Source organism: Lissotriton vulgaris, chromosome 9, assembly GCF_964263255.1.
Source record: "Lissotriton vulgaris chromosome 9, aLisVul1.2, whole genome shotgun sequence".
Classification (NCBI taxonomy): Eukaryota; Metazoa; Chordata; class Amphibia; order Caudata; family Salamandridae; genus Lissotriton; species Lissotriton vulgaris.
In genome coordinates, this window is record NC_141697.1 from 236,943,871 (window position 1) to 237,015,959 (window position 72,089).

At 43.3% G+C, this 72,089-nt stretch overlaps 1 protein-coding gene across 3 annotated transcripts; it reads left to right on the forward strand.

Moving 5' to 3' along the window:
- Window positions 1–18,842: 18,842 nt before the first annotated feature.
- Window positions 18,843–26,009, forward strand: LOC147689884 (uncharacterized). Of its 3 annotated transcripts, none has more exons than XM_086937382.1 (4): window positions 18,843–18,865; window positions 20,644–20,699; window positions 23,107–23,123; window positions 25,184–26,009. In XM_086937382.1, the coding sequence occupies exons 2-4, from the start codon at window positions 20,690–20,692 to the stop codon at window positions 25,793–25,795; spliced, it is 639 nt and encodes a 212-aa protein (XP_086793508.1). In that variant the 5' UTR covers window positions 18,843–18,865; window positions 20,644–20,689; the 3' UTR covers window positions 25,796–26,009. The 3 variants fall into 3 exon arrangements, with proteins under 3 accessions (XP_086793508.1, XP_086793509.1, XP_086793510.1); XM_086937383.1 differs by having other exon boundaries at window positions 18,864–18,963; XM_086937384.1 differs by lacking the exon at window positions 18,843–18,865 and having other exon boundaries at window positions 25,184–25,469; window positions 25,506–26,009.
- Window positions 26,010–72,089: the final 46,080 nt, after the last annotated feature.

The following is a 72,089-nucleotide window of genomic DNA, read 5'->3' on the forward strand; positions in this document are numbered from 1 at the left end:
AGGCAGGTTTGTCAAGGTGTCCCACGAAGTGCAGGGCAAGCTGGTATTTGATCACCCGGTCGTTGGGGGCGGGGCCGGGAGGGAGAGCAGCCCAGGTGGAACGGGCGGGGTTACTGGGACTCCTGGGAAATGTAGTCCCAGCCCTCTTGCTCGCAGCCCTCAGCCCCTGTCTTACCCCAGCAGCAGCTAACAGCCCACGAAGGAGAGCGCCCCTCTGCGAAGCGGGACCCGCGCAGCGGGTTCCGCGAGGCGTTGGTGGAGATGCAAGGAATCCACGGGCAATCCAAACAGCAAGGCAGGTTTGTCAAGGTGTCCCACGAAGTGCAGGGCAAGCCGGTATTTGATCACCCGGTCGTTGGGGGCGGGGCGGGGAGGGGAGGGAGAGCAGCCCAGGTGGAACGGGCGGGGTTACTGGGACTCCTGGGAAATGTAGTCCCAGCCCTCTTGCTCGCAGCCCTCAGCCCCTGTCTTACCCCAGCAGCAGCTAACAGACCACGAAGGAGAGCGCCCCTCTGCGAAGCGGGACCCGCGCAGCGGGTTCCGCGAGGCGTTGGTGGAGATGCAAGGAATCCACGGGCAATCCAAACAGCAAGGCAGGTTTGTCAAGGTGTCCCACGAAGTGCAGGGCAAGCCGGTATTTGATCACCCGGTCGTTGGGGGCGGGGCCGGGAGGGAGAGCAGCCCAGGTGGAACGGGCGGGGTTACTGGGACTCCTGGGAAATGTAGTCCCAGCCCTCTTGCTCGCAGCCCTCAGCCCCTGTCTTACCCCAGCAGCAGCTAACAGCCCACGAAGGAGAGCGCCCCTCTGCGAAGCGGGACCCGCGCAGCGGGTTCCGCGAGGCGTTGGTGGAGATGCAAGGAATCCACGGGCAATCCAAACAGCAAGGCAGGTTTGTCAAGGTGTCCCCTTTTTAATAAATTGGGAAGAGGATGGAACCTTTCTCTGACGTGTCGTAAGCATGCTTGAAGAGTAGTATAAGCTGTCCCGACCAGTATTCAGGTTAGGATTTGAACACCGATGCAAGGACCCCATTGGGTCCTGGGGCACCCTCTGTCCTCATTTTATTGATTAAGTCAGTTACATCCACCTCTGTAATATAAGGTGTTTTGGGGACCTGGCATTTTGCTGAGGAAGATTGTTGTGGGGTGATATATGATGTATTCTGATGGTTAAAATAACATCAGAATATATATAGCTGTTTTGAGTATTTGACCCACTTGTTGGCTTCCACTCCATTCTCTTTTGTCTGACCAGTGTTACTTTATTGGTTGATGTGTTTCCAAAGTTTAATGTGTCCTCTTTCATTGAGTTATTCTATTCCAGGATTGCCCTCAACAGTCTGTGGTCACCCCCTCCCTATTGTCCACTTCAAAATAGTTAAGGTGAGATGCCAAGTGATCTGAAATGAAGATGTAATCAATTGTGGATTTGCCCCTGAAGGAGGGGAGTGGGAACATGAGGGGATTCTCAGCCTCTTAAAAGGCATGAACGGAGACCAGGCCATGACTTTGAAAGAGACCCTGCAAGCGAGCAGCTTCTGTGGAAGAGAGGGGTGAGTTTGCGGGTTCCCCAGCTAGTAAGTATTCAGGTCCCCTACAATAAATGGGAAGTGTGAAACGTATTTGTTTAGTAGTTTATCAATTTTTGTTGTCAATGTTTTTAAGGCTTATTTTTTTTAATGAGAGGCAGGATTGACATAACAGTTAATTAACAGTAGACGGAGTGAGTTGTTAATGCTTTTTAGCCCGCTGATGAATGCTGCTTGCAGATTTGTGGTGTTGGTTTCAATTGAGGTAGTCTCTATTCTATGAGCTTTGTTTATGTAGATTGAAAGTCTGACAGATGCTCGTTCAAAGATATTGTGTTTTATAGCTGCAGTGTGAAGTTCATAGAAACCTGGAAGAAGTAAGGGTTCTATCGCCCAAGTCTCTTGTAAACAATGGAAGTCATTTTGTAGAAGGTATTTAATTGCTGAATTGATACTAAGGAGTTTTTTAGGACCAGCTACTTCCCAGGATATAATTGATAGTTGTGCATTGATTCCAGGAAATCTGGTTCTGATCCAGTCGCAGTCGGCATTTGTGCTGACGGTAGCGAGAAGCCTCAAAAACACTTTTGACATACATCAACATCTCTTTTGGCTTAAAATTCTCACCGCACTCATCTACAGTCTATATCATTTAATTACATTTGGTTTAGCTAAAACGTATATATTTTTTATTTTAAAAACATTTAATATTAAAAACACCCAAACATTCTGTATTCAAAGTCAGTGCAAGATATGTCTCCCATTGAAGTGTTTCAGGAGAAACATTAATCCTTCCACCAGGTTTCAAAGGAGAATTATATTTAATAAAAAGAGCCATTTTCACCCAATTCCTCACTGCATGAGGCTGGCGGTGTCGTACATCTGACCCCTCCCCTTCCACACCAGTAGATGATTGACGTGTGTTGGCATCCTGAGTAGCCTTGCTCGAGCAAAGGCGTGGTGGGCCATTTCACAATTCTGGCTTTATGTTGCCCCTGTCCCTGCCCAGTCATGCTCTCTGCTCATGTCCTGAAACAGTGCTTCCTGTGCAAGCCCACAGAATTTTGGAGTACCAAAGGAGAAGGCAAAGAGGGAGAACAAGGAGAACACTTAACAAGTGAGGGGGCAGAGAAAGGAGAAGGGAGGTCCTGGAGAAAAAGAGATAGCGTAAGTAAGGTGTGGGTAGGAGGGAGGAATAGACTGAGATAGGGCTATGAAAAGAGTAGAGAGAAGATCAGAGAGAAGATCATCAGTGAGATCAAATCACTCAAGGATGAACTGAATAAGAGCAGTGAGCAAGACATTGTTATGAAATTGTATGATGATCTCAAACAAAGGCTTACTGAATATGAGAAAGACATTAAAGCAAGAAAACAACAAAAACTCCATAGACACTGAATTGATTATGAGATAGGGAGGGTACTGACTTATAGTTACAAGTACGACTATCTATACGAGGAACACTCACAGGCTCCGTTGCTGAAAATACTGAGGGTGCTACTCCCGGAGATGATGACACCATTTAAAGTGATGCTGAGACAGCTAATAAAGCTACTTCAACGACATCCCTCATCTCGGTCAGTTCTTTATCCAGCAATGAACCTTAATCATACCAAAAACATTTTTAGACGAGTACCGGCTCATATGCAGGGGCCGGCAATCGAGTCACACAACACAACACAACAACCACAGAACACAAACAAACGGGGAAGAGGAAGAGGAAGGGGTGGTAGCAAAAGGAAGAAAAGGAGAAAACGAGACAAACAGGGGCAGAGGAAGAGGAATTTCCAGAGGGCGCGTGGGAAGCATGGCAACTCGCTCAACTACAGCCATGTATTGGATGACGCTGAGGTACACCGCACCATTATCAATCTTACGCCGAAACCTCTTAGCAAAGTAGAAGCCAGGACGTTATGTCTAGAACTGTCCTTTGGTCCCACTGAACCTTTGAACTGTGCAAATACTCGGACTGACATTTTAAAATTTTGGCGCAAACTGAAATTAAAGAAATGGCACACATTGAAACCATATTCTAATAGAGAAACAGGCACAAGCCACACTGTGAATGATGAACCTAATATCAGCGACATTGATACCCTGACAACACTCAATGAATTGGAAAATTAACTGGCCCCCAACGAACCAAACAGGCACCAGATGCTCAGTGATTTGTACATCAGCTTTGATAAAGCAGCATCTACCAAGTTCAGACCCAAGTCTACCTTTTTACCGACAATGCCGCATGATAATATAGATACGTTCAAATATATTGTTTCTGAACAACTGTTAAAATATAAGCAGAAAGTATGGCACAACAAAGTGTTTCTATGACACACAATATGACCTTAGCACAGAAAAACGCCATTACAAACCTAGCCACTGACGACTCTGTCATAGTCAGGCCAGCAGACAAGGGGGGAATGTAGTCCTCTTGACTAGAGAAATGTATATAGCTGAAGCAGAATGTCAGTTAAATGATCCGCTTTTTTACTTCCTCACCAACAGGAATGAATACAGTAAAAGTGTGCCAAACATATGGAACAACCTAACTGAATGGACAGATAGAGGACTACTAGAGTGGGAAGAATACTGTTTTTTAAAGAAAGATTTTCCCAAACTGCCTGTACTGTATCTCCTCCCCAAGATCCAGAAAGATTTAACTAATACCCCTGGGTGACCCATAGTTTCCTCTAGAGGAAGTGCCCTGGAGAATGTATCAAGATACGTGGACCATTTTTCAAAGACCAAGTGGTCCTCCTCCCTTCATATGTGAGAGACACGAAGGACTTTCTCAACAAAATACAAGTGGTGTTCTAGTAGGAAGAGTACACACTCATAACCATGGATGTCAGTTATCTATACACCATTATTGAACACGAGACAGATATTACAGTTTGCAAAAAATACCTATTCAAACGATCCATTACATTTCTTGAACACATTGATATGATCATTGCCATGATCAGATTTTGTCTCAAAAACAATTTCTTCCTTTTCAATGGCAGTATCTATATCCAAACTCTTGGTACTGCCATGGGAATTTGTTTCGCACCGAGCTTTGCGAACCTATTTCAAGGGGCATGGGAAGAAGAGCTTAGGCAAGACGACAACTACAAGAATGAGTTTGACAAAGTAGTACTTTGGCTGAGGTATTTCGATGACCTCTTTCTGATCTGGAGAGGCATGATTACTGAAGCAGAAGGATTCATCGACAAATTGAATAAGAATGATCGTAATCTAGTTCTGACGGGCAACATCAGTCGCAACTCTGTAGAGTTCCTTGACACCAAGGTTGAAATTATCAACAATACCTTACAAAGTAGATTGTACAGGAAAGCAACAGCCTACTACATGCCCTGGTAAACAGTCATAATATCGATTCCAAAATATAGAATGGACATAATATCGAAGTAAAAATATAGAATGGACAAAATATCGAATGGACACAATATAGTGGTTAAAAATATCGAATTTAAGGTAAGTAATATCGATTTTCAAAATATAGAAGTCAAAATATCGAAGTATACAATATAGGCATTAAATATATCGATTTTTTAATAATAGCAATTTTTTTAAAGTGTTTTATATGTTAGTATATGTGTGAAAAGTGTATATTAATTTTTGTAATGTATGTTTAATGTATTTTAAGTAATGAATTTTATATTATTTAATTTTTGCGTAATTTAATTCTGTAGCGGGTTGTGGGTTTATAGGGGAATAGGGTGGGAAGTAATTTAATTATATTAAATTAAATATTAATTTTTAGCAATTATTATTCATTTTTAATTAAATTTTGCTTTTTAGTTCTGTAGCGGGTTGTGGGTTTATAGGGGAATAGGGTGGGAAGTAATTTAATTGTAATTAATTAAATATTTTTATTTATTTATTGGTGTTCATTTTGAATTTATTGTTATTTTTTAATTGGTAATTATTTTTTATTAATTGCCAATTAATTTGTATTAATTGATTAATTGTTAATTATGTTAATTTTCTAAATTTATTTTCTGTAGCGGGTTGTGGGTTTATAGGGGGATAGGGTGGGAAGTAATTTAATTGTAATTAAGTAAATATTTTTTTCATTCATTGGTATTGATTTTAAATTTATTGTTAATTAATTTTGAATTGGTAATTAATTTTTATTAATTGGTAAATATTTTGTATTAATTAAATATTTGATAATTATGATAATTGTATTAATGTATTTTCTGTAGTGGGATATGGGTTTATAGGGGAATAGGGTAGGAAGTAATGTAATTGTAATTAATTACATGTTAAAAATACTTTTTGTGTATTGATAATTAATTTACTGTTAATTTTTAATTGGTATTAATTTGTATTATTAATTAGTTTTTGTTATTGAAAATTAATTAGTTGTTGAATAATTATGAATAGGTTATACATTTTTAAAAACTAATATGTAGTTGTATTTCTAATTAATTATGACATAATATTAAATTGGTTATTAATTTCAATTAATGTTTTATTGGGATTGATATTTAATTTATTTTTAATAATATATTAAATCATTACTTTCCCTACTGTTAAACTCACTGGAGTGGGAATAGTAATTTTCACCCTCCCGCTATCCAACGCTTTCCCTACTGTTGCCCTCTCTGGAGTGGGAATAGTATTTTTTACCCCTACGCTATCCAACGCTTTCCCTACTGTTGCACTCTCTGGAGTGGGAATAGTAATTTTTACCCCTACGCTATCCAAAGCTTTCCCTACTGTTGCACTATCTGGAGTGGAAATAGTAATTTTCACACTCCCGTTATCCAACGCTTTCCCTACTGCTGCACTCTCTGGAGTGGGGATAGTATTTTTTACCCCTACGCTATCCAACGCTTTACCTACTGTTGCACTCTCTGGAGTGGGAATAGTAATTTTTACCCCTACGCTATCCAACGCTTTCCCTACTGTGTCACTCTCTTGAGTGGGAATAGTAATTTTTACCCCTACGCTATCCAACGCTTTCCCTACTATTGCACTTTCTGGAGTGGGATTAGTATTTTTTACCCCTACGCTATCCAACGCTTTCCCTACAGTTGCACTCACTGGAGTGGGAATAGTATTTTTTACCCCAACGCTATCCAACGCTTTCCCTACTGTTGCACTCACTGGAGTGGTAATATTAAATGTTACCCTCCTGCTATCCTACGGTAAAATATTGTACATTTTTTATTAATAACTTAAATTAATTATATCTTAATTTTAAGGTTATTTGAGTATTTTTAAGTATGTTTTAGTAATTTTATATTTTTTATTTCATTAATTTTAAATTACTTTTAAGACATTTTAAAAAATTCGATATTTCGACTGACTATATTTTTTACAGACTATATTTTGGATTCGATATTTTTGTACTTACCTGTTTGTAGATAGGAATTCGATATTTTGGCATTCTACATTTTGGTGACTATATTTTGGTAAGTCTATATTTTGTCATTCTATATTATGTCAGTGATCCACACGCCCTAAGCTGTCACCGTGACTAGCTCAAATGGAGCATTCCGTATGGGGAACTTCTTAGAGCAAGACACAATGGCAGCTCAGATGAAGCTTTCTCTAAGGAACAGAACATTATGCTCACCAGATTCTCAGAAAGAGGGTATCCGGGATGGGTACTACGCAAAGCCACAGAGAAAGTCAAAAACATCAGTAGGGAGACCGCCCTCAACAACTCCGCCAAGGACAGTGTAGACGAAGGGGAGAACACCACCAGAGTTATTTTGACTTACAATGGTGGATCCAAAGAAGTGCAATGCATCTTAGCCAAAAATTGGGACATGCTGAGAAAAGATTCCATCATAGGTTCCAACATCACATCCAGACCACTGATCTTGTACATAGCGACATTACCAGGAAATCTGACAGGGGTATCAATTTACAAGGCTTCTTCCCCTGTGGCCAAGGTAAGGCCTGCCGTGGCAGCCACATGCAGAAAGAATACCTCAACTCGAACAGCAATAGAATGACCCCATACGACAGTTCCTCACATGTAGTTCCTCTTATGTAATCTATGCCCTAGAGTGCCCATGTAATCTCTGTTATGTGGGCAGCACAACCCACATGGCCAAGAAACACAATCTGGAGCACATGAGGGCTATAACTAAGAAAGATTCCAACTACCCCATTGCTAGACACTTCGAGAAATATCATTATTCAGACGGTAACAAATTACAGTATTTTATCATGGGACAAATAGAAGTCAATCACAGGGGTGGGAATGGAGAACTTAAAGGCAGAAAACAGGAATCCAGATACAGCATAGATTTAGGAACACGATACCCCAAGGCCACAATATGGACAAAGAAATAGCAATATATTTGCATGAAGAATGACACTGCAATGTGGTTTTATTGAATCTCTGCCTAAAGTTTTCTTCTTCTCTGGGTGGTTGTGTATTTAATGCTCTTATGAATATCCAACCATATAACCTAGATCTTCTTCTTTCTATCTCTTCACAGGAGGAAAGGAAGGGACAGGTTGGATGGAATTGATAGAACGGGTCCCAGCCCTTTTCTTTGTGGCATCCTTCTCTGGAATGGCGACTGCCGCAGATAAGACTTTGATTCACTTTTTTTTCTTTTTATGTTTTGTATCTATTCATTGTGTGTACACTGTCACTGTGGTTTTTCATGCCTCTACATACGATGCATACTGACTAGGTCTTAACTAACCCACTAGGGATATACCAGGAATATGTGTTCTTTTATCAGCCAATACTCATCATCCACTAAGGGAGTACACTGTCATGGTTTGTGCCTGTCATGTTTTATCCCTCATTAGGAGAATGTATCGTACAATGTCAATTCTTTTCTGACTACACTTGAGGCAGTGGCCTTGGGGCACTTGGCCAATATTCTGTCTGAGCCGATCCCACGTGAGTTACCCATCAACGTGTGCCATTGGGAACAGCACGTCCGTTAATAATTGTGAATAATTTTTTTGACCCTGAGCCCATTAGAGCTCAAGCATGCAGAACAGTAATTGTGCATCACAATATAAGAAAGCATATGAGACGATGTACAAACCAAGTTATCATTTTACGATTGGCACTATTGCCTTTGTATAAGGTTTTTAGTATGAACGAACACATTACAGAATGACACTCATAGAATGTAATTCTAATGCATTTTATGAGTTACTCATGTCCGTTGGCAGTTGTGTTTGTCAAGCATTTAATGAGGCTTTCTGTATTGTGCACTTGGTGTGATCAAGCCGCAAGGCGAAATGCGTCACAATTGATTTATTATGGAATAAATCAACATATTCTTTCCTCAATCCTTTCTTATTGTCTCTGAGAGCGCAAGTGATTGTTTTTGGGATTACATATATATATCGTGAATAAAAAGTAATAAGATCTTGCCTTTATTTTGTAGTTCGTGTCCTCTCACTTTGCCGCTTCTGGAGATTGGAGGAGTTTTGCTTGTATATATATATATATATATATATATATGTGCAGAAACTCCAAGTTGCCACCTCCAATCTGCGAGAACTGGCGAAGCAGGAGACAGACCACAAGCTTCAGGAACTGATTTTTTTATTTGCAGGTTTTTCTCGTACAATTCACTGAAAAAAACATAGGTTTCAGGCCTTATATAGTTAGGAATTAGCATATAAAAAACCTTTGAAATTCACTGAAAAAACCATAGGTTTCAGGCCTTATATAGTTAGGAATTAGCATTTAAACAATCTTTGAAATTCACTCAAAAAACTATAAGTTTTAGGGGTGTTATAGTTAGCTGGACATTTCACTCATACAAAACCATTGAAATTGCTCCTATATAGTTAGTTGTACTAACTATATTTTGCGCACCCGCAATCCACTGCTGATGATGTCACATATTAGATCATTCATGACATGGTCAGTGACATCCCTGATGACACCTCAAATGACATCACTGATGACATCATCCAGTGAATGTGGTTTGCTTTGTTATTTAAATATGCATTATATATATAGCAATTTGTATTGAAGAATGAGTGTATATATATATAAATAAATATTTGTATGGAGGATTTAGTAGCAGTGTAATTGACTGTTTACTTGACCAATTTATAGTGTCTCACTAAATATAGTGGATAGTGACTAAACTGTGTGAATATCTGTATCACTCTGTCAGTTGTTGTGTAAACTGATTCTACAGTTGGTTACTAGCTATGTGAAAGTCTATATTAGTTATTGATTAGTTACCTGAGTATTTGTATGGGAGTGTGAAAGTGTGTGTGGTTCGGTGGGGGGGGGGGTGTGACTGTCCAAAGATGTGTGATTAGTTGATTCAGTAGATATATGAAGTTAAAACGACATGCTCTAACAGTTTGGGTGAGTGAATCTCTTTTTGGGTGCGGTGATGAGCAAATATATTTCTCAATGGTATGTGTCCAACAAACTAGAAAAATAAAAGGCAGTGTATGTGTCAGATGTTGTATATAAATAAGTATACATAAGACTTAATGATTGTGTGAGTGACTGTATGGATAACTGTATACTTGTAAAAATGATTTTAAAATTCACTAAGTATGACTTTCTATCTAAATGCATAGATGAAGTGGTGTTTGTATAAGTGTTTTGCTAAGTAAATATGTAAGTATGATCCATTGTTTGCATAAGTGAGTAGGATAACTTCATATGTGAATAGGATGTGTGGTGTTGTTTAATGTCGATATAGGTGTATAAGTATTTTTGATAGTGTTCTATTGTTCATTGACAGCATGTATGAGTGAATCTACAGGTAAGTGATTAGATGTGTGTAGACATCTATGAATCACTGAGTGGATTTTTAGATACTTGCATTGCTGTGACAATGGATTCAAATATAATACTCTGTATTTTACAAAGAGTGATGAAAGATTTTAATAGTGTATGAAAAGGTGTAAGATTGTCACGTGGATGATGTCATCAGTGATGTCATCAGTGATGTCATTTGAGATGTCATCAGTGATGTCACTGACAATGTATTGAATGATCTAATATGTGACATCATCAGCAGTGGATTGCGGGTACGTGAAATATAGTTAGTACAACTAACTATATATGAGCAATTTCAATGGTTTTGTATGAGTGAAATGTCCAGCTAACTATAACACCCCTAAAACTTATAGTTTTTTGAGTGAATTTCAAAGGTTTTTTAAATGCTAATTCCTAACTATATAAGGCCTGAAACCTATGGTTTTTTCAGTGAAATTCAAAGGTTTTTTATATGCAAATTCCTAACTATATAAGGCCTGAAACCTATGGATTTTTTCAGTTAATTTGCAAGGGTTTTTTAATGCCAATTCCTAACTATATAAGGCTTGAAACCTATGGTTTTTTCAGTGAATTTGCAAGGTTTTTAAATGCAAATTCTATTAGCGCGTAACATTTAAATATGTTAATATCCTTGTGGGACCGCCTGAGCAGCCCTAGGGGGTCAGGTTGTTTCTACCCTGCCCCCTTTGCCTAGGGGGTCATGGACACTCAACCCTGCCCCCTTTCCACGTTTTCATCTTTTATTGTTAACTTTCTTTAATAACCACAAAATGGCGGCGGTAGGGTTCGCTCTCCGAGCACTCACAGGGCACTCTCCGAGCACTTCCCGTGCGCAAACCTAGAGAAATTATTTTTTTTAAAAACACGTTATTTTTGACCTTTGGAGTCCTTTAGAGCCCCCCTGAGAAGGCCTAGGGGGTCATGGACACTCAACCCTGCCCCCTTTCCACACTTTCATCTTTTATTGTTAACTTTCTTTTAAAACCACAAAATGGCGGCGGTAGGGTGCACTCTCCGAGCACTCACGAGGGCACTCTCCGAGCACTTCCTGTGCGCGGACCTATAGAAATTCATTTTTCTTTTTTTAATAAATAATATTTTTGACCTTTGGAGTCCTTAAGGGATCCCCTTTCTACGTTTTCATCTTTTATTGTTTACTTTCTTTTGAAACCACAAAATGGCGGCGATATTGCACTCTATACTACAAGTCTTACATCATACCATAATCACTTAGCAACTACCTCATAAATTACAAACAAACAATTCTTACTTTCTAAATATAAATTTAATCTTCAGAATTTTCAAAATTTAAAAGAACTTCCAACATTAACTGATCTGGTATTTCTTCTTCATTCACATCTTCTGGATTCTCCTCATGAAAAGTCTGCAAAGAAATTTCCTGGCACTCTATGGTGTCCAAACATTCTACAAATTCATCATCCACAGACTGATCAAAGAATTCCATCATGTCTTCGCCTCCAACATCAACTTGATTATTCCTGATGCTGTCAATTTCTGGTTCATTCATAATCTCAATATAGGTTGCAGAAAATTCATAAAAAATGACAACTGCCTCCTCATTGTGGTGAACCATTTAATATTTACATTTTCTTGCTGTAACTTGGAAAGAAAAATAAATCACTTTAATTTATCGTTTTTAGCAATACTTAATATTAAACTAGCTTTATCAAGTCTTTAGTAATAAGGATAGTGCACTGCTGTTAGGGCAGTATACAAAGTCAAGGCAGCATTGGTATTTCAAAAATTACAGCAATGCAGTTACATTTACACGGTTACCATACTATCATGCAATCTCCATGTCTTTACATTTCAATAAGGTTTAAGGATATGAGTAAACTTACTATAGAACACAAAAATGTTGCACTCTATACTACAAATCTCACTTCATAAAACAATTATTTGACCATTACCTCATAAATTACATTTAAAAAAGTTTAATTTCTCAAACAAATTTTATTTACTAAATATACATTTATTTTGGGAATTTTCGAAATTTAAATCATCATCTAACATTGCATCATCAGCAATATCAACATTAAAATCTCCCAAAAAGAATCCTCAAACTCAATGAACTCCAAAGCTTCCATTAAATCTAATTCAAGGATTCATCATAGAAATCCTCCATGCCATCTCCTCCATCATAAAGTTCTCCTTCAAAATTACTCTCATCAACAGGAACATCGAAGACTGAGAGAAAAACAAGAATATAAAGAGAAAAGAAAAAGGAATAAGTGAAACAAAAGAAATTTTAGAAAAAGATAAAAAGGAAAAAGAACAGTGATGGACAGAAAGGGACACAGTGAGAGAGAGAGAGAAAGACAGAGAGAGTAGTAAAACATTTTCCTATTAACTTAAACTAAACAACATAGCTCTCCTTACAAATTACCAAATCACCTTCTAGAAAACTGTTGAACAGTAAATACTGTGTCAATCTCACACCAGAAATTCAACTAAAAAAAATCCCTCAGAAGTGTACCTCAGACACTACAATTACAAAATGGCTGTGTTTCCCTCTCATTTCTCATACATATTCAGATACCCAGCCAATCAAATCTCATCACACACAAAATCAAAACCAAAGAAACATTTTAATTGGTTCAAAATTTCAACACTTTCAAACTCACATAATCTTTAACCTACACCCACTGCTCTCTATCAATTACCATACTAGCTCTCCACAAAACACCTATTAAAACCCAAAGGGGAAAAAGTCACCACTCAATATTACACTTAACCAACATCTAAACACTCAAACTTGTTATTTAAATGTATTTTTTTTGTCTTTTTTAGACCACCGTCCGCCCTCGATCTTCGGGGTCCATTAGAGACCCCATGACAAAACCTAGGGGTGCCAGGAATCTCTACCCTGCCCCCTTTTCAAGTACTAGCCTTCTGTTTACAGCTACCTTCTGCCACAAAAACAAGATGGCGGACAGTACTTCCTCATCTCGACTGACTGGAATGTTGACAGATGTCCAAAAGCCAATCAGAATTCCGCTCGTGCACGCTTGGGTCCGCGCAAAGTGCAAGGACCGTGCATAAACCGTGCACGGACGGTGTCCTGCCCATAGATATATAATTTGGGAAAATTCAATTTTCTCAACAACTAGTGGAGCGATTTTCGACAAATATAAAAAAGGCCCTACTGCAAACCAGTCCCTACCATTTTGCCAAGTTTGATGTAATTCCAATCAGCCGTTCGGGCTGTAGCCGTGTATAAAGGTCCTATGGAAAATTGCATTGGGCTACATTTCACATTCAATTTTTGCAAAAACTACTGGAGGGATTTTCACCAAACATAGCAAAGGCACATCTCCATACCAGTCCCTAACATTTTGCCAAGTTTGGCGTAATTCCATTCAGCCGTTCGGGCTGTAGCCGTGTCTAAAGTTTCCTATGGAAATTAATATGGGAAAAACACGTTTTGGGACGCCCCTTTTTTCTCGGCTCCCGCTTGACGAATCCCCCCGAAACTTTCAGGGAAGGAGCGGAGCAGAGTGAGGCAATTTTAAGGAAAATTACACATGGATTCCTCAATCAGCGCCAAAGTTATTCCCAATAGAATGTTGGGGATTTCCCATGGTAACTAGGTCCTAACTATATATACCTACTGGCTATCGCCAGTAGGATATATATATATATATATATATATATATATATATATATATATATATATATATATATATATATATATATATATATATATATATATATATTCGTTCCACGAGTTGCCCCCAATGGAGATGTCACACATCGACGAGTTAACACACTCACATCCGTGGCGATGGCAAAGCAGCTGCTCTCGTTCCCTTCCCTCACATCACCAAACGCGTTTCCGGCGGTAAGCCCTTGTTCACTGGTATTGACTGAGACACGGAGGCAGCAGCTACGTAAGGAACTTCATTTATTCAGTTTACGAGTCCCCGCCCAAGTGGGCGTACACAAGCACAGCATTGTGGTAGATGCAGTTCATGCGCCTGGAAAGACCCTGAAGTTACCAAAATGCACCCCAGTGGGTGAAGCATGCCCCCGTTGCAAATCTGGAAGCGAGCGGGACGCGACCGCCCTGTCATCAGTAGCTCCCACGGATGAGGCCTCGTTGATTTCCCTCGGTGCTTGAAATGGCTAGCACCCGGATCCGCTTGAAGTTGGCGGCGGGACATATATATATATATATATATATATATGTAATATATATATATATATATATATATATATTCACTGAATAAAAACAACATAGATTTCAAGCACGTTATAGTTAGAAATTAGCATTTAAAAATCCTTGCAAATTCACTGAAAAACCCATAGGTTTCAGGGACATTATAGTTAGTTGGACATTTCACTCATACAAAACCATAGAAATTACGCTGTTATACTTAGTTCAGCTAACTATAACTCGCGCCCCCGCAATGCACTGCTGATGACGTCACATATTGCATCATTCATGACATCACTGATGAGTTCTCAAATGACATCACTGATGACATCATCCAGTGACTGTGTGTTTCTTTAATTTTTAAATATGTAATATATATATGCCAAGGTTTATTGAAGAAGGAGACCGTGTATAAGTGTCTCGATGTTGGATTTAGTAGGTGTGTGACTGACTGTTTAAGTGAGTGTTTACATGTGTTTTATGAATGCATAGGTTAGTGACTAAACTGTGTAAATTCCTGTATCAGTCTGTCTGTTGTTGTATAAACTCCTGCATGGGTTGCTCAGTAGCTACATGAGTGTCTATATGGGTTATCGATTGATTGTCTGAGTATTTGTATGGGTGCCTGAGTGTGTGAGTTGGTGGGTGGGAGGTGTGTGACTGTGCATAGATGTGAGTGGTTGATTCACTGGGGGTATGGGTTCAGGGGTACATGTGGGAACAGATGTATGGGTGGGTGAGTGTGGGTATGGGTGTGTTGGTGAGTGAATGGATGTCTCAGTGGTACAAGTCCAAGTAACTACATATGTAAAAGGCAGTGTATGTGAGAGTTGGAGTATATGAATACCTACATGTGAGAGTCATTGATTGTAAGAGTGGCTGTATGGATGAATGTGTACTTGTATCAGTGGTTGTATAAGAGAGTAAGTATGCATTTGTTTCTGTTAGAATAAGAGATGTGTTGTGCGTATAACTCTATAGGTCAGTAAATGGAAGTGTGATTGATTCTTTGCATGACTGACTAGGTGTATAAGTAACTCGGATGAGTGGTGGTATGTGAGTGTCTGTATAGGTGTATGAGTGCATATGATCATGTTGTAGTGATGAGTGACTGTATGTATGAGTGATTGTATGGGTGAATGAGTGGATGTGTGTGTAGATCTAGGAATCATTGAGTAGTAACTGGTATTGGTGTCTCAATGGTTTCGAAAATGGTAGTCTGCATTTTACAGTGGGCATCTCAATGGTTATATTAGAGTGTGTGGAGGTGCATCAGATTTTCATGTGATGATGTCATCAGTGATGTCATTTGAGATGTCATCAGTGATGTCATTAGTGATGTCACTTACCATGTCATGAATGATGTAATATGTGACGTCATCAGCAGTGCATTGCAGGGGTGCGAGTTATAGTTAGCTGAACTAACTATAGCGGCGGAATTTCTATGGTTTTGTATGAGTGAAATGTCCAACAAACTATAATCTCCCTGGAACCTATGGTTTTTTCAGTGAATTTCAATGTTTTTTAAACAAAAGTTTCTAATTATAAAGTGCCTCAATCCTATGTTTTTTTCAGCGAATTTCTAAGGTTTTTTAAATGCTAATTTCTAACTTTAACATCCCTATTAAGTCCCCTTGAATCCTGAAGGTCCCTGGTGGCCATGTAGCCCACCAGGTACCTCCAGTAAGCGCCACAGAGCTGCGTTGCAGAGAGGTGTTCTGATGCCACACCCCTTTTTTTACACCATGCTGCAAACGTGGCTTCTGATGCACCGCTGCTCGGAGGATGAAATCCACTTGTGTCCTGAGGTCCTCAGGACACAAGAGGACCTCATCGCCCCACCAGAGGTGCACCAGAAGCCTCGTTTGCAGTGCGGTGTAAAAAGTGGCATGGCCTCGGACCTCCTCTCTGCAACGCAGCTCTGTGGCACTTACTGGAGGTACCTGGTGGACTAGTTGGCCCCCAGGGACCCTCAGGATTCAAGGTGGCTTAATCCCCAATTTACAATTCACCAGGGGGTGTGTTTACACACTTGGAATCTCAGGCCCGCCCCGCCCCCTCCCTGCACCGCTGTACAATTGCACCCTGTGGCATGTTGTAGGTTGGGGAATACAGTCCCCTTGAATCCTGAGGGTCCCTGGGGGCCAACTAGCACACCAGGTACCTCCAGTAAGCTCCACAGAGCAACCTTGCAGAGAGGTGGTCCGAGGCCATGACCAATTTTACACCACACTGCAAACGAGGCTTCTGGTGCACCTCTGGTGGGGCGATGAGGTCCTCTTGTGTCCTGAGTACCTCAGGACACAAGTGGACTTCATCCTCCGAGCAGCAGTGCACCAGAAGCCACTTTTGCAGCATGGTGTAAAAAGGGGTGGGCAGGGTCCATGAAGGACAGAGCTTCAAAGGTTTGCTGCCTTTGTGAGCTACCCCAGCCATTTACTGCTCCCAGCAGCTGGTCCCCACTGGTTCTGACCCCCACTTTGGGTGGGAGAATTGGCAGGAAAACCAAGTTAGGAGAATAGGTGTGCCACCTTTGCCAACCCCACCTTTCAGGTGGGGAAGGCAAGGTGAGACACAACTCTCAGTCCCCTCCAACTAGAAGATGGGGGACCCAGCCAACCCAAGTGAGGCTCATGTCCCCTTCCCACTGGAGGGTAACATAATAGGGGCTGTACCCACCCTAAGGGAGGGATCCATTGGTCATAACCTGTACTTATATAAAACACCCCGAATTTTGTGTTTAGGGACACTCCAAAACCTTGCCTGCTCAGACCAGAGCCAACAAGAAGAAGAAGGACCGAACAGCCCGCTGAGAGAAGAAGAGGGCACCAACTAACTTGGCCCCAGCTCTACTGGCCTGTCCTGACCACAGACTCCTCCAGTAGAACCTCAGTGTGTCCTGTACTCAGCAGCCCTCAAGAACCCAGATGACCTGCCCTGCCTTTGCAACCAAAAGACTCTGCCTCCCCTGAGCACCAGACTTGCTCAAAAGCAACCTACTCTGACTCCGGCCAACTCTGTGAGTCCACACCCTTCAGCACCCAGCTCCCTGAGCCCGAGCTCTAGTCACACAATACCTTACGGAGGTCCCCCTCTATGATCATAACTTTGTATCCGGTGACCCCTAAACAGCCACAAGCTTCTAACGCAAGCCTGTAGCTATTATCTGGGAGATCCCCTCCAACCGCGACTAAAGGCCACACCCTGACCGTCTCTCTGACCAAAGCGGTCCAAGACATTAGACTGCAACCACTCGACCGACTCCATCTGTGACCATTTGCATTCACGACTTCAACTCCCAAAGACCCCATTCCCCTATTCTGTCGTTGACCGCCTTCCAAGAATTCCTGACCAAACCTGCAGTTTGGTCCAAGACCGACGATCTCCACTGAAAAACCCTGGGATCCCCGACGACCGCATCCTGCACCTGGCCGCCTCTGTGCCGCTGGAGGTGTAGTTCTTGTGCTGGTCTTTGGGCCCTTCAGTGTGGACTTTGACCCCAGAAGATTTTTGCTCAATCAACCATGTGACCTGCTCTCCTGCAGTCCCCAAACCAACGGCCTTGCATAGCCTGTTATCTAACGCTGAGTGTGTACAATAATGGCTTAGCAATACCCTCTGAAAAAGCCTTACTGCTTGCCCACACTACCACAAATAGAGTCAGGTGTTGTCTAATTTTACCTCTTCCTGCCTTTAGGGATCCACTCCACTCTGTGCACACTATAGCTGACTTTGGTATAGGATATACAGGGCTAACTTCCTACAGCCTTTAGTAATTAATATCCATCCACAATCAATATTTAGAATCGATTAATTGGATTCTGTAGATGACTATATGTGGAAAGGTGGAAAGATGAGTTTATTAGATGGAACATTCTGCCTTCTTAATAAAGGCACCATGCATTTTGCAAAAAAAGACCACTGAAAAGGTATTATTAATTTGCTGATTTATTAATATTGTAAAGTGCATTGATAATTCGCACAACATCTTTCATGAAAGGAGCACGGACACAGATACATAGCATCACGGGGTTGAAAGTCTGCAGCTGGTAATGCCTGTTTCTGGATTATTGCATGGGCGGCAGTGAGCTCCTCCACTTGAGATGTACTCTCTATGCATGGCCCAGGTCCAGATTCAGAAAAATGAACATAATTATTATAATTAAAAATAATTGCAAGAATTATTCGTTTGACTAATATGAATAAATATGTATATCTAGCTCATACTGATGTGATGTGCCACCACCTGACTGCATTAAGTTACTCTGTGATTCAAACTGGTCCTCCCTAACACACCTTTGATAGGGCGAGGTCTCGTCCAATGAGCGGCCAGCGCCAAGCAAGCACTGTATATAAATACCACTCATTCTGTACTAGTCTCAGATTCTCGACTGACCATCCATTCGGGTAAGAGAGGTGCTTGGGGAGGTGGTTTCTGTGGGTGCATGTCTGATCACGCTGCGCGTTTCAATGTCTTGATGCAATTGTTCTTGATACTTGTACAGGTGTGTCTATTACTGAAGCGTTTAAGAAGTGCGCATTAGCATGTTTCCAATTCACCAGTGCAAACTATTTTTTAAGTTAATTTTTGTAAGCTGAGCTTTGTCTATGAACTAAAACAAAATGCGTGTCGCTAGGGAAACTATTCAACACTATTTGTTCATGAAAATACGTTTCGTTGAGACAGAAGTAAAAAAAATGTCACTGTGGGCAAACACGCTTTTAGGTTAATCCTTAGAGGCTCTCTTTACTGTTCAATTGCTTTTCTTGCTTTTTTTATTCTATTGATTTGAAAAAAGATGCACTCAGATTGCGTCCGCGGTAATTTATTATGCAAATATTGTGATTTTGTTTATCGCATATTTCACTTCATTAATAAACCCTGGGGTGCTCAGTCCTAAACCACCCTCCCTTCTAGGGGGAGCGGCTTGTTGCATCTTGCCTTCTATCAATCTAAGGGCTTCATCTCCTCTGACATGCTCCACCACTGCAGCCCTTTGCCAAACACCCAAGTACGGGTCCCCAACATTTCTGAAATAGTCTTTCCTTGTTGTCCATCTCATTAGCTAACATCTCCATACTCAGGATAGTTCTGTCCTTTGGCCGGCAGATGGTTTCTGAGTGGGATCCTAGTAACATCACCATCGGACTTCCGGAAACTTCTGACTCTGCAAACTCCTGAATGTGCTCTAGCCCCTAGCTCCAGGCTCTCTTTCTGTCTTCATGCGCTCCAGACATGTTCAGTGGTGTCACATTAGCCCAGGCCGTGCAAGGGGGAGGGGGGCTCCAGGGCCCCCTCTCGCATTCTGTGAGGCGGTGGGACCCTGGCCTGAGAGAGCTCCTGCCTGGGTCGGGGCACCATCCTCCATGTATTTTGCTGCCCCCCTCCCCCTTCAAGTTTCTTTATGCCCTTGGACTGGTCTGCTGTATGGAGCCTAGTAGAAGTAGTTCGGCACTTGTTCTGAGATACAGGAAGACAAGGTGTCAGATACAGTGACTGCTCGTGTTCACACATTCCTATTAAGATGGCTTTCTGGAATGAGAATTCTGGTTTCCTGGTTTTTGAGCTGATGATTCAGCCACTAAACTGAAATTCCTCTCAACGTTTATAAACGTCAATCATTGCACTGAACCTTTCCCCAAAAGTACCACTGAAGAAGCAGTAGTCATTTTCAGACTAAATAATACTGTGCAGAGCACTGACGATTAACACAGCATCGTTCATGAAAGGAGCATTGACGCAGACGAGGGAGGGCCACGACCTTGAAAGTCTGCAGCCGGTGATGCCTTCCTCTGGTGTATTGCATGGGCGGCAGGGAGATCCCTCACTAGGATCTGCTCTCTGTGCATGGTCCAACCTCAGATCCGGAAAAATGAACGAATCTAAACATCTCTCTCTAGCAAGTGACCTGCCTCTTAAATAGAAAAGCGAAACACTCATTTGTCTTGCTTTCTGCTTTAAAAAAAAAATCAAATGCGATGAAGTCAATTCCATTTAAATCTTATCTGTTCTCTGCTGCTGCGGCACTGTCTGTTTCACGACTCCGAGCAGTTATCCTAGAGCCCACACCCCCTATGCTGCATTTAGGTTTAAGTTATTAGTCATAAAAAATCGTCTTAGTGTAAAGATCAAGTTTCCTGTTCCTTTGTTTACTTTCTCTGATGGACTTTTGTTTTCTTCACAGACCTTTGTTTCTTCTTTGAGGACCTCAGACCACACCCTCCGAAGCCATGGACCACTGTAAGTGATTCTTGCTCTTAATATCTTCCTTTCATGACAATCTCAAACTTTATTTACTTGAATGTTATTAATAGTTTATTATACATATAAATAAATCATATCAGTACAAACCAGTGACACACCATATTAAACCAATGCAAAGTAGATACATTTAGAATATCAGATCATAAAAAGTGCGGGAACAATCAAAGACGTCAAGCCACGCTGTGTAAATCCAATGGCACAGTATGCCACCTGCTTAAGCACTGTGACCTACAGAAAGGATCAACATTTTGTTGGAAATCTTTTTGCCTTAGACAATTAAAAAATCAAGTTGCAAATATGTAAACTGAATAACCGGTGGGCAAAGGTACATTTTGGCCAATGGCCTATCACATTGCATCTGTGAACGCAGTTCAGTATGCATTATGTGATTCTGGCATCATGCACTATGATGTAATTCACTCAGTATCACCAGCAATTATCTCTAGGCCCCCAATCCAATCATTTTTTTCCCATTTTGATACAACAAATGCCAGTGTCAAAGTTAGTGGTATAATCCACAAAGCGACTGGAGAGTGGATTGGCCTACTAACGAGGCTCTTTCTAGCCTGTAGGATTAGTACTGGTGCACCATGAATTATCATCATGCTCCCAAGAAAGTGTTTCTTATTCAATGACAAAGCATCAGCCTCTTAGCCCCATTCCGCAAATGCCTATGTAGTATTCTCCCGGGGACTCAGTAGAACTAAGATACAGTAGCTGCAGGTACCTCTGTAATAAACTGATCATGTTTGCATAATGTCTGATTGTAGCACACTTCCTGAAGGGACTAGAGGCAGCACACGGAGGGCAGCTCCTTTCTGATGTCACAACACTCTCAGCATCAAGCAGACAGGGGAGTATTGTTCCAATCCAGTGCCATCTTTATCAGCTTCCCATACACAAAGGCATCTCGAAAAGACTTTAGTTAGAAAAAACTTCACAATATGTTTAAAATCCATAGAGAAGGGTGGAAGGAGATGTTTGCCTTGTTGCCGAAAGATAAGTTCCGACCTAATAAAAGAGACAGTAGCAAGTCAGCTTCTCAAAAATGTGTTAATTTGATGTAATGACATATCCATCTGACACATATCATGAAATAGAATACTGATAATTTCCCATCAGTGCCTAATGTAGCTCTGGCTCAAAGATGTATTTATTTATTTAAGGGTGTTTATATAGCGCAACCACAGCTCACAATTATGAAAAGGCGTAAATCAGCAGTGCACAGCACCTGTGTTTCAGAAATACAGCATCAACACATAACACATTACACAACATTAAATTAACATAAATACGCCTGCTGACATAGTCCGTGGCTAGCCCACAAATATGACATGAGTCAGCCTTTATGTTAAAAGTCATTGGTATAAACAAATATTTCTCCCAGACTCCCGGCATCCATTAGCAATGGAGTACAATTTAACATGTGGTAAGATTCCATGCTCATTTTTTGAAAATGTCTTCCTGCTTTAATTAATCTATTAAAATACTTCAAAACCTGATCCCACCCCCGCCCTACATCTTCTTGCCGAGTGTTCTGTTGAAGAACAGGGACAGATGCACTCTCTATTCCTAAAAGACACATTTTAGAGGTTTCATTGCGTGGTGTGAAGATGGTCCATACTATTTATCTTCTGTTTTTGTGCCTGCTTCTTGTCCACCCGTTCTCACCTACTCCCTCGCAGCTCGTGGACTCTCTATTTATTTCTAAATAATTTAAATATAAACAAAAAAGATCCAAAATGTTCTAACAAGGGAAAACGCATGTAAATGACCTGATTACACAAACTTTCACTAGAAAGTCACATTTATTCATAGAAAAGTACAAGATTGTAGGGAAAATCCAAAAGTGATTCACAAAGGCCAGAATAATAGTGGATATATAGGGGAGGAGGTGCACATGTGTCCCTATAGGAATGTCAGGCGCAGTGGCCATGAAAATGAGTCCAACATTTATAGAGGCTCTGCTTTGTGGACATTCACAAACATTTGCAATAACTATACCACACTATCCATATGTCTATATGGATAACGAAGTGTGAAAACTTCAAGAGAATCCACAACCCCCATGTTTCAAGTTGGTGTAGGTTAAATAATGTATTCCTATGGAAAACATTTTACAGGTGTAAAAAAAAACATATTTGCTAAACTTTACGCATATTAATTTTCCGTGTCTTGCTGAATCTCTACCCCAAAATATATTTCCGTTTTTTGATAAAAAATTAAACAGATCAATAGAAACATTTTATCATCAAACCAGTAGTTGTACTACTGTCAAATAGCAGGAAAAAAATCTGCATTAAGTATACATGTTGCAAAAATGTGATTTTTCTTCCTCACTTCATATATTAATTCAGTTCGCCATTGTCTTTTTCATTTACAGCACAAAAGCAGAAGCAGGTAAGACATTTTTTTAGTATACTTTCTAAGATGGTGCAAATTTGTTGGCAGAAGTTAATTATATGAAAATTCCAACTGCAGACTTACACCTAAGTGTAGACTTGAATGTCTCCACATCCTGAAACCAGAGAGTGGAGACATCTAAAACTCAATTTGCAGGTGCACAGTCTACTAATAACTTTCTATGTATAGTTTGAGCTCTTTGCCACCGGGCCGAGATCATCCTGAGGAAAGGAAGGGGAAAATTATTATCAATTTAAAAAAGATGATAAAAATCTTTTAATGCAAACTACAAATGTAAAATAGTTGAGTTGAAAATTATTTATAACGAAAACAAAATATTACAGCACAATAGCTCATCCAAATACACTTTTGGCAAATAATTTAAATATATTAATACATCATCATTTTATAAATATTTTTTCAACAAAATAATACCATCTATCTTACCCAACATTTATATTTTTATTTAATATTTAAAACATTTAACTAACATTATGTTTAAATAATGTAATTACAAAAATTAATACATGTTTAAAAATTAAGTTGAACTTTCTTTTACAAAAATAAGATAATTGTAACAATTTTTTTTTAATTATCAATTTTTTATGTTTTCAACCCTAAACTATTAATTTCAAAGTTGAAATCATTTCATTAGTTTAAAATGATTTCCCACTGGATGTTTGATACTGCCAACTGTTAACCGTCAGAAGCAAATCAATCAAATCTTTCTACATAATTTGCATGTTAGGTTTTGAAATATAAATGCCTACTCATTTTTATTCAATGTGCAGCTTACCAATTTTTTTGGTGATATTGAGCAAAAGCCCATACAACGAATACAAACATTCATTTATGTATGACTGTAAAATGTCAAGGTCCTCCTGCCTGCTATTATGTGAGGGTCTTGAATTAACTGCTTTCTCGTGTTCATAAACAAGAAATCACAAAATTCTTCTACCAGTACTTCTGTGAGCCTCGGCCTGCCAATGCTCTACATATGTATTCGAAAAACCTTAGTGAATTCCCAAAAAATCACAAGTTTACTTGTGTCTTAATGAGTAAACGATCCTCAACATAGTAGACAACCTATTTTGTGTATTTTAATACCTCTCACGCTTTGCACCTTTAGTCGTTTTAAGTAGAATTCACAATATTCTTCCAATAGAGATACATAAATTGAAACTCAATCATACTTTGTTTCCAGATAAACTAGAAATAAAAATAGCAGAGAGAAGCGGCAACCAGTTACAGCTCCTTTCTCTCATTTAATAAGTATTGTTAGAGCAAATGGCGAAATGTGACTTCTCTCTACTGCAGCCATGTGAGCAAAACAGGAGTAGAGTTGTGGTCACAACATTCATATATGATCTGCTGAGATCTCCGTTGGCACACTTGATTTCGGATGTCATTGACAATATCATCAATTATCCGTCAATGGCAAAATGTTTGGTGTTATAAAGCTTGGAAAACGGTTGCTTATTAAAAACGGTGTAGCCTGATTATGGGAATATGAAATTTAAAAAAGCATGGAAACAAAATAGCTAAACATTTCATGTAATTTAAGTGTTATAATACGCTTCATGTAGATGTATAACAATGGTATTATCTCACCTGCTGTTACCCTTCCCAAATCCAGGACCAGTGCTGCATTAGGATCAATGGAGGCAGCTGCTTTACTTTGCCACCATAAGATGCCACATGAGGGTATCAGGTTTCACAGATAGCCCTTTTGCTGCAGGAAAGGGAGCCCAAAATGGAGAAATATAACTTTGACTAAGGATCTGAGAATCGTTGCACTGGAACTGCTGAAATGTACAGAAATTTCTGTGGTTCAAATGAGACAGATATCCTTGTTCTTCATAGGTTCAGTATTGTGCATGTCATTGTTTGCTTCACTGATTACCTGATAAGTGTGTTGATTGTGTGTATTGTGCTTGTGTTATGTAGATCCTTTTGTTTGTTAAATAACTGTGCTTAACATGAAACAGATTTTGATCAATTTTAATAAACCAACTACTGACCATCTCTCCATCTTGTTTTCTTACTTTTCTCATTAGGGAAAGGAAAGTGAAGGAACATGCGGAGTTCAAAAAGACCAATACGGACAAAAGCAAGACCAAGCACAAGACAAACCACAGGACAAAGGCTATGGCCAGCAGCAAGGACAAGGAATCAGTCCTGGCAAGGGAAAAGACCAAGAAGCAGGCCAAGGTTATGGCCAAGACTATGGGAAACAAGGAGCTCAGGGGACATGCTTCGGAGTAGCACAGGGAAAAGGTGAAGCACAGGACCAGGGAAAAGGCCAGGGATATGGTCAGGGAAAAGACCAGCCAAAAGACCAGGGATATGGTCAGGGAAAAGACCAGCCAAAAGACCAGACATATGGTTACGGTAAAGATTTAGGAAAAGACCTGGGGAAGGACCAAGGAAAAGATCAGGGAAAAGACCAGGGATATGGCCAGGGAAAAGCTGAAGAAAAACAAGTAGGAGGCAGCAAAGCACAAGACCCGTGGCAAAGCTTTGGAGAAAAACAAGGAAAGGGCCAAGCAGAGGACAAGCAAAAGGGTCAAGAATATGGAAAACAACTACAGGGTCATGAAGATAGCCAAGGACAGGGATATGATGGAAAGTGCCAGGGTAAAGACAAAGGACAAAAGCAGGGAAAGTAACTCAGACAGTTTGTTTTAAGGGAACGCGACGTGGAATACTGCAAATTAAAGCCTTCGTCTACTAAGACATGTTCTACAGCATCTGATTCAACTAACATCTCTTCAATTAAAGAGCTTTAAAACTACGCAATCAAGCTCTATGTAGATATTCGGATTTGACATGTTTAAAATGTATACAGTTGCAGTGAATACTAAAATAAATGTATGAATCAATTATCACTTGCCCAGTGCATTCCGTGCAAAAAAATAAATGTTAATTGATTTGTAAAACCAATTGTTCTTCAATTATGTAGAAAACTAGAGAAACAAAATGCATTGTAAGCTCCTGGAACATATTGCACACTATTGAGAGGTATTATTTTTCAGGATGGACTTAACTCCCTTTCAAGAGTCTGGAGAACTAGGACTTATCAAAACCACATCCACACTGATGATTTTCATCCACACAGTGGTTGTGTTTAATCAATTGGGAAGTCAATGATTTGAACTTGAGAGAAATGTAGTTATGCAGCTTCCTCGCTCTCATCACTAGATTTAGGTATAAGCTTAAATGCATAGATCATGGTGGCCTTCTTTCTATGTCTTGAGGTAACCTCCTTAATTTCTACACACGGCTCTCTATTGTGTGATGTAATATGTTCAGGAGGAAGCTTGTGATAAGATGGGATTAATGTAGCAGGATACAAATAGTGGATGTAAGGAAAGAGATGCAGAAATGCCAAGAAAAGATCAAAAAGGGGGGAAAGTTGAACAGCAAGAAAAGCAGAGAGAATGAGAGAGTGAAAGATCCATCTGCCTAGTGTATTTCTCACTATGGGGCATATTATCAAGAAAGGCGTAAAAATTATCGCTGCTTTAGCAGCAGGAAACTGCCGCTAAAGCGGCGATAATGGGCTTGATTATATGGCCTTGGGAATTCCAATGGAAGCCCATGTTCACACCAGAACATGGGCTTCTATTGGAATTCCCAAGGGGACATTATCAAGCCCATTATCGCTGCTTTAGCTGCAGTTTTCTGCTGCAGGTCGTTCCGTACTTCCTCCTTTCAAAGCAGTGGTACTTCAATTATGCACATTTCTTTGAAGGAGTTGAGAAGAGTGACTCAAAAAGATGACAGTGGACCTGAAAGTCACAGAAAACGCAGCACAGTTAATCACAAAATACAATCAACTAAAGAGGTCTGCAATTAATGTTGGAAATGTCAAGTAAATGAAACCAAGCACAATAGTAGCCAGTAAGTATGTCAGGTGTCCAGACAGCAAGTTGAGGTGGTAGTGCAGGCTCACCGACACACTCGTTTATCATCTCAGACACATAATCGAAGTTCTCATGGTGTAGATGTTTCAGAGATACATCATGATTAGTCTTAGTCCATAGGGATGCAGGTTTATATTGATCCTGGACAGCTTTGACATGACATTTTCTACCATTTACCATTCAGGTCTCAATCAGCTGGGCCTACGTCTAGTCTGCAAGATGAGTGAATGCTCCTCTCTAACAAGGGCAGTCCAGCTTCTCCAAAGCAGGCCATAGCCAAGGATCTAGGATTCATCCCATCCATAGGGGAGGAGAAACTTTAAATCCTGAATTAACACCGACAGGGGGTGGCATATGGTTTACATTTACCTAAGATGCTTTTAACTTCATCAGACAGAAGGCTAAATAACAAGTGAAGTATTGTGAGTTTTGTTATACATTTGGAAAACTAATGTTCATGTCTTTATTCAGCTGGCAAAGTGGTTTCTAAGGTGAACTGTTCACATTTGGCAGCTAAATGGTCACTGAAGTCAGTCAGTCATAAATACTTTATTCGATTCAAAGAAGCCATACAAGTTGGCATCAACTACAGTACCATACATAACATAGTTAAAAGAGAAACATAAACAGATACATTAAAAAAAACAGAGAACCTCTGACCACAGTATTTACTCCAAGTCTGCAGAGCAGTTAAAATATAATGCGATACAGCATGTGTAACCTCCTCGCTTCCCAAGCTTTGCAAATAGGCGCGGGCCAAGTCATTAGACCTAATGCCTGACGCTAGTAAAACTGGGCGGAGAAACTACCTCTTCTGTGCAGCATATAGAGTGCAGAATGATACAACATGCTTTGTGCTCAGAAATTAAAGATCATAACACGGGCGGGGAGATAGTGATGGAAGGCCACCAGAAAATGTACAGTTTTAAGCCGGAATCCAGGCAGCAAGAATTTGTGGTTATTTGCAAATACAGTGAATGAAGCTCTTTTGCTCCACACGGTGATAAGGCAGTAAGGACATCTGGACTAGCAAAATTCTGGAATCCTTAAAGTTGTCAGAGCATCCACAGTACATCTAGGGCCTTCTCCAGGCTATGCAGTCGGCCAAAACTGATCTACAGAAGTGTGCTTCAGGGTTATTCCAGATTCTGAGCCATACCCAAGCCCAATTTATTTACAGCAAAACAATGTTGAAGTAGCTTGAGGAACTGCCAATAACCTTCTTATTTCTTATTCTCAGCAATTTCATGGGAGTTACTGGTGGCACCGAAAGTAGCAAAGGGTAAACACTCTTAAAAAAACAAAGCAGCTCTTTCCTTGGTTTATGACCCAGATTTTTAGAAACTCTAAAGATAGATTCAACAGAACTTTGAAATTGTGAAACTCTGATGCTCACTAAAAAGTTCCAATTAAAATCGATGTCAATAGGCACACCTAAATAAGAAAAAATGGAAAACATTTACGAACTCTGACCGACCCAGGACAAACTTCGTTGTTTTAGCAAGTTTTTGGCCATATTCATTTTAAACGAATTTGTTCTATTTGTCTTAAGAGCCAAATTGGCAAAAACTGAAAAGTGTTCAGTGGGTTTTAATGCCATTGGTTTTTCTTACTATGAGGACTGCATTATCTGCTTAAGGTAGTACAGGGACTTGGCACAAATTAATTTTTGGTAAGACTTTTCTAGTACTGAAAAAATGGTCCTCTAGGTCATTGATATATAAAAGAAAAAAAAGGAGCTAAAACACAACCTTGCTTACCCCCATGACAGATGGAAATTCTTCTGTCAGACCGCCTTCCTTACTATGTCGGACTTTTGCTACTGTGTGCGCATGGAGCCTGCGGAGCAATGTTATCATTGAAACGCCAACCCCTAATTGTGTCATAATATCCCATAGTTTAGATCAACCACTGTGTCGAAGGTATAGGTTAAGTTTATAAAAGCGTGGTGGACACATACTTTTTTTGCATAGTTTTGGACGATAAGTGATACATTTAATGTCTGCTCTACTGTTCCTAGGCCTGGGCAGAAACCAAATTAAACATCGAAAAGGCCGCACATTTCCACTGCCCATTTTTCAAGTTTTGCTAAAATGACTCTGCCTAGGATCTTCAATGAACTATCTAACAAATAGATAAGTTGATAGCAACAGGGCTCTCCCTTATTTCTCCTTTTGAAAATAGGGACGATCATTGGCTCAATAAAGTCCTAAACTAGGGGACCTATTCCTGTTTCATAGTATAGAGAATTTTAAGAACTATGGCCAGACACATTTGTGTATTATGCAGAAACACTTGCAGTTCAAACTTTTCTCTACCTTGAAACATGGCAGAGATTCTAGCTTACACAAGGAGATGTTGGACGCAGTGCTGAAACTTTTCAAACACTCACCCCCAGTCACAGATCTGGGTTGAATCCATCATCATTCTTTAGCTCACTCTGCCACCCCAGTTCAGACACAGCTATATGCAAATCAGTCTTGACCATGTGCCTCATTGGAACAGTCCTGCCCGAACTGCCAAGCCATGTCTTCCTTGGACCAGAAACAAGCATCCTGGGACCGGTTTTGGGCTAACAGCTCTTTTCAGCCAGGCTAGCTTGAAATGAGTGGCAAAGTGAGCAAGGGACCCACGTCTGGGCATACCCAGCCAACTACGGGCGAACAAAGCAAACACAAGGAGATGATGGACGGAGTGCTGACATTTTTCAAAAATTCACCCCCCAGTCACATATCTGGGTTGAATCCATCATCATTCTTTAGCTCACGCTGCCACCCCAGTTCAGACACAGCTAATTGCAAATCAGTCTTGACCCTGTGCCTCAGCCCGATCTGCCAAGCCATGTCTTCCCTGGACTGGAAACAAGCATCCCATGACCGGTTTCGGGCTAACAGCCCTCTTCCGCCAGGCTAGCTTGAATCCAGTGGCAAAGTGAGAAAGGGGCCCACGCCTGGGCATACACTGCCAACTTAGGGTGAAAATTGCAAACAGAAAGAGATGATGGACCGAGTGCTGAAACTTCTCAACCACTCACCCCAGTCACAGATCTGGTTTGGATCCATCATTATTCTTTAGCTCACTCTGCGACCCCAGTTCTCCCCGGGAGATTCTAGCTTGACAGGTCTGGTCCCTTTTCATCTTACTTGAACCACGTTTGGTACCTCCTGGAGCTTGTGAAGAAGATTCCTAACTATCCCAAAATGTGGGAGTTGTTATATTCAGTCTGAAGTTGACCATGGCCCCCAACACAATATCTTGCAGACTAGGGAAATTAAGGTGCCAATCTCCTGCAAATGCTCTCTAGAAATAATTTTCCTTCTGTATTCTGCCACACTGCAGCAATTACACTATTTACACTCTTTTAGTTTAAACCTGTGAGTACAACATAGTCAATACCATCTTCAAAACATGCATTTGTGAATGCCAGTACTATAAGAAATACTAGGATGTCATTCTGAAAACAACGCTATTCATTGTAGAATAAATGGTGAATACTCTTCAAAAACAAGGTAAAGACATAAAGCTAAGTCCATTGAGAGTACGTTTAGAAAAACGTAATTGTAGACAAATTGCAAGTCGAATGCGGTGAAGATAGTGGCCCAACCAAAAATACTCATCATGTGTGGCTAAGCATGCTAAATTGGCAGACCCAATATCCTAGAACTCTGCTTCCAGCCCAAATAATCATGCATAATGCTGCATGGAAGGAGGCTACAGAGCAGTAGATTGAGCTGTGGGGTGACCTGCATTCACGAGGGAGAGTTGCAGACCCAGTAAAGATTCCCTTGGTGGCAAGAGCTTTGCTGGTGTGCAGGAATGGGCTGAGGTGAGCCTGCTGGACTAAACATGGGCAACTAATGACAGTGCTTCTTGCCTTGTGAAAGAAACTTGGTGAAAGGAACTCTAGATGGGCTCGTGGCATCTGATGAAAAGAACCCTAGGTGTGCCTGGAGCAGTGTGCAGGACTGAAGGGTTCCAGTAGAGGTTGCTCTGGTGGCCGGCACTGTACAGGACTGTGAGGCCACGCCTTTGGACTGTGTCTGGGTGGCCCAGGAGGTGCCATGCGATACTGAGTTTGGCGCCCGTTGTGGGAAGGATGGTATGTGACCCGGTGTGGTATTGAGAATCGGTCATCCCTGGCAGCTGTGCAAATTAGCTCCGACGACTAGCGCTGAGTGAGTTTCCAGGTCAGGGAAGCCAGAGGGGCGTCAGCTTGAGGACGTCTGGGCCGATCCTCTCAGAGAATAAATAGAAGTGGAGATACTTAGTCACTGCGGTCTGGGACCACTGTATGTCCTCAGAGTGTGGCAGAGCCTGATATGATCACCCTACTGCATTGACCCCTCTCCCCCATCCTCTTTCCCACCATAAGATTGGGCTCTCTCAGGTGCTCGCCCAGTCTCCTGAAATGAGGGAGGGTAGAATGGAGACCTTCAAGAAGGCTGTATGTACTGAATAATGAAGCACCAAGTCACAGGTGAAGTGTGATATCATCAGAGATTGAACACTGGAGCTAGGTTTAAGGGAGGCATAGAGCAGATGGAATCATTCACATAATTCACCTTCCTGTTTTGTCATACCACAGATTTAATACACCTTCCTGGTGAGAAACCGCTCATGCAGCCCTATAACCTGCTGAGAGAGTACATCCCAAGGGTTCGCTGATTTAATGCAGAGATATCAGTTGTCCATAGTTTCAGCCTTTAACAATTTGACCTATTTCGCCTGACAAGTGCTAAACTTGGGCCCTGTGTCAGCCTTAGCCATAAATCTTAATGCTATAATTAAAGACAAGGAGTTCCCCAATTTGGGGCATAGATAGGGATACGTCGGAGGCGAGCGGCTGTCCCCTTGGAAGACAGTCCAGACATGACACACTCTCCAGAGTGATTTTGCAGGCCATATAATCATCTAAGAATTGTTGGAATCCAAAATCAGAGAGATCCGATCAGATGTTTCACTTCTCTGACAAGGTTTGGGACAAGACATTGAGAATATCGCAGAGCCTGAAAAGAAAGTATCAGAAACAAACACCACACTTAAAGAAAGGAAGCAAAAGGAAACTCACTTTTCCGGTAGTGAGGCTTCTCTGGAACTTGGAACTGAGGATGAGAAAGACTGTGTAAGAATAAATAATGTTTAATTCTTGGGGTTCCTGGAATCTGATGGGATGGGAGATTTCCCTACCTTTCTCGAGAAATATGTAAGAGAGTGGGTTTCTGAAGGAAACCTGTAACAGTGCTTCATCATAGAAAAAGCACACTAAGGGCTAGATGTAGGTAATTCCCATTTACAGACTCTTAAATACCGAATTTTACCGATTCGGTATTTCAGAGTCTGTAAATGGGAAGGGGGCAAATTTAGGTAATTTTTAAATCTGAATTACCGAATCTGTAAAATTCGGTATTTACCGATTCTGTAAATACAGAATCGGCATTTCCCATTGATTCCTATGGTCTTTGAAGCCCATAGGAATCAATGGGAAATACCGATTCTGTATGGTAAATACCGAATCCTGCAAGGGTGCAGGGGGTGTCACTTTGACACCCTCTAGCACCCCAAGTACAGGCTTGTGTGCAATGTGGCACACATACATGCCCTAAGGGCATGTCTGTGTGTCACATTGCACAGGTGTGCATGCACAGATTTGCATGCACACCTGAATTCGGTATTTTACCACACAATAGGATTGTGTGGTAAAATACCGACTCTTAAGGGCCTTTGGCACTGTAAACTGTGCCACCTACATTTGTAATTACAGAATCGGTATATTTACCGATTCGGTAATTTACCGAATCGGTAATTTTACCGAATCGGTAAATATACCGATTCTGTATTTTTCAGCCCCCTACATCTGAAAACCCTAATACCGATCGAAAACGGCCGATTTTTCGACCGGTATTAGGGCTCCTACATCTAGCCCTAAGCGTTTATCCATAGACCTCTGCATGGTGGCCTGCCGGGATCAGTAATTGCCCCGATTCTGTACTACTGAGATAGGGATACATTGTTAGCAGCAGCCAGAATGCCAGAGTCCATACACTATGACTAACACTAGATTTCCTGACTTTACCAGGCATGTCCAGCAGCTATGTGAAACCTTTGCAGAAGCCATTTGCAACCTCAGAATGATTGACATATGCTATAGGTTAATATACCAACTGACCAAAAAGTCTGGATGGGCTTGAGAGCTGTAAGGTAATTGGCAGAGACAATCCAGTGCTAGCCCCAAGAAGCACCTTAGGGCCAGACAAGGCAGGGATATGTCAACAGAGAGAGGGCTGTCTAGATCATTGCCTCCTCGTCGTTCTTACTCTGAGACATCGCTGCACAGGTAGACCCTAAGCCACCCCAAAATCTGGCGAGCGAGCCACACCACGGTCGATGGAGGATGGTGATGTCAATGATGAGATGTAGAATCACAAACATGATGGTGACAGCTTCATTGAACGGTAGATAGAATTATATTTCTCTTGGGGCAGCTAGAAGATGTAGATCCCATTGGGGAGGCGATCATAAGCCATACACACAATCTTTGGCATACAATGGGCTTGGAGTGGATTGATCTCAATGGTCCTCCCTCTTTTTTGGTGTACTTAAGTGTTTTTCTCTCTTTTATTTTTTTTTGTATGTTCTCAGTAGTCCTCAGAAGACACTTATTGTTTAACATTTCACAAGGGTTTAGAGGCAGGGTATAGATTATGGTGGGTTCTTTGGGGAGGAAATACCTAACCATCTTCCTCTCACTACTAGTGAACGGTGTTAAACTGTTTGCTTTCTTCAAATAGTTCAGATGAAGAAGTATGGGGAGGGTGACGGATTTTTTTAAAGTTATAGTACACTTGTTGTTTGGTTTTTCAAGGCCAAAGTGAGCACTAGCATTTCTAGGTATTCATGAGTACACACTATGTGTTAAATAGTCCCATGCAGGGTAAATTACAGGGCCTGATAAACTGCATTTCATGGAATGCAAATGAATTCTTTAACAATGCTAAAAGAGGTGCAGTGTTGGGAGCAGCCAAACGATTTTGAGCGGACATGATTCTGTTGCAGAAGACCTATCTGTTGAGAGTATATTTCTTTTCAAAAGATATGGGTTTAATACTATCAGACACTCAGGTTTTGGAAGGGGATCCAGTTGGTTCCCTATGATGATACGCAAACTCCTCCCTCTGATGGTATCACAGACCTGGAGGGATGCAGGAGGATGATGCACAATGCTGTCCGGCACTATGACCAACCATTATGATTTGTTAGATTTACACCCATCCCCATTCAAAAAAACATGTATGTCCCAAATTTGTTTAATTGTCATAGAAGCATTAGATGGCCCAATGATCATAGGAGGTTATTTCAATGGTTTAGTAAATTATACGAGAGAATGATTGAGCCCGCCACTGGTGACAACCCTCAACCCTACAGTCTCCTCTACATGGAAAGATTTGATCAATTCCACAAGTATGAATGACATATGGAGTTTTTGCAATCCAGAGTTAGGAGGCTACATCTTCTTCTCAGGAATGCGTAGATTATTTTCCTGCATCAACTACTTTCTCACACCTGGATTTAAAGCTTGTGTTATCAATGTTGCTGCATGTTAGAGGTTTGTCAGGCCACACCTGAGGGAACTCCTCTTTTATGGTATCCCCAAAAAACATGGACACATGTCAAAACTCATTCCCTGGCACTACCAGAAGCTAGAGATATACAAGGTACTGGTGGATGGCACTTCCAGACACTTTGACACTAACCAAAACTCAGTATTTTTTCGTTCAGGTGTTATGGGGGGGGTTATAACATTATAAGGCAGTCATGAAGGGCAGATAATGAGCTTAATATCCCACCAGAAAAAGAGGTTGGAGGAAATCCTTTGAATGGAAGAAGTTGTGATGGCACTGCGTCGAAATACGAATCTCACACATCCAGCAATGCACTCCACAAAGTTAATCTATTGAAAACCCAGCTTGAACAAACAAGTCAGGACACGTTTTGTAAAACATAGATGGCAGTTCAGAGCAGACTATATGAATAGGGGAATAAGACAGGCAGACTGTCCTGTTGGGTAGCACATAGAGATAACAAACCGAGCAGAGGATCTTTATTCACTCTCTGAAGCTATAATACATGAGTTTGCCAGGTATATGGATCCCTGTATGGGACACGTCCTTTGAGGGAGACAGAGTGTTTGCAATTCTGCCGGTTCTCAGTGGGCATATTGAGACTGAGAGACTCTGAGATGATTGCCAAACTCACGACAGTATAGGAGACAGTACAGGCGATCACACAGATGATGTTGAGTAAGTCCTGTGACCCCAACGGCTTCACAATAACATTTTTCACAGTACCAATAAACTATATTGGTAATGTTTGAAGCACCTATGAGATTCGGAAGGTTCCTATCGAATCTTTCCCTAGCTCACATTGTAAATGTCTTGAAACCTAAGGGCCCAGGAGAGAAATACGATCTTACCATCTAATTTCCTGTATAGATAAAGAGGCCAAAAACCTGGATGAAAAATACTTGCTACTCTCCTGGACATAAGTATAGATACTTTGATCTTTCCGGGTCGTTGGGCTTGGCCCTTTCTACGGGGTTATCCCAAAATGTTTTGCGTTCCCCAGCCAATTTCTCTGGCCTTCTTTTTGTTGTCGTTAGACCTCTGTGCACTTTTCCACTGCTCACCAGTGCTAAAGTGCATGTGCTCTCTCTCCTTAACAGGCTCTGCTTGGTTTACACCTGTTTTGCGTATTTGATTTACTTGTAAGCCCCTTGTAAAGTGATATACCATATACCCAGGACCTATAAATAAATGCTACCAGTGGGCCTGCAGCACTGCTTTTGGCACCCACAGAAGTAGTCTTTCTAACCTATCTCGGGCCTCCACTGCAGTGCATGCATGCGTAGTTTACTGCCATAGAGTACAGCAAAACAAGCATTAATGAGCATGAGTTGGACTAAAATGATTGATTACCTGCTGCGCGTCCTGAAAACTCTTTTTTAATTGCTTTTACTTCGATTTTAGAGCCAATCGACTGCTTTTAGAGCTACACTGTTGTTTCTAAAAAGAGGCATCAGTACTGTAAGCACTATTTGTGAGCGCGACACTGTTTCTAATGCTGCTTCAGAATATTCATGATATGGATTTTAGGAAGTGCTTTTAGAACATACTTGCGAATGCTGCACCTTCACATGTCACTTTAGAACCAGCAACCACCACTATACTCAGTCCTCAGCGCTACCAAGGTGTGCTGGTGTACTCAGTCTGTAAGCGCCGGTCACCATAAGTCACGCCATCTTGGTTAGCGCTCTAGTGGCCAGACGTACTCCTCACTACTCAAGGAGACGCGAGACAAGCACACAGTAAATGATTGATTACTGACTGCGCGTTCTGGAAACTCTTTGTTAATTGCTTTTACTTTGATTTTAGAGCAATTCCGCTGCTTTTAGATCTACACTGTTGTTTTTAAAAAGGGGGCATCAACTGTTAGCACTATTTGCGAGCGCGACACTGTTTCTAATGCTGCTTCAAAATATTCTCTATATGGATTTTAGGAAGATCTTTTAGAAGTTACTTGCGAATGCTGCACCTGTACATGTCACTTTAGAACCAGCAACCACCACTATACTTAGTCCTCAGCGCTACCAAGGTGTGCTGGTGTACTCGGTCTGTAAGCGCCATCTTGGTTAGTGCTCTAGTGGCCAGACGTACTCCTCACTGCTTAAGGAGACGCAATGCAAGTGCACGTGCGCGCGCAGTGGGCACGCTGACGGCGCACCGAAGGCAAGCCCGTCTGCGCCCGTCCGCGCACCAGTCGCCCTCAGTGCCAGCCACGCTGCATCTTCTCTCCCTCGCCTTACCTACACCTGGGATAAACTCATCTCCGTAAGCAGGGGAAAAACTGGGGTTAAGGATACTTTGCTAAACGCTGGGTCAAAAGCTCTTAAGTGTGGTATGAATAATGTAAGATCTCTTGTTCAACACCACTCGGAAATCCACTCACTGGTTGAAGATTTAAACGTGGATATTCTGTTTCTTACTGAAACCTGGACATGACCAGATAAGGAAGTTGAACTAGCCCTAGCCTGTTCTCCAGGCTTTAAAATATTTCATAAACCAAAAGCAGCTGGGAGAGGGGGAGGGGTAGGAATTATATACAGAGAAACCTGGAATCTGGCCCCTACGGCTGTAGAGGAGGTACAGGGCTTCGAGCTACTTGGGTTCTCACTCACAGAAAGTAGTGGCCGTTTGTACTCCCGAATTCTTTGCTACAGACCTCCCGGGGGAGCTGCTCTTCATTACAAAGACCTGATCAACGTGATATATAATCAGTCACACACTCAGTCACACACTCATACTAAACTATTGATTCTTGGTGATTTTAATCTTTGGAAGAACGGTAACCTGGAGACTGCCCTTAAAGAATTGCGCCAAGCCTGTGAAAATACTAACCTACAGCAGTTGGTATCGCGGACCACACATGCACTCTAGAGGTCATGCACTGGACCTCATTTTTGCTAATGACACAGATGTAGTTTTAGGGGAGATATTCCCATTATGCTGGATAAACCACTTCCTTGTTCTTTTCTCCTCACAGGAACATGCCCTTAACCCGACCCATACTCGTATGGGTAGGGAGTGGTCTAAACTATTAAAACTGAAAGAGCTCCCACGACTTGCCATTGATAGCTGATTTGACATTAATAAAACTGTGGATGAGAACTATGAGAAATGGAGCAATCAAATTACTAGTACATTAGACCAAGTGGCCCCAATGATAAAAATACAAAAGCAAAAAGAAGCTCTCTGCTCCTTGGTACAATGAGGAGTTGAGGCAGATGAAAACAAGGTATAAACAGGCAGAAAGGAAATGGAGAAGAAACTATGGAGAGGTAGATAAAGCTGCATTGAAAAGACTGTTACATATTTATAAAGAAATGGTATGTAAGACCAAAGCTAAATATCTTGAGAAAACTATCCTAAGTGCATCCAATAAGTCAAAAATGCTGTTCAACATAGTAAAGGACATGTCTAATCCTGATTGCACGAAGAATGAGATCCCGGCTTCACAAGAGCTGTGTGATAGTCTGGCATTGTTCTTTGAAGAAAAAAACAATACCATTTTAATTGGGCTAGACACCCCTAGTGAAGGAGAGAAGAATAGCACAGCCGATACTCAGATGTTGTCTAGTAGTAGCACCCTAAATGAAGGAACCATAGGAGAACACATGCCGGTTCTGGAGATCTTTCAGATCCCGTCACAAGAGGAGTTTAACATTATTGCAACTGGTATCTCCTCAGGCTCTCACCTGGACCCACTTCCACACAAGTTGTAGAAACCCTTTAGGAATGGAGCTTTTCCTGTATCTACACCAATTATGCTCACAGTCTCTAACTAATGGCATGGTCCCAAAATGCTGGAAAAAGGCTGTTGTGTCCCCCCTTTCAAAGAAAGCCTCTTTGGACCCTTTGTGTCCATCTAATTATAGACCGATCTCCCTGTTGCCATATACGATAAAGGTCCTGGAAAGAATAGTAAGTAAGGGCATTTTTAAATTTTTGGAAGAAAATAAACTTCTAGATGAAGTTCAATTTGGGTTCCGCCCGGGACACAGTACTGAAACTGTACTGGTGACAGTCCTTGAAGACCTTCGAATGCAGGTCGACAATGGCCAAACTGCCATCTTAGTACTTTTGGACATATCGGCCACATTCAATACAGTCAATCATAAGATCTAGATTAAAAGACTTGAGGAGAATGGTATTAGAGATAAGGCACTAGACTTGTTGCAGTCTTATCTCTCAGATAGGCAGCAGGCAGTAACCCTGATGCCATTTCTATCTCAGAATAGTACTGTAAAACATGTTATCCCACAGGGTTTGGCTATTAGTCCAATCCTTTTTAATCTTTATCTGCGTCCACTTATTTCCCTTATAAAATCATCCGGCATTGAAGTCATCAATTATGCTGATGACGAGGGAGGAGCTACGCACCTGATAAAGATGGCCGAGTAGACCCTCGGCTCCGCCAAGACCGTCCGACGGCCCCAGCATCCTTTCTTCTATCCTGACCCCGAGCCTCGCAGCTAAAACCGAAGATTGCGCGGAGCACCTACAGTGTCCCGGGTATGTCCCGGGTATGTCGTGGGCCGGAGTGGTACACAGACAAAATATCGATTTTTTAATATCGATAAGCAAAAATATCGAAGTTTAAATATCGATATACAAAAATATCGAAGGTAAGTAATATCGACAGTCTAAATATCGATATTGGTATGATATCAGTAATATCGAAGTTGTAAATATCGATGTTAATAATATCGAAATTAATAACTTTGATATTACTAATATCTATTTTTAAATAAATTTAGTGTATATTATATTGTATTAATTATGTTTTATTATTTTTTTTAATGTTATTTTATTAAATATTGTGTTTTACTACTGTAGCGGGTTGTGGGTTTATAGGGGAATAGGGTGGGAAGTAATTTAATTATGTTAAATTAATTATTAATTATTAGGAATTATTAATTAATTAATTGAGAATTAATTTTAAATTATTTTTAATTAATTTATTAATTGATAAATATGTTCTGTAGCGGGTTATGGGTTTATAGGGGAATAGGGTGGGAAGTAATTTAATAATAATTAATTAATTGATATATGTTTGTATATATTTTAATTAATAATTAATTGGTAATTAATTTCTATTAATTACTTAATTAATTATTATAATTTTTTAAATATTTATAATGATTCATTAGTTGGTAATTAATTATTATTAATTATTTAAAAAATGAATTATAGTAATTTTTATATATAATTTATTGTTATTCTTAATTAATTAATTGTGCTAAATAATATTAATATTTAAATTAGATTAATTACAGCAAATGTGCTAATATGTTTACTTTATTGTTATTGTTAATTAATAATTAATTGATAATTAAATAATATTAATTAATTTTCGGTACAGGGGTATTTTTAGGGTTCAGGGTCAGTTTTCAGTTCATGGGTACAGGGGTATTTTTAGGGTTCAGGGTCAGTTTTCAGTTCATGGGTAAAGGGGTATTTTTAGGGTTCAGGGTCAGTTTTCAGTTCATGGGTACAGGGGTATTTTTAGGGTTCAGGGTCAGTTTTCAGTTCATGGGTAAAGGGGTATTTTTAGGGTTCAGGGTCAGTTTTCAGTTCATGGGTACAGGGGTATTTTTAGGGTTCAGGGTCAGTTTTCAGTTCATGGGTAAAGGGGTATTTTTAGGGTTCAGGGTCAGTTTTCAGTTTATGGGTACAGGGGTATTTTTAGGGTTCAGGGTCAGTTTTCAGTTCATGGGTAAAGGGGTATTGTTAGGGTTCAGCGTCAGTTTTCAGTTTTTGGGTAAAGGGGTATTTTTAGGGTTCAGGGTCAGTTTTCAGTTTTTGGGTAAAGGGGTATTTTTAGGGTTCAGGGTCAGTTTTCAGTTTTTGGGTAAAGGGGTATTTTTAGGGTTCAGGGTCAGTTTTCAGTTCATGGGTAAAGGGGTATTTTTAGGGTTCTGGGTCAGTTTTGGGTTTTTGGGGTACAGTCGTACAGGGAAACAATTAAATAAATTTAAATTAAATCAATTAAATGAAATTACAAAATATAAAATTACATTAAATTAAGTTTTTAATTTATTTTAAATGTATATGTATTAGTTTTAATTTTTAAATTATGTTTTAATATTTTTAATTAATATTTGTAACATTATATGTATTTTATAATTATTTTAACATCATTATTAATACATTTTAAAAAACGATATTTTTTATTTCGATATTTTTGTACTACGATATTATTTTTCCGATATTTTTGTACTTACCTTGTTAGGGATAGGATTCCGATATTTTTGACTTCGATATTTTTGTCCCGATATTTTTGTAGGTCGATATTTTTAATTTCGATATTTAGTCAGACATTCGGCCGGAGTGGCACCCGCCTGGAGTTAGGGCCTGCTTGGGAGCTGAAGCCAGGGACTGGGGTTTCCGACCTGGCTGCTCCTGAGTGCAACAACAATGGAGGCCCGAACCGGAAGTCGCCGGCTGGGTCCGCCATAGGGGAAATTGCGGAGAAGGCGGCGGCGGAATAAGAGCTACGGTGGTGGCTGGATTTCCCACTTCCCCCCTGCCCCTCCCCCCACAGAGCAAGAGGAGTAGCTGAGGGCCCTGGGATTCAGTGGGGCCCTGGAGATTACCGGAGGCGGGCGGACAACATCCTGGCTGAAAAGGGGGGGTGAGTAAAGATCAGGGGTACACAGTGCCCCCTCTGAACTTCTCATAGAGGCCTTGGTGTGGCAAGAGACTGGTAGAGATCTGGCATATAGGGGATCCATCCTGTGTGAATTGGAGGTCCCGGTCCCCTTGCCCGTGAGCTGGGCCAGACTCTGTGGTAGACGGGCAAACAGGAGGAGAGAGTTGTCTGGCTACGAGCAGAAGGAAGAACTGTGGCGAATCCAGCATTGTGGGACAATTGACCCTAAGGAGCGCTAGTAGTGGGGGTTGTACTGATGCTGGTGGCGATTGATTGCGCTTGGGCAGTGGAATGTGCGGAGGACCCCCCCTGGTAGGAGACTCACTTGAAATATCTGGATGAGGGGTATATCGTGCTTAGGACCCTGAAGTATCTTACTCGCTGGCGCGGGGGGACCAAACTAAATACCAAGCTGTCCTGTGCATACCGCATGCAATGGCGTCCAAGCAGGATGGAGAGAGGCACTCCTCTAGGGGGGCGAGGTCACTAAAGCCGGTACAGTTAAACAAACTTGACAGCTATTCTTTGCCGAAGAGTTCGCCGGCCGGCCTGGGGTCTTCCACTGTCACGGCTGAGGGGTTCCCGGATCAGGGGGGTGATGTTACGCTGCACAACATTAATTATGGCTGCCATAGATGGTGTTAAATCCTCCCTGGGACAGCAAATGGTAACACTAGACGCCAAGCTGGACACAGTTTCAATGGAAGTTAACCTCATATGAGCAGACCTTACTAAAGTTAAGGAAAAGGTTAAATCACTTGATATTAAAACTTCCAGCCTGGTAGATGATGTGGCCCAGCTGCAACAAGACGTATGTGTGCTTAAATCCTCCCATGAACTGGCAGAACGCAAGCTGGACGAATACAAAAGTGGGGCCCGAAGAAACAACATTCGTATTTTGGGGGTGCCCGAAAGATCGGAGGGTTCCGCCCCCGATCTATTTGTGGAGGACCTTGTCCTCAAACATCTCTAACTTAAAGGCCTGAGCAAACTTTTCACCATTGAGCATGCCCACAGGATTCCGGAGGGGGGAGGCCGAGACCTGTAGCCCCGCCACGCCCCATGATCGCCAGGGTCCTGAACTTCAGGGATAGAGACGCTATCCTGCAAGCTGCAAGGTCCAGGGACCCTATCCGGTATGAAAATGCTGCCTTTCCCTTTTTTCCGGATTTTGAGCAGGCGGTCCAGAAGCAGCGACTCAATTTTTTGTCTGTCAAGAAGAACCTGAGAGAGAAGGGGTTGAAATACGCCATGATGTTCCCGGCATGTCTATGGGTGGAGGTCAATGGGAGGGTCTGGTTTTTTGACAACCCAGGTGCTGTGGCAGATCGGATAGACACTCTCCCTCGGGACGGAACAGGAACGCCAGACCGATCAGAAGATCACGAGACAGTGGAACGTGAATAATACTGTTTTCTATTTTGATGTGTGACTTGAATCTGTCAGGTATCAGTGACCCTATGGCCTTGGAACTGCCGCTAGACTCTCTGAGAGTTTGGTTTGTTATTGGGATTTGGGACTTGGGGGGGATTTATCAGCATCAGAAGGGGTCTCGGGTGGGGGCGGTGAAGCCGAACCCTCCCCCCCTTTTTTTCTTTCTTTGAATCGTTAGGGGCGACAGGCACTCTGCATTTTCAATGGGCAGTTTGAAGCCTAGCGGGCAGGGCAGCGGGGTGGAGGGATTTTGGGGGGGAAGTTTGGTTTATATGTTGATTGGTTTGTTTGTCCCATCAGTACAGAATCCTGTTTCAATACAAAATGATGTGGCGCACTGGAAGTACCGGGTAGACGATGGGGGGTAGTGAAATAAAAGTATTAAGTTGGAACGTTTGACGTATTACAAAAATAATCTAAGGAGCTATACCTACCAATAGCCCCCACTTATCGTTTCACCAAATAATCAATCAGTTGGCAGTGAAGAAAAGTCAATTGTTTATTAGACAACCAATACTCTGTAGAGGAGCCCCTCCGACGACACCTAGCTAGTGCGTGGAGAAGACTGCCGATTCACATTAGTACATGGCGTATATACATTCATTGCGTTACATGAGATCACCGTACATGGAACATTACTGGCAGGCACAGTAGCTTAAAGGAAAGTCCATATATGGCACACAAAGCTCATTTAGAAGTCTGCTTCTGCTATTATTGGGGAGGGTCAGGAGGGGTGACTCCCTTTCGTCTCGGTACCTGGGAGCACGAGTACGGCGCCTCTAAGAATGCGCTTATCACCTCTGAAACCAGATGCGACCTTAGGCATCAGAAGAAGAAAGAATAGTTTGTATTCAGCTGTCTGTATAACTCAACTAACAGCGCTTACTCAGCTGCTGGAAAAGGAGGGCAGCCCATGACCACCATTCAAGTCTAATACATGTGTACACAAAATGGAGTCTGTTTGGTTCGTAGTCTGCATACGAAAGAAATGTAGAACAGGAGACGAAAGGAAGTTCCTATATTGGCGTAACTAATTAGTGTGTTCTATAATATACATGCAAATATAGATACATCGTGCTAACACAAAAGATTAATATAAATGGATGAAATCGATTTCATCCCTCAGAACCACCATTTTAGCATGATGTAGCTAATTCAAAGGAAATCAGTCTTCAAAAATACCCTCGTCAATCTGCATCGTCTCTTGTATTTATTGTTGGATCATTTGGGGTTTGACATTAGTCGAGGATGGCTCTATCACTGAGGATGTTAATTTGGATGCACAGTAAGAACAACAGGCAGGTCCACAGTGTACGCAGAGACAACAGTTAAAGATAATGCCTGCTATCTTAGCTACCATCATCAAGATCTTCCATCCCCAAGTAGACAACAAACCCCAAAACCTTCCAGAAAGGGACCAGGTACCTGTGTCAGCATGTATTTCAGAAGCTAAACGATGTGACTTTTGAATGGCCAAATGGACAGAGGGGCGGAGTCAGGGATACACACACAACAGGAGCTGCCGATCACACGGGAAGCTCCTCCTCGATCTGCTAAGATAACATCTACAGCATACGATTTTGAAGGGAAACGAGTATCGGAGCCTGAAGCTCCACAGTCAAATTGGTTAACCCCTTCGATGCTCATGACGGAACGGTTCCATCATGAGCATCGGTTGAGCTGTGCTCATGACGGAACTGTTCCGTCATGACCACGCCCGTTTCCATTAGGGCTCAGCACCGTGCTGTAAATCGTACCGCACGGATGTGGCTAATATGTCAGCAGTGGTATTTATAACTCTCTCAACTACTCGAGATAGGCGCCTTACTTCTTTACTAGTGATGATGGGCCCCCAAATAGGAAACACTCCTTTTCCAATGTCAATAAAATGCTGTTCAGGAGTATCGGTCTGATCTATCTCAGATGTATCCATTTCCCGTTTATCTCATATCACAGGCAAACTTTGTCCATCTAACCTATGGGCTTTATGATAATTGAGGGGGCTATGTAGACGGGTGGATACAGAAAAGATAAGTAATAGAGACCTGTCCATCCCCAGGGAAGCCATGTGTAAGCATTCTCGCCACACACAAAATAAACATTTGGAGGTGTTAACAACGGAGGGCTACTTAAGGTGCCTAGTTAATAGGTATAATTACAACGACTATCTCCTATCTGAAATGTGTCCAGTTCCCTGTACACAAAAGGCGGAGGTGCTATTTAATATAGGCACCGGGATAGCTCCATCATCAGTACCATTCCGATCCTGAAATTGTTGAAAATACTGAGTAAAATTAAATTGTGCAAAGTCAAGGCTTTCACTTTTCAGCCAAGTCACATTCTCATATTCTGTGTATATATTCATGCAGGCATTTGGGTCAAACGATCCTTTTCCATCATTCCCTTGTGCATCAAAACCCTGGTGTACTTCTATATAGACCAGAATCATTTCATAATCATGCTCAGAGTATCGGGATGAATCTACCGTATAATGGAGGTACCTCATAGACAGCAATTTGAACCAAGCCTCACAACTTCCCAAATATGATAAAGGCAATGAAATAAAAAGGTCATATCTATGCATCACAGGGCTCTCTGGCAGTATAAAAACCCGGAAATGCAAGCGCGCAGCTCTAGACTGTGAAATTGACTTAGCGTTGCAGTTATTTTATGTTATGTTATGTTATTCTAAACTTTTTAAGCGCACGGGCACCCAGGGGTTTCATGGCGCTAGCAGTGAGGAAAGATTGAAAAACAGTTAACCTATCCAGAAGCTTGCTTGAATAGTCAGGTCTTCAAGGCTCCCCGAAACTCCATAAGATTAGTACATTTCCTGAGCGACAGAGGGAAAGAGTTCCACACCTTTGGGGCAAGAAATGCAAATCGATACCCGCCCTGGAGCTTCAGTTTGAAGGAGGGTAGGGTAAGAAGGGACAGATGGGCAGAATGAAGATTGCGAGTAGGCTCATGCTTGACAATTAGGTTATTGATGAACATGGGGATTTTCCCGTGAAGAGCCTTAAAAGCCAGACATCCTACTTTATATATTACCCGTTGGGATATGGGTAACCAGTGGAGAGTAGCCAGCAATGGTTTCGCCGAACTCCCACCGTGGTGCTTGAAGATCAATCTGGCAGCTTGGTTTTGCACAATTTGCAAGCGTTTAGACAAAAACAAGGGGAGGCCTAAGTAAATAGAATTAGAAAAGTCTAATCGGGACAAGACCAGGGCGAGTACCACTTGAATGAGCGCAGAGTGCGTAAGTAAATGAGCGATTTTTCTGATTTTGCGCAGTTGATGGAAGCTGGAAGAAATCACAGCTCCCACCTGGCCTTTAAGAGAGAGATCAGAATTAATGGTGATCCCGAGGCTTTTCACCGAGAGAGAGGGGGAGGGAGGAGATCCCATTGTTGACGGCCAGTAGTGGAGGCCCCAGCTGATTGAACTTTTGCCCGGGAGTACTAACTCAGTCTTCCCTGGATTGAGTTTTAGATGGTTCCACTCCATCCACCGTTGAATGTGCAGCATGGTCGCCTGGAATTCCAAGACAGAGTCATTAGAGTCCAGTGGGAAAATTAGCTGCAGGTCGTCAGCATAGTTGTAGATCGTTACCCTCCTGTTCTTTAAGGAATGTAAAAGGGGTTTGAGATATAAATTGAACAGGAGGGGTGACAATGACGAACCTTGCGGGACACCACAGGTAGTAAACAATTTGGGCGCAGTAAAGTTCCCAAGTTTAACTGCCTGGGTCCGGTTGCTCAGGAATGATTTCACCCAACTGAGAGCCGAGCCTCTCAGACCAGCCTGTTCGACACGGTGTAATAAGATGGTATGATCCACCATGTCAAACGCTGCCGACAGGTCCAGGAGCACCAAGATCTGATGTATACCCCTGTTGGCATTGGACCTCATAGTGTCCAGAACTGCGAGAATCACAGCTTCAGTTGAGTGCTCCTGGCGGAAGCCGGCTTGGTTGGGCTCCAAATAATCCGATGTTTCAATGAAATTGGAGATGTAGCTTGCCACATGGGATTCCAAGATCTTTGCTCCAAATGGAAGAAGGGATATGGGCCGGTAATTACAAAGATTAGCCAGTTCGGCCCCCGGTTTTTTAATTAACGGGTCCAACGTTGCATTTTTATAAGTAGTGGGGACCCTTCCCTGTACTAGGGATTCATTCAAGAGGGAGAGTATGCCTAGCGGAAGTGCTGAGAAAACGTCCCTTAGGATGTAAGGGGGACAGCAATCATTAGGTGAACCGGACTTCACACGATTCTTCAGTTCCACTAACCTAGGCTGATCAATCGGGGGAATAGCCTCGAGTTCAGATGGGTTCCTACAGATGTCCTCAATAGCCACTGTACTAGGCCTTTCCGGAATACTTTCTTTTATGGTGGCTGTCTTATCCATAAAGAAATTATTGAGCAGATTACAGAGCTCTTGCATTGGAGCTTGGGGGGGGGGGGGGAGTTCTTACATCGTTACAAAGATCGTTCACCACCGAAAACATTTCTCTTGATTTATTGTGCGCATTCAAGATTTTCTCAGAGAAAAATGCTGCCTTAGTGGTTAGAATGGAGTTCTTATAGTTCCTACGGGCAGTCGTATATGACACTCTGTGCACATCAGAGTATCCATGTCTCCATTTCCTCTCATATTGACGCAGTTCCAATTTTTGTTTCTTCAGATCTGCCGTGAACCACCTATGAGCATCCATACGACGGGCAAGGGCGAATTTGGAGAGCGGTACATGCTCATTACAGGCTGCCAGGAGCCATTCAGAAAGATTTTTTTCCATGAGATTAATATCATAAGTGGGTGCTGGGATTGAGTTTGACAGGGAAGACAAGAAATCTTGATTGTTTAGCGATCTCCATTTCCTTGCTCCCCCTCCCACTGGGATAGAGGCTTTCGAATGGCCGTATAGAATGCAGGAGAACTGGATTAAATAGTGATCAGACCAGATGCAGGTGGTTGCCGTCGGCGTAGACAGAGGGACATTGTGGGACCAAATTTGGTCCAGGATGTGTCCTTTTTTGTGGGTGGGGGTCAGGACTGTTTGAGAGAAACCCAAATGGAGGAGGAGCTCAGAGAGTTCGATGGCCTAGGGCCCTGCCGCTGGGTAATTGAACCAATAGTTTAAATCCCCGATCAGCATTACCTTGTCATAGTTGACAACTAAGCCAGCCATTTGCTCGCTCAAGGAGACCGGGAAGGTGGGCATGACCCTTGTCTGTATCAGCTTTAATTATAAGGTTTTCTGTATCCGGTAGGTCTAGAGAAGGTAATGTAATAAACTTATACTCTTTGTGGATAATGGCAGCAACGCCACCCCCTTGCTTTCCCGATTCTCTATTCACTGACAGTATGTAATAATCTGCCGGGAGAGCGGCAAGGACATCCAGTAGGGAGTCGTGGGTAAGCCAAGTTTCGGTGATAAATAACATATCCGGTCTGTCTGAATTGAGAAGGAGGTAGAGAATCGCAGGGCAAAGGATTCTTTTTAATTAATTGTTGTGAACTGTTGGCTTGTAATTATTTTAACTTCCGAAATCGGATCTCTTATAATCACTACCTGGCCACATACTCGAACTATAAAAGATTTATTTCACTCACCCACTGTTTGAGTGGGGCAGAAAGCTTCTTGGAATCGGACCTTGGCTATTACAGCAGTGTCATCTTAGGTCAGGGAGAAACTGTCCAATTGCCTTTACCAGCGCCATCTTGCGAGGCGCTCTAGGTGCTGGGCAGGGCTCTCTGGCAGTATAAAAACCCGGAAATGAAAGCGCGCAGCGCGCGCGCGCAGCGGGCGCTCTGATGGCGCGCCGGAGGCGTGCCAGAGGCAAGCCCGTCTGCGCCCGTCCGCGCCATTACGTCGCCTCTCGCCAGCCATGCTGGTCAAAGTCAGTCAGGTAAGCTCTCCTACTCCAGAGAGGCATTACTAAACCTTCGACCTCTACTTCACAAGTGTAGTATTTCCCCGCTACATCCTTTAAGTGGCCCAGTAAGATGCCCGTGTGGCACGTTTGTACTCTCTAAATCCATGCCATTATTAGTACCCCATACACCTCTTCCTCAATATTGGTAAAAAATAATGCAATTACACGTAAGGTCACTAGCTAAATACCATGCAGAAATATATGATTTGATTATCGACAAATCTCCAGATGCTTTGTTTCTGACCGAGACTTGGCTCAGTGATGATATGACGGCTGTTTCGAACTTGGCACTACCCCCTGACTTTTCGATCTATCTGGTGAATAGAGCAACGAGGGGAGGCGGCATTGCAGTGATTACCAGGTCAAATTATTCCTACCGTTTTGAGAAAGTCAATATGGAAGGAGGCGAATGTGCACACTTTAATATCGCCATTAGCACTCATTTCTCCCTCTCCTTTCTACTAATATATAGACCCCCGGACCTACATCCGGCTTTAATGTTATGTTATGTTATGTTATGTTACACTGCATTTCTAAAGCGCACAGCTACTCAGAGTATCCCGGCACTGCTACCCTGAGCCTCCACCCCTAGCTGAACAGGAAGAGCCTCTAATAGAATGGACTCTTTTAGTATCCTTTTAGAAACTGTCAGAGCATTTGCTGTGGAGTCGGCCAAGTTTAGCATCTTGGGCGACCTTAATTTCCACTTTGATCTGGACCAGGACCAGACAATCCGTACCATGCTTGCCGATTTAGCTGCATTTCAGTTACACCAAATAGTTAAAAGCCCTACACATATACGAGGCAATCTGCTAGATCCCATCTTTACCAACATGAAATGGGCCATTGCATCAACACCCATTCCCATGGCCAGATGGTCAGACCATGGCCTGGTCTGACCATCTCTTGGTTGAAATGATCACTCCCTTGCCTTTATCTCCACAGAATTGTAGTGTAGTTCCTAGTTTCCCACTGGGCCCTGCGCATTGGAATAACATAAACAGTAGTATCGACGTGGAACTGCGGATATTCCAGGCCTCCACTGACTATGCTAAACTTAATTGGGTGTGTTACCAACTAGCTCAGAGGTCACTGGAAACTTTCTTCTCTGCATGGGAAGTGATCAGCTTCCCTAGCACAGACAAGAAGGGATTCAGCTTTCCAACAACCGTGCAACATGACAACTTTGCTCCTCAGATCAAGAGTCGATCTCTAGGGTCGTGTGAAACAATAGACAGGTATTTCACTCAGTCAGTTTAGTGCAGTTTACTTTCACGAGATGTAGAGAATAGAGAGACGGGCGTTTGTCAATAAAGGGTTAACATTTATTGAACAGTCTTTCTTCTCGTACAAGAGAAATGTATTGCCACAATTGCAAGAATTGTTATTATAAAAAGTCCGTACAGTAAGATAAGTATTGCGAAATAGAACTGTAAAAGCATTGATATGGTTTCTTAGCCATACAATGGTTTAAAAGTAATAAAACATATATACAGTAATATATACATTAGGCTAACGTACTCAACTGGTGCTTCTAACTAAGCCTACCCCAGTGTGCCTGACCTAAGCCTAACACGTGGAAGGGGAGTAAGTAAGTAGCTTTAAGTTAAGTTGGTTTTGCCAAGGTTTGCTTCAAGAATTCTCGTCTAAGGGGTTAGTCAACACCATACCTCTGAATAGAATGATGGAGGTCTGGTATCTCCTTCAGGGGGCACTCTCGATATCCCAGTCACCCGCGAGGGCAGACCGGAAACGCCGGAGCTGGATTTCTCTGCAGGAGAAAGGCAGCGGGTCTCTTCAGCGCGTCGGGAGGAAGAGGCGGGACAGCGTCCGCGGCAGCTGGAATCTGCTGGATGTCTTCGCAGAGGGACGGCTGTTCAGCTCCTAAGCGTACTGCACCATCGTTCGCGCTTTAGCAGCGATAATGGTATCAGTAGCTTCACCACCAAGGGACAGCAGCAGCGTACTGCCTGCAGCAGCAATGGGATGCACACAGGGTGCACGGCAGCACAACAGCTTTTGTTGGTCTCTTTGCTTAAGGCAACGTTGGTAATATTTATACCTGACAGGTGCCTGGTTTGACGCAAGTTTGCTGGACATAAGACGTCAATTAAAGATGTCACTAGGAAGTGATAGCTATCAGTTGCTCATTAGTGTTCCGTTACTAATCAAAACACAGCAAGCGGGGATTTCCAGGTTTGCTGAGTTTTTATCTTGTTGAAGAACTCGGAGTGTTAATCTAGGAATATCAGATAGTGACTTCTGCTCTGTCATTGCACTAATTGGTCGCAAAGGAAGTGGCAGAGAACTATGCTGGAATGTGGCTCTGTTCGTGTGAGGCCAGAGATGACTTTTCTGAAAATCGCACTTGAACGGTTATGCCAATATAGGGAATAAATGGATTTATAGCCGAATAGGGGCATAAGGTCACAGTATCGATCAGGAACTTAGATAAACACGCAACACCCACTCCACGTATTCATGTCCATCAAATTACTAAAACTAAAGCAATTAGATGCATGTGTAACATTGCCCACCCCAAAATACATATATGCATTCGAAATAGGCGTATTTGTAATACATGAAATTTAGGTACTGTACGTTTTTTGAAGCATAGAAATCATTCAAAAATTATTGCATAGGGAATCAATGAACGATTATGCAAAAAGAATTACACATGAAGTATCTCTGACAGAAGAATGGCGAGATAAATCATCACATATAAATGCATTGTAATAACATGTGCTAGAGGCTGATGTAATGTTGTTATGTCTCTAGATCTGTTTAGAAATAGAAGTGTGAAGCTTCTGTTCTCTAAGAATAGTTTTTACGTTAAGCAAAGAATTGTTCGTGCCAAAAAAGGGTGAATATTAAAAATGTCCAATTCAAAAGAATTATTGCTTGAACGGGGAAATAGAGTTCCAACGCTTTCTGCAGTTTTTGTTGTTCAATCAATCAATCAATCAATGACACTTATAGAGCGCGCTACATACCTGTAGGGTCTCAAGGCGCTGGGGGGGGGGGGCGGGGGGTGCCGCTACTGCTCGAACAGCCAGGTCTTCAGCTTCTTCCTGAAGGAGAGGTGGTCTTGGGTCAGGCGCAGGTCGGTCGGGAGGGAGATCCAGATCTTGGCGGCCAGGTAGGAGAAGGACCTTCCTCCTGTAGTCGCTCTTCGGATGCGGGGGACGGCGGCGAGGGCGTGGTTGGCTGATCGGAGGTGGCGTTTGGGACCGTAGAAGTTGATCCGGCTGTTGAGGTAGCTCGGGCCTTGGTCGTGTAGGGCTTTGTGTGCGTGGGTGAGGAGGCGGAAGGTGATTCTTTTGTTGACGGGGAGCCAGTAAAGGTCTCTCAGGTGTCCGGTGATGTGGCTGGTTCGTGGGATGTCGAGGATGAGTCTGGCTGAGGCGTTCTGGATCCGCTGGAGTCTCTTCTGGATCTTGGCGGTGATACCGGCGTAGAGGGCGTTGCCGTAGTCCAGTCGGCTGGTGACGAGGGCCTGGGTGACGGTCTTCCTGGTCTCGGTGGGGATCCACCAGAAGATCTTCCGTAGCATGCGTAGGATGTTGAAGCACGCCGAGGAGACGTTGTTGACTTGCCTGGTCATGGAGAGGGAGGAGTCCAGGATGAAGCCCAGGTTGCGTGCATGGTCTGTTGGTTTGGGTGCGGTGCCCAGGGCTGGAGGCCACCAGGAGTCGTCCCAGGCGGAGGGTGAAGAGCCCAGGATGAGGACCTCCGTCTTGTCAGAGTTCAGTTTCAGGCGGCTGGTCGTCATCCACTCGGCTACCTCTTTCATCCCTTCGTGCAGGTTGGCTCTGGCGGAGGCGGGGTCGTTGGTCAGGGAGAGGATCAGCTGGGTGTCGTCGGCGTAGGAGATTATGCTGAGGTTGTGTTTGCGTACGATGGCCGCGAGGGGGCTCATGTAGACGTTGAAGAGGGTGGGGCTCAGAGATGATCCTTGAGGGACGCCGCAGATGACTTCGGAGGCCTCTGACTTGTACGGTGGTAGGCGGACTCTCTGTGTTCTTCCGTCGAGGAAGGAGATGATCCATTCCAGCGCCTTGTCCTGGATTCCGATGTTGCTGAGGCGCTGTACTAGGGTGCGGTGGCAGACCGTGTCGAATGCCGCGGAGAGGTCTAGGAGGATGAGGGCCGCTGTTTCTCCATTGTCCATCAGGGCTCGGATGTCATCGGTGGCGGCGATGAGGGCGGTCTCGGTGCTGTGATTGGCTCAGAAGCCGGACTGTGAGGGGTCGAGGGATCCGTTCGTCTCGAGGAAGGCGGCCATCTGCTTGTTGACGGTCTTCTCGATGACTTTCGCAGGAAACGGGAGGAGCGAGATGGGGCGGTAGTTCTTGAGTTCGGTGGGGTCCGCTGTTGGTTTCTTGAGTAGAGCGCTGAGTTCGGCGTGTTTCCAGCTCTCAGGGAAGGTGGCGGTGTCGAAGGATGTGTTGATGATGTCTCGCAGGTGGGGTGCGATGACAGCGTCGGCCTTGTTGAAGACGTGGTGAGGGCAGGGGTCGGTCGGTGATCCGGAGTGGATGGAGTTCATCGTGCGGATGGTGTCTTCGGTGCTGATCGGGGTCCAGGCGTGGAGGGTGGTGGTGGGGGGTGGTTGTTCGGTCATGGTGTGCGTTGGTTGGTTGTTGAAGCTGTTGTGTATGTCCGCGATCTTGTTGTGGAAGTATGAAGCGAGGGAGTTGCAGAGGTCTTGCGATGGGGTGATGTCGTTGTTTCCTGCGCTGGGGTTGGAAAGCTCTTTCACGATGTTGAAGAGTTCCTTGCAGTTGTGTGCGTTGTTGTCCAACCGGTCCTTGAATGCTGTTTTCTTGGCGGCGCGGATCAGCTGGTGGTGCTTCCGGGTGGCAAGCTTGAAGGAGGTCCTGTTGTCCGGTGTAGGTTCCCTTCTCCAGACTTTCTCGAGGGCTCGGCAGTTCTTCTTGGAGCTCTTGAGTTCGTCGGTGAACCACGGGGCTTTCTTGCTGCCGGATCTGCTGGGCGGGGTCCTCAGAGGGGCGAGTTCGTCCGCGCAGTTGCTGATCCACTTCGTGAGGTTGTCGGCGGCCTGGCTGGGGTTCGCTGAGCTGGCAGGAGGGTGCTGGCTCTGGGAGGTGGCGAGCTGGTCTGCTGTGATCTTGTTCCAGCTTCTGCGGGCGGCCTGTTGCTGGTGGTGGTGGGTCGTCGTTCTCTTGAAGGTGAAGTGGACGCAGCTGTGGTCCGTCCATTGAAGCTCTGTGGCGTAGCTGAAGTCGATGTCTGTGCTGGAAGAGAAGACTGCGTCGAGTGTGTGTCCGGCGAGGTGGGTGGGGGTGGACACCAGTTGCTTGAGTCCAAGATTGGCGAGGTTGTCGAGCAGGGTGCTGGTGTTGCGGTCGTTGTTGTTCTCCAGGTGGAAGTTGAGGCCCCCCAGGAGGATGTAGTCAGCGGAGGGGAGGGCATGCGGGCTGACGAAGTCGGCAATGTCCTCGCTGAATTGTGTGCATGGTCCAGGGGGTCGGTAGATCAGGGTGCCTCTGAGGGTGGTGTTCGGGTTGGTGTGGATCTGGAAATGCAGGTGTTCGGCGCTGGTCAGGGTGTTGTCGGTGCTGGTCGTGAGACGGATGGTGTTCCTGTGGATGATGGCGATGCCTCCTCCCATCTGGTTGGCGTTGCGATCCCTCCGGACGATCTTGTAGCCCTCTGGGATAGCGATGGCGATGTCGGGAGCTGAAGAGGCGTTCATCCAGGTCTCCGTGAGGAAGGCAATGTCAGGGGCTGTGGCGTCTAGGAGGTTCCAGAGTTCGATGGCGTGTCTGTGGACGGAGCGGGTGTTGAGCAGGATGCACTTGAGGTGGGTGCTGCTGGTGTTCGGCTTGGCGGGTGCTGGTGCGAGGCAGGTCCGGATGCAGGTGAACTTGCAGGCGTGGCAGCTGAAAGGTCCGTGGGTGCGACGTGGAGTGGCTTGATGGCATTCTGGGAGTCGGCCGGTGTTGAGTGCAATGAGGGTGGTGGCGGAGTACGTCAGGTGGGTAGGTCGGGGTCTTCGTGGGCCAGGGGTCCTGGCGCTGGTCACGATCCGGTCGCGGACGGGCGCAGACGGGCTTACCTTTGGCGCGCCTGCGGCGCACAATCGGCGCGCCCGCTGCGCGTGACCGCTGCGCGTTCGCACGGTCGCCATATATGGCGAAGTGCGCGGGTGGGCGGGGCAGCTGGGAGGCGGGAGCGGGGAGGGATACAGAAGGCAAAAGGGGCGGGCCTTAGCGGCGGTGGCGGGAAGCGGGGAGCGGGGAGGGAACAGAGGGACAGAAACTACAATGCTGACAATTTAAGGAAAAAAGACAATATTACACAGAATAAAGCAATACAGATCTAACTTAAGCCTAACAGAAAGACAGCAGGGCACAGGAGCTACCACGGACCTCGAGGCTCGAGGGAGGGGGCGTGGTCGGGCGGCAGCAGCTGGGCAGCGAGGCAGAGGGCGGAGGGGGCACACGCAGCAGCTGGTGGCCGTGCGGCGCGGGGGTGTCCTACAAGTAGTAGTGTTCAAAACTGAAGGCCGAATTCAGAGTTCATGGGAACGCTGTGTGTCGGAAAGCTTCTCCAAAGTTATTGTTTCTGTATGGGTGAGAACATCGTATCAGACAGGCTCTCAAAGAATTGGTCTACAAAATCAGGTGACAGTTCAACCAAATTCGATAGTGCTGTAACTTGGCAGGTGTGAGAATGATTGCTGTCATCGTAGTCCGGAGCAGCAATGCTCACAGATGGCCGTACCTGGGTGATGCTGCTTTTGTCGCTTGCTCCACTGTTACCACCTAGTCATAGCACAGGAGTCTCCACAAATGCCGTCATCAGGATTGGTAGCCGCTGGGGACAACACAATGCATGAGCCGTTATTGGACTGAGCAAAGTATCGACGTCCATTGGTACTGCTGATGAAAGTGAAAGACAGATGTCCAACACGCATTCATCGCCGCAAAGCATACACCGTAGCACAGGTAAAATGCAATTTTGCCATATAGGTCTGAATGAAAGGAACCAGGTCATGTTTAGATCTCTCAGCCTGGCCAATCCAAGGACTTTAGTTATCCTGTCCCGGTAGCGCATTGCTAGGATTGTCTCTTCCATTCCCATGGGAGCTATGTCTGAGTTTCGGCTTGCCATAACGAAGCAGGAGGGTCAAAAAGAAAATCCCTGCTACAAGTCCCAAAAATAATGGTATTCCGCCAAAAACAGAGTGTACAAAATTAGGAACGATTCCCAAAATTGCCTGGAAGGGTGTTAGCAGTCCCGTAAAGACTGTCTTAAATATGCCTGGGATGCTTGTTGCACTAGACATGTTAAGGAGTTGGCTCAACATTTCTACGAAATGCACGGGGCAATTTGTTGATAAAAGGTCATGAACTTCAGTAGCTGTCCTTGCAACTAGAAGATCATACGTCTCTTTTGATGACGTTATAGGCACTGTTGTCTGTAAAAGTACAGATTTCATTTTGCTTAATGTATCAATTCGTATAGAATAGAGATTCAGACGAGGCCAGATGAGAGTCACTGTGTCTGCAGGCCCACTTGGAGACAATGCTTGCATACAGCATTTGACCATGGATGTTACGCTTACTAGATAACTTTTCCCTGGCACGAGGCCACAACATCTGTGATCCGTTCTAAGAATGTAACTCCCGTTCAAAAGTTGCATAAAGAAGGGCTCTATCTGAGTTGCAGGTGTGACTAGCTGGTGGCATGAAAGGTTATTAGAATTTCCATCACATGCTCCGTGTAAATTAATACCCTGACACAAAAGTATACCGCTTAGTGAATGTTTACAGTTGTCACCACTAAGAAATACATTTTTGTCGCTGTCACTATAGCAAGAATGTGTGTATGGTAATTTCCATTCAGATTTTACATATCCTTTACCCAATTGTTCATACTGGCCAGCAGGTATGTATTCAAGGCACTTTTTAAATCGGAAAGTTGTTATCGGAATTGTGATAATTCCGTGTATTATCCATTCAATGACAGGACTCTCTGACATTGTCAATGGTAATCTCTCAAGTTTTTCGATGCTCAGGATTGTATAGTCTGCTCCTTTCTGTGCCAAACTGATCTGTTTATCAGTAAGGTTAAAAATGGAAAATAATGACGTTGTGTTGATTAAACGCCAAGGCACATAGCCTGAACGAAGATTTTGCAGCGTCCAGCCTAATTCTATAATAGAACGTAATTGAGATTGGCCATGTTGTAACATTAGCAAGTCTCTGTCTATCACATCAAAGGCAGAGGATACAATGTTGTCCAACAAATATATTCTGGAAGACAGAGTCATTAACCCATTGTCTACTACAGAAAGTGATTTCTCCAAATTAATACGATCAATTTCTCGTATTTTTTCAGCAGTTTCAATTTGTTTGACTTTCCAAGCCTCGTTGTAAGCAGCATAGATACTGGTCGCTATGAAACGCTTTTGACGCTGTTTGTGTGGTCCAAGAATGAAATCGCGCAAATCAGCACCATCTCTTAGTAAAGACAAGTGTTGCTTAATTTCAGCCAGTGTGGATGAAGTTAGCCATTCAAGGCAGAGTTTCCCTACACTGTATGTTGTTATTATCCCTGGATGTTGTCTCTGGGAATATCTCGAGTCTAATCTGGTCATTTTTAAACCCTGTGTTTTATTCAGGAATATATCTTGACAGCTGTTTGTGTCAGTAGGCCAGATTAACCACTTTTTCCAATCAGGATGTGTTCTGTTAAAATGTAAAACTTTTGACACGTCTAACTCAATATCTGTAGTTACATTTTCAGGTATTGGCTTTGGAATAGACGGTGTTTTAAGGTCTTTGATCTTAGCTAGGCCAAGACAAGATGTTTGGTGTATTGTGTAATTTAAAAACAACATTTGTTCTGGTATCATGCAGGTTCTAAATAGTGCTTCAATGCCTTGCACCTGCCAATCTTTTGTACCCCAAATTGTTTTCGTTTCAATATTATTTTTCCAATAATCAAAACCAAATGTCATCATTTTGTCATAAAATGCTTCTGAATATATCAATTTAGAATTTGTCAGCATTGTTTTCATTCCTGTTTTATCTAACAGTTTGTAATAAAAACGTTTCTGCATCACTGGTGTTAAAACCTGAGAAGTATTTGAATTTCTCAAAAAATGCTTTAGAACTGCTTCTAGGTGGTGTAGAACAATGTTCCCATTGATTATACATAAAAACATTTCTAGGCTGTGCAGATTTATGCAAGTAATGATCACCATAGTGTGTGTAACAGAATAACTGCTCATAACTAGATGAACCTTGTAAATAGTCATGATCTGTGAATCTAGCTGACATTACTAAATCAGACATCATGTCATTAATACTGTTAAAGTCCCAATCATCAGAGAATGTACTAGGTGTTACAAAGTCACTTAAGGAAACCTTCAGTTGATGAGGATACTTCAGGATTTCGACCGGACCATATATCTCATAGTCTGTTTTCTCCCATACTACCCCACCAGGTATTGGAATTGCTGTGACATTTACTGTTGACAGTTCTCTTTTCTTCACGTGGGATGATCTGTGTGGTTTCAGGACTAGGTTGATGTTCTGACTTGCTGTGTCCATTGTAATATATTTTCCCTCAATGAATTTTCCCAAACACAGTATCATGATGAGCCAAAGCAGGAGGAAAAATACACCTAGACCGAACCAGAACTCTAGCCAAGGGGAAATAAGGTAGATTTCCTTCAGTTCATGAAAGAGTTCTGTTGCTTTTTCTTTAAAAGACTTTTTTGTTTCTGGCATCACTTCGGGGTCGTTTTGATCTTCAGAGAAGTTGTCGAAGTTGATGAAATAACCAGAGGCAGTTCTGTCAATTGATGGGATTGTTCTTTCAATCTGTCTCTCCGTAGCACTTTCTGATGCCACATTAGTGTAGACTGGTGTTGTTTCTTGACGAACTGTTTCAATCTGTGTTTCAAGAGGCACGAGTTCCATGGCATTATTGCATAGTCCTTCATTGTGCACTGCAGGCTGATCGAATGTGATGAGTCTTTCAGTTTGAACCTCTTAGATTGTTGCAAGTTTGGGTATTCTGTTGTTTCTTGGGAGTCCACTGGGCCTACTGTTGATTATAGGCCACATGCTTGTGGTTTTACCAGGTCGATAGACACGACTCTGTTCTCCTTTTTACCAGCAAGGGGCGGTAGCACAACTGATCTTGTTCCGGTGACTGCCAAGACAGGTACTGCTTTTCTGTAAGAAGGCCCAAATTCCTTCTTAACCGCGATCTTTTCTCTGACTAGATCCCCAATCTTTGGAATCCAGACAGGCCTTGCTGGGGTTGTTGCTGGTGGTGCCTCGTCAGTGGTACTTGGCTGTTGCTTTAACTTTATGTTGCTTAAGGATTTTCTTGTTTCATTCAGTTCCTGTAAAACAGCCAAACGATCTTTGATGTCAAAGTTTGTTGCTTTTTCTTGTACCACTGACATCTGACTATCGAGGTCCTGAATACGCATTCTAATTCCGAACAATAGTTCGTATGGGCTGAAACCTTTTAGAGAATTTCTTGGCATGTTGTTAAGACTAGTCTGGACACCTATTAAATGTTTGACCCACCCAGCGCCTGAACCTAATACCTTCGCTGTTATAGATTGCTTTATGTCACGGTTTTTTCTTTCTACCACACTATTCCCTTCGGGGTGCGACGGACAAGAATACCGCAACCCAATTCCCATGCTAGCCATGGCCTCCTTATAAGCTCGAGAGCTAAAAGCAGGACCCTGGTCAGAATGGAACGTGGTAATTGCGTATGTGCCGATAAAGACTCGCAAATCTTTTATAACCGTTCTAGCGTCAACCGAGCGCTGGAGGCCTCATTCTTTAAGTGTTATGTTATGTTATGTTACAAAAATTTTAATACCGCGCTCGTACACCAATTGGTTTCTTGGCGCTCAAAGACAACAGGAGTGTGGCACGGGGGGTGTGAGCAGCTAACCATGAGCAAGGCGGAACAGATAAGTTTTTAGAGATTTGCGAAAAGTGGGGTAGTCAGGAGTGAGCCGAATAGGGAGGGGGAGGGAATTCCAAGTGAAAGGGGCAAGGAAAGAAAAACGAGCACCGCCGTGCTTCTTACGACGAAACCTTGGAATAACCAGCAGATTGTGGGCGGAGGATCTGAGGTGTCGGGAGGGAGTGTAGGAGAGGAGACAGGAAGAAATAAAAACAGGAGCAGAAAGGAAAAGAGATTTGAAGACGGTGCAACCAAGCTTGAAAATGCATCGTTGCGCCACCGGAAGCCAGTGCAAGGTTTTTAACAGTGGGGTGACATGATGATGTTTTGGTTGCTGGAAGATTAATCTAGCAGCCTGATTTTGCACCAGTTGAAGGCGTTGAAGGTGGTAAGCTGGAATCCCCACGTAAAGACAATTGGCGTAGTCTAAACGTGAGGTAACCAGGGCCAAGATGACAAGTGTAAGAGCCTCTGGAGACAGGTACCTTCGGATCTTCCCGATCCTGCGGAGATGAAAGAAGCAGGCCGAGGTGACAGCATTAATGTGCGGTCGCATCGAGAGATCACTGGAGATGACCACACCTAAACTCTTCACGGAGTCGACTGGGCAAGGGGAAGGGCCGAGGACAGGCGGCCTGAAGTTGGGAGTCCAGGGATGAGGAGGCCCACCGATCAGGACCAGCTCTGTCTTACTAGGATTGAGCTTCAGCTGACTGAAGTTCATCCACTCGTAGATGGAAAGCATGGTGGATTGGAAATTAGAGCAGGAAAGAGGGGAAGAGTCGATGGGAAAGATAAGTTGCAGATCATCTGCATAATTAAAAGTGGTAACAGAAGAGTGACGGAGGGAAACCAAGAGAGGCTGCATGTAAAGATTGAAAAGAAGAGGGGATAACGCAGAACCCTGGGGAACACCACAGGAGAGTGAGGTGGAAGGAGCAGAAAAGGAGGATAGGTGAACAGATTGAGACCGGAGTTGGAGAAAGGACACAATCCAAGACAGGGCCAGGCCCGAGATCCCAGCATTTCTGACACGGTCGACCAAAATGTCGTGGTCGACCGTGTCGAAAGCGGCCGAGAGATCAAGTAAAACCAGGGCCTGGGCCAAGTTCTTATCAGCCCCCTGTCTCAGCGTGTCCATGACCGCTGTCACCACTGCCTCCGTAGAGTGGGAAGGTCTGAAACCTGCCTGCTGATCATCGAGGAAATGAGTCTCCTCGATGAAAGAGCTAAGGCAGCGGGTGACATAGGTTTCCAAGACCTTCCCGAGATATGGGAGAAGGGAAATAGGTCGGTAATTGCCCAGTACCGAGGGATCGGAACCGGGTTTTTTTAAGATGGGTACCACCACAGCGCTTTTGAAAGCATTAGGGACAGAGCCTATGGAAAGAGAGCGGTTTAGGAGGTCCAGAGGGGGGTCAGGGCATGCCATAAAGGCATCTCTGAGGATCTGGGGGGGACAACAATCCTTGGGAGAGCCTGAGCCCACAGCCGAGAGAAGAGAGCAAAAGGTGTCTAGAGAGATCGGGGGGAAAACATTCAGGGAGTGAGGATTCGAAGGGGGAAGGGCACTAGTGTGAGACGTAGTGGTAGGGGGAATATTGTTTTTAATTGTAATGATTTTATCAATAAAAAAAGAGTTGAGGGAGTCGCACAGAGCTTGTGATGGCTGGGGCTGGGGTGTGACGCGGTCAGGTAGGGAAAGTTCAGCGACAATAGAGAAAATTTCTTTGGTTTTGGAGGCAGAGTTAATTACTTTTTGAGAAAAATAAGCAGATTTAGCCAGGATGATAGAGGTTTTGTAAGATTTAAGTAAGTCAGTGTAGACAGACTTAAGTGAGGGGTCATAATTGCGCCTCCAGCGACGTTCAGCCTGGCGAAGAAGGAGTTTGCTGGCCTTGAGTGAATCAGTGAACCAGCGCTGGGCGTCGTGGGGTCGCTTCGATTTGATGTATTTAACAGGAGCGACTGCGTCACTGGCATGGAGCAACCATTGGTCCATTGCGGCAGCTTGGGAGTTCAGATCAGAGTGACTAGGGGGCAGAGTGGAAGCAAGGGTCGAATGGAACAAAGGGATATCGGCGTGCTTCCAGTTACGGGCAGAAAAATTATGAGTTGGAGGGGGGCGGGTGGGTGCAGTGATTTGTAGGGAAAAGGAAATAAAAAAGTGATCGGACCAGGTACAGGGGTACACCAAGGGAGAAGAAATATCCAAGTTGGTGGTCCACACCTGATCCAAGATGTGGCCCTTGTTGTGAGTCGGAACCGAAATATGTTGGGAAAGATTAAGGCCGGATAGAAAGCCAGAGAAGTCAAGTGACACAGAAGATTCAGAAGGGTCGGATGGCCAGTAATTAAAGACACCGATGATGAGGATCCTAGCTGAGTTAACGGTAAGTTGCGAAATGAGATCACTGAACAAAGATGGAAAGGAAGGCATGTTAACAGGTGGGCGGTACACTAAGACACAGATAAAGGAATGTTTGGGAGAGGAAAACTTCAACATAAGAATGTCGGAGTTCAATATAGGAGTAATTATAGAAGAGGTGAATTGCAAATTGGAGCGAATAATGGCAGCAACTCCCCCACCCGGTCTGCCAGAGGTCCTGTGTGTTTAGCCTTAACTGTTAATAGGACGCAGGATGTGGTGTAGGCAGCGTTACGCTCTTTCTGACTGGTAGCCGGTAGCAGGGTTCGCTACTGCGATCCCTATTGCAGTTTTCACAGTTGTTTGCATATATTTGGTGTTCTACACTCATTCCCGGCCACCAGTATACTGATTGTAATTCAGTCAGTGATTCCTTGATCTCTCTGTGCCTAGGACCCAAACCCATATGTGCGTCTGCTATTAAAAATATTCTCCTGTTCGTGTTTGGAATTACTCTGTCCCCGACTCCAGGGATTCGAGCAAAAGGAACGGAGTTTGCATCGATTATGTATGCATAATTGAGTGGATAGTTCACGGGTAGTGCTGCACAGTCGCCTTTTACGGTCGTTTTTACTGCCAGCATGGTTTCCCCGTCTATGTATTTATCTGTACGCTTTTTTGTGGCTACGGAAGCCGGTTTAGTTGCTTCCGCTGTGGCTGTATTAGCCAATGAATTCCCTGCAACGTGAACGCCATCACGTTGAAGACTCTGTGCGTGAATCACGTGAGTCTTTTGTAGTTCTTTGTGTAAAAGAGCTACCTGTTTCCAGAGCAATTTATGCTTTATTGTGGCACCTGTGTCATCTTTGTAGTCGTTTTCAATCCAACTCTGCAGCTTATTGTTGTAAGAGTTGACGCAAAAATGAGAATCGCACACTATAAGTGTCGGGAATTCACGTTCTGCATTTTCGAGCGCCATCTTTAAAGATCTGATTTCAGTTCTTTGAACCGAACAGTTTCTTACAGATTCAGTTTTTGTTACTTTCGGTCTGAATTTACCGCACAGCCAACGACCTTTAATGATCGCACATGCTGCATCGTAGGATTTTCTCTCTACGTTGAAATGCTGTACAAATCCATCTGTATAGATTATACATGCGTATTGTGGGAGAGGCAGAATTTCGATTGGCAGAGGATATTCTTCTTCATATTCTAAATCATTCAGTTCTTCAAATTGCGGGGCGAAATAGTATTTCACGTCTTCCGCTCCTAGAGAATCTATACACTGTATCCATTTCGGATCCAGTGACACTGTAGGCAGGTTTACTGGGCTGAATAGCGCCTCGAAGGCGGATTCCGCTGTAAGGATATTAATCTGTTTGCCGTGTGCTAGTTCTCGTTCATTTGCTAATGCGATTTGCACTGCTTTCACAGTTCTTTCTGTGTGACTGAATGTTTTTTCTGCTTGTGTGTACAAGTGAGATTTAATTGAAATAGGTACCTTTTCTCCCTCATTAGAGGTTAGGTATGTGAATCCGCATCTTCCTGGGATGATTCGGATTACAAGATCGATCGTGTTGTCACGTGTATCTAATTTTGTTTTTGCTAACATGTCTGTTTGCAGTGATCTCAAAATTTCTGTGTGTTTTTGAGTCCAATTGATTTGTTTAAAATCAGGTTTAATTAGTTCGTAGAGAGGTTTAACCCTCTCTGCGTAATTTAGGATGTAAGTTCTTCCGAAATTCAGAAAACCTAGAATGGATTGTAAATTCTTCAGCGTTTTTGGAGCTTGGAGTACAGCGCACTTCTCTAAGAAGTTGTCCGCTAGGCTTTTCCCTTCACTTGATAATTTATACCCTAAAAATAGTACTGTCAGATGGGCAATTCGAGACTTTTTAAAGTTGAATTTGTAACCCTCTGTTGCAAACCCAAGTATGATGGTGTTCACTCTTTTCAAGTGAGTATCCAAGTCGTCGTCTGTGAGATAAATATCATCTACGTAAGATAATGCCTCATCATCATAGATTTGTAGTAACTCTGTTACCCTAGCTGAGAATAGTCCTGGGCTGTTCTTGAACCCCTGTGGGAGTCGACAGAATTTTTTCTGCGACCCAAATGCAGAGAAAGCGGTCAAATATCTGCTTTCTGGTGCAATGTTTTGACAAAAGAAACCATTAGATATGTCTAATGTCGTTTTATATTTTTTCCTAACTATGTTATTCATTAGGGCTGCACTATGCGAGTTTTGACCTGCAAAAGTTTTGCAACATGTATTAAGATGTCTGTAGTCGAAAACTAGACGATATGAATTGTCTGGCTTGGAGACAGGAAACAAAGGATTGTTCATTTGAGAGGTGCATGTTTCAATCACCCCCTGGTATTCAAGTTGATCTAAGATCTCCCTGACCTGTTTTTTAGCTTCTTGCTGTATGGGATACTGCCGTTGGGCAGTTGGTTCACTTTTTAGTTGGATTTTGTGAGGAGGTGAATCCTCATCCCATCCTACATGATTTTTATATAATGCAGGTGCCTGGGCTACTGCCCATTTCCTTGCATAGGTATATTTTTTGTGAATCGGAATGTGATTCGAGAAGGCTGGCATAATCACTTCTTCGCCACGAGGGCACTCCCTGACAAACTCTGGGGGCCAATCTTTTTCAGCTAACAGAATATCATAGCCTTTTGAGAGCTTATCCCAAAACAGACCCTTTATTTTCCTAGTCTTATCACCCTCTATACGCAATGTTATTTCGTATATTTTATGGGGCTCGCTAAATCTGGTGTCGGCAGTTTCAACCTGAATGAATTCATTCGTGTCCACTGTCTCCAAATGACTCATCAAGATCTTGGGCGCTATACTGATTTCTGCTGCACTGTCTACATTGTCAATGCCCACTCCCCGTTTCTCAACTGTGTCCTCAGTATTCTCGGCATGGTTGATTACTCTAATACTGGCTACCTTCTTTTTCTGAAATTGAGATTTTTTATTTTGAGCAGGTTCCTTGTCTTTGGACTTGGTGTGCTCTCCTGGGTCTGACCGTCCTCTTCTTTCCGAATTCTGTGGAAAAGATCGAGAGGGACGTGTATCAATACTTTGATATCTATCAGGTTTTTTCAGATTATCCCTATTTCTAAGGTTATATCTTTTCTCAGAGGGCTCCCTCTGGGGAGACTGGCGTTCTCGAGTCGGAGTTCTTTCCCTCCGTCGAGGAGACCTTCCTCTCGACTGGAAAACTTTTTCCTTGGGAGTGGATTGTTTATTTCCATCCCAGCTCTTTTTAGGAGTGTTTAAATTATTTTTAATAAATCATTTTTCATGATTTTCGAGCAGTTGGGGCTTTACTGGTTTCCCACCCAAACTGTCTCTACCTAATTCTTCATAGCATTTTTCTATGATTTTTGCAAGTTCAACAGGATCTTTTATATCTGTTTCCTTCAACTTCTGGTGGATCGCCACAGATGCTGCTTCTCCTTTAATGTTGGCTAATAATATAGCCGAGACCTGCTTGAAGTCTTTCAGTAATTTCATACCTAGATTTAAAGCGGGCTCTGGACCGTATTCATTTTGAATCTGTTTTAGCACTTCTGGTATTACCGCCATAGACGGAACACCGTGTGTTTTTGTGTAAATGGAAGCAAAGACTGTACCCCAAATGTCGCAGTCCTCCACGTGTGGTGCGATTCCCATAGGAAGGCAGATGGTCAAGATTCTGTGTTTCTCTATAGGGGTAGTATCAGGAAATACTGCCTCTATTTGAGTGATTTTCTGTGCTAACCAGAAAGGAATTTGTTCCCGTTTTACGGGTGTTTTACCAAGACATGACTGTATGTTCTGTGGTGTAATTTTATTAGTGTTCCCCTGATGAGGGGTCAGCTGTGGTACATTAACAGCTGGCTGGACTGTTGCAGTCCGCATTACATATTGGACTAATTGCCTATGTATTTTTATTAATGTGTTTAGCTGTACTAACAGCTCTTCTCTAGACATTTTTACAATGTCAGGATGTGGTGTGTAGCTGGCTAGAACCGGCCACGTTGCTCCTGGTCTACCTAGTGGACCGAGCCTGGTAATGTGATCATTGTGTTTTAGGGCGCCATTAAACCAGAGCAGGTGCTCTTGAAATTTAAGTGGAATTTCAATCTCCTCGAAAGGAGCGTACTCTTCCGGAGGTTTCTCTATTTTGTAATAGTGAAACTCTTTTGTTGTAGCGTTTACCGCTGGAAAGTTTATTCATGAATAGAATACCTCTGTCTGCGGATATTCGTGAGCCTCTATCACGAAAATTACTGTACCACCTTGTGGTGTCAGTCCGTTTTCTATAAGTTTTAAAGTTATAGATTTTCTTAAGTGGACCGGGATGATTATTGCACCCAGTACCATATCTTCGGAATCCTGCTGAGTCGCATTTACTGCGGCCCCAGTGGTTCCGGTTTCTCCTGGCATTGTAATAATGCAAGGTTTGCAGAGTAGGTCTCCAAGGAGACAAAGATTAGGTGCACAATATTTTGGAACACTGTATCCTTCAACGTTGAATAAACCAGAGCTTTACATAGGAATCTCTTCCTACTGAGTTCGGGCGGATTTTAACCTTTCACCCACTCCAGACGTCTATTGGAGTATTTACGGGAGAAAGGGGTCTGTGTGAAATATGCACAACTGAGTTACTCTAACGTCTTGCGTTAGTTTATCGCCTTACCAAACGTTTGGGCGCCATGTAGTGTAGTTCCTAGTTTCCCACTAGGCCCTGCGCATTGGAATAACATAAACAGTAGTATCGACGTGGAACTGCGGATATTCCAGGCCTCCACTGACTATGCTAAACTTAATTGGGTGTGTTACCAACTAGCTCAGAGGTCACTGGAAACTTTCTTCTCTGCATGGGAAGTGATCAGCTTCCCTGGCACAGAAAAGAAGGGATTCAGCTTTCCAACAACCGTGCAACATGACAACTTTGCTCCTCAGATCTAGAGTCGATCTCTAGGGTCGTGTGAAACAATAGACAGGTATTTCACTCAGTCAGGTTAGTGCAGTTTACTTTCACGAGATGTAGAGAATAGAGAGACGGGCGTTTGTCAATAAAGGGTTAACATTTATTGAACAGTCTTTCTTCTCGTACAAGAGAAATGTATTGCCACAATTGCAAGAATTGTTATTATAAAAAGTCCGTACAGTAAGATAAGTATTGCGAAATAGAACTGTAAAAGCATTGATATGGTTTCTTAGCCATACAATGGTTTAAAAGTAATAAAACATATATACAGTAATATATACATTAGGCTAACGTACTCAACTGGTGCTTCTAACTAAGCCTACCCCAGTGTGCCTGACCTAAGCCTAACACGTGGAAGGGGAGTAAGTAAGTAGCTTTAAGTTAAGCTGGTTTTGCCAAGGTTTGCTTCAAGAATTCTCGTCTAAGGGTTTAGTCAACACCATACCTCTGAATAGAATGATGGAGGTCTGGTATCTCCTTCAGGGGGCACTCTCGATATCCCAGTCACCCGCGAGGGCAGACCGTAAACGCCGGAGCTGGATTTCTCTGCAGGAGAAAGGCAGCGGGTCTCTTCAGCGCGTCGGGAGGAGGAGGCGGGACAGCGTCCCCGGCAGCTGGAATCTGCTGGATGTCTTCGCAGAGGGACGGCTGTTCAGCTCCTAAGCGTACTGCACCATCGTTGGCGCTTTAGCAGCGATAATGGTATCAGTAGCTTCACCACCAAGGGACAGCAGCAGCGTACTGCCTGCAGCAACAATGGGATGCACACAGGGTGCACGGCAGCACGACAGCTTTTGTTGGTCTCTTTGCTTAAGGCAACGTTGGTAATATTTATACCTGACAGGTGCCTGGTTTGACACAAGTTTGCTGGACATAAGACGTCAATTAAAGATGTCACTAGGAAGTGATAGCTATCAGTTGCTCATTAGAGTTCCATTACTAATCAAAACACAGCAAGCGGGGATTTTCAGGTTTGCTGAGTTTTTATCTTGTTGAAGAACTCGGAGTGTTAATCTAGGAATATCAGATAGTGACTTCTGCTCTGTCATTGCACTAATTGGTCGCAAAGGAAGTGGCAGAGAACTATGCTGGAATGTGGCTCTGTTCGTGTGAGGCCAGAGATGACTTTTCTGAAAATCGCACTTGAACGGTTATGCCAATATAGGCAATAAATGGATTTATAGCCGAATAGGGGAATAAGGTCACAGTATCGATCAGGAACCTAGATAAACACGCAACAGAATAAACGCAACGCTCGGTATATAAAAGACCGTGGCGTAAGCTTCGTTTAGAAGACTTTCATGCTCTTTTAGGACCTGACCCGTTAGGTCCTTTGACTGATGTCGGGGTGGGATATGATTCGTTCTGCGTCTGGATCACTCGGGCAATGGACACTTTGATACCGGAAACATGGATTAGAGGTAGTACACATGACTTTAACCCCTGGTATAATGACTCCCTGACCGTCCTTAGGACGACATGTAAAAGATATGAACGCAAATGGAGGAAAGATTATGCCCCCAAACATACCTACCTAGCAGAACTCAAAACATACCACAGAGCGGTATGTAGGGCTAGAGCAGAGTATTACGCTGCTCAGACCAAATGAGCTCTAAACCCGCAAAAATCATCTTTAAAATTCTTAAAGATCTCAGTACAAGAAAAGCTCAGGTGTCCATATCTGCATCGCAAACCCAATGCGAGGCATTGGCCTCTTTTTTTGTTAAAAAAGTACGGGCCATTTATAGTTCTTTCCCTGTTATGGCTATGCCCACCCCCTCCCTTTTTACCAGGCCTGTCTTACCCTCTAACCTGACAGCTATCCCTGAGATCTCCTGGGAAGAATTCAGTAAGTTGGCGGGTAAAATTAAGTCCGGCTCTCCAGCGGACCCACTTAAACCTGTGCAGTTCAGAGATTCTTCTCTGACCTGTATGCCCCCGCTACACCAACTGATCAATGCCTCCTTTTCATCCGTGACTGTCCCGGCGAAATGGAAACAGGCGTGGGTCTCTCCGATTCTCAAGGCACAGAATCTGGACCCTACAAAGCCTGAGAACTTCAGGCCTATCTCTCTCCTTCACTGGATAATGAAGGTGGCAGAATACCATGTTAATACCGTGCTCACAAACACTCTGAACGTTAATAACACCCTTAATGAGACGCAACATGGCTTTCGTGCTGGCCATAGCACCAAGACTGCCCTCTTGGCAATGACGGAACATCTATGAAACATTCTTGACCATGGTCAAACGGCGGCACTGATCCTGTTGGATTTCAGTGCCGCCTTGGACACTGTCTCCCATAAGATTCTGCTCCACAGGCTTGAGGAAGGGAGGATTACCGATCTAGCCTTGGCCTGGTTCAGATCATTTCTGACCGAGAGGTCCTTTCGTGTGTCCACCCCTCCTTTCCTATCTCAGGCACACCAGATTGAACAAGGTGTTCCAAAGGGCTCAGCACTAAGCCCCACTTTATTTAACCTGTACGTCCGGCCGCTGGCAGATGTCGCCAGCCAGTGGGACCTTGCCATCGTCTCATATGCTGACGACACTCAGCTGGTGGTTGCTTTGACAGAGGCAGCAGCTCCAAACGTCTCCAGGTTCAGAAGTGGCCTTGCCGCCGTTGGACAGTGGATGACATCTAACTGTCTGCAATTAAATGCAAATAAGACAGAGGTGCTACTCGTTGGAAAGAACGTCAATCTATGGGGGGACCATTGGTGGCCCACTGCCCTGGGTAGGCCCCGGAACCCAAATCAGAAGTTAAAAACCTGGGTGTCTAGTTAGACTCCTCCCTTAGTTTCTGCTACCAGACAAAGAAAGTTGCGGCCACATGTTTCGGTATTCTACGAGGCCTAAGGCCTGTCCTCAAGTTTTTTGATTCATCTACAAGGCAGCTGATAGTCCAGGCCACTGTGTTTTCTCGGCTGGACTATGCCTGTTCCTTGCTTCTGGGAGCTAATCAAGCTGGGATCTGCCGGATGCAGTGCATTCAAAATGCGGCCACCAGAGCCTTAGTAGGCCTTCCTTGATTCTGTTCTATCTCTGATACCATCCGGAGACTCCATTGGCTCCCTATGGCTCAGCGTATCCAGTTTAAGACACTCTGCCTTTCCTTCAAAATTCTAAAACTTGCCACCCCTAAAATGCTCTGCAATCTTCTTACCCCATATGTTCCGACCCGCGTACTGCGCTCTGCTGGCCAACATTTGGTCAAGATACCCCGGATCAAGAGCTGCCGAGCGGGAGGACGTTGCTTCCGCTATCTAGCGGCTAAATTATGGAACTCCCTGCCGGCACATATACGCGAACGGGAAAACCTTTTGGATTTCAGAAGGGCTGTCAAAACCCGCCTTTTCCCCCGAAACTAAGCCTGCTTGTTCTATGCTCTATTTCTTTCTCTGAAGTCAGTCATTTTTCTGTTGCAAAGCGCCGAGACGCCCCTTTGCTGGGGCAGCTGAGCGCTATATAAACTATTGTAACATAACATAACATAACATAACATAACATAACATAACATAACATAACATAACATGACTGTTGATGATGAGACCCCTCTCGTTCCCGGTGCTCCCTCCTCTTGCCTTATCTCAATTTCTTGGGCATCCGTAAAGGGCACAACACAAGGAGCTCTCTCACTTTCCTGGGTCAATATCCCTTCTGGATTTGATTGATCAAAAGGAAGCGGGAAAGGTACTTTCTTCAGATGGGAAACATGGATCCAGTGTTTCTGACCATTCACCTTCACTGCTGTCCGAGTAGCCAGTAGAATTTGAACTGGTTCAGTCCACCTGGACTCCAGACTAGATTTCTGCTGGTAATTTTTCACCATCACAAATTGGCCAGGCTCCAGATGATGTCCAGGACCCTCCGGCAGGGGCTACAGCGTATCTGACACCTGTTGATGGATAGAACGAAGATCTTTAGTCAAAGCGTACAAATAATCTGTCATCATTGGGTAGTCAATTTCTCGAAAGTTCCTTGGTCATGGAATGCCCCATACATTACCTGGGCACCCAAAAATGACCTCATAGGGTGACAATACTGACCGGGAATGAGGGGTGACCTGCAAAGACATTAAAGCTAGAGGCAAAGCGTCTAGCCACTTTAACTCAGTGCTTTCCTGAATTTTTGCCATTTTCAATTTAAAAATCCCATTGTATTTTTCAACCAACCCTTCAGACTGGGGATGCCTAGCAGCATAACATTTCTGTTTAATGTGTAAGCCATTACATATGTGCTTGTATTAAAATGTTTCCCGTTATCTGACCAAATCACTCTAGGTAATACATATCTTGGGAAGTACTCCTTAATCAAAGCCTTGGCTGTTGCCAGGGCAGTATTTTCCTTAGTGGGATAGGCTTCCACCCATTTACTAAAAGCACAGACCACCACCAGAACATATTTCAAATTATTCACTCTTTCTAACTGTATGTAGTCCATCTGGAGCACTTCAAAAGGTAAGGACGGGGGTGCAAAATTTCCACCAAGGACAGATTCCCGCCCTCCTGGATTATGTAGTAAGCAAACCATGCAGTGTTGCACTAAATGAGTCGCTGTTTTGGTAATATTAGGGTTATTTCAAACTGGGTCTAACAAAGCGCGAATACCCTGTGTTCCAACATGGGCTGTTCCATGAGCCATAACTACTACGGCATTAACAAACGCATTGGGAAGCATCCACCGTTGTTTCTCACTTAAGTCAACCCAACAACCGTTGTCATCCAACCTCCCCACCTCGTTTTCCCAACGGAACAGTTCAGCAGGGGTAGCTTCTTTCTGTATCTCTCAGACACTTTCCATGGCGCATTCAAACATATCAGACTCCTCAACCCATCTAGTCGATCTTACATACATAGGAGATATGTTAGATCTAGCTGTCTCCTTGGCTGTTTGATCAGCAAAAGCATTCCCCTCTCCTACAGTATCCACTATTGCCTTGTGTGCACTACATTTCACAATTGCAACCTTTCGAGGCAGTGTCAGAGCAGTTAGCAACCTTAATATCAAAGGGCCATTTTGTATTCGCAGGCCATGTGAGGTGAGAAATTCCCTCTCTGCCCACA